The following is a 71,563-nucleotide window of genomic DNA, read 5'->3' on the forward strand; positions in this document are numbered from 1 at the left end:
TTCCAATCCCTGTGACATTAGTGTCAGTCGCTTGGTCATATCTGCTCTTTTTGACTCCATAGACTGTAGCCCACCAGGCTCCTCTGTCTCTAGGATTCTCCAGGCAAGAATACTGGAGTGGGTGGCCATTTCCTTCTTCAGGAAATCTTTCCAAGTCAGGGATCCAGCTGAAGCTCCTGCACTGAGGTGGATTCTTTATCCTCTGAGCCACCAGGGAAGGTCAGATAGATTTTGTTGTGAATCTGGCTCCTCCCTGCCCTAGCTCCCTGAAATGGAAAGACTTAGAAAAACTCTCTAAACTTCATTTTTCTTATGTGAACAACAGAAGTAACTAAATTCGCTGCCTCACTGGGTTTTCATATAAAGTGCCTTTCAGTAGGTTCTGGCATGTGTTCTGTGCTTATTAAACATTAACTATTTTACTTTCTTCAAAAATATGAAGACCAATGAATTAATGCTCTTATTTTATGCCTGAAATTTCCCTGATTCAGAGCTCACAGGGAAGAAAGAGCAGCCTGAGCAGACAAAGGATTATGAATGACATCCTGGGGCACTCCAGGGGCTTTTAGCCATGTCAGTTCTAGGCTAAGCAAAGGAGTCAGGTCTTCCTTGATTAACTCATTAAAAATGACTACAGGGCACTCAGCTCTGCTAGGGCTAATTAAGGGAAAAGACAGAAGGGGATGGAGCTGATTTGTAGCACAAAGAACCACAAAGAAATCTGGGATTAAAGGATTTAGTAGATTTGGGCGAAGGTGCTGCTATGCCTTCCAGTGGGGCTGGTAGGACTGCTGCGGGCTCTGCGAACGAAGCTACTGAAATTTCAGACAAAGTGGGAGACTGGCTTTGGGGCATCTACCACTTCAGCACCAATAAGAATGACTTCCAGAGGAACTTGTTCTTCAATTTGGGACTTTGCTGCTGGAGTTTGGCTGGCCAGGAACTCGAGTTACATTGACCAAATAGCATCTCAGCCTGGGATGTAACCACAAAGATACACGGAACCCCTGTGCTATACTCGAACCTTCCAGAAATAGAGCCTTCAATCTGTGACCATCACAAGACTTGCCCTGATGGCAGCTGAAGCTTTATTCAGATGGGTACTTTTCCTTCCCTGCCTGATTTACTTTTCTTTGTTGAGTCCACTTAGGACACCCACTGCAGGTCAGCGGGCAGGCTTCAGCTAAAGTGTCGTTCTCTGTTCTGTAAAGTTCTATACAACAAGGGTGTGATCCCTGGGTCGGGAAGATCCCCTGGAGGAGGGCACAGCTACCCACTCCAGTATTCTTGCCTGGAGAATCCCATGGACAGAGGAGCCTGGCGGGCTATAGTCCATAGCGTTGCAAAGAGTTGAACACAGCTGAAGCAACTTAACACAGATACATAGTTCCTAAGTTTTGTCAGCGGATGATCTTTGTTCTTGTCCTGAAGAATAATTTAATTAACAAAGACTGTACATAAAGACAAAAAAAAAACAACACAAAGATTTAGAAGATTTGGAGTCAAATTTATGCTCCAGCACTTTTATGCAATATTCTGGGTCCCTAAATACCTTATGATTTAACTTCTCTGAATCTGGGTATCTTCACATGTAATTCTCACAACACCACTGGTAAAACCCACTATGCTTTAATGACTTAATAATGATGAAAATTTATTGAGAACTTAATGACTTATTACAGTCTCATTAAACCATTGGAGCAACCCTCTTCAGTGGGTACTAGCAGTATCTCATTTGAAGAGAAAAACACTCAGCAATGGTTGCGGTCTTCAGCTGATGAGGAGCACTTTGAGAAACCCACTGCAACCACTTTGGTTTTATCCCCTGCACTAGTCCTCTACATATTAATGTTCCAAGAGCAACTGCAGGTTCCCTAAGTTGGAACCTTGGCCCATGGCCCTCTCCCTAGAAGTGCACACCATGGGCACTCACAGAGCTTTATTGACTTACTGCTTGATGATGCTAAGAGTGGTGGAAAGGACTTCCCTATTGGTCCAGTGTTAAGAATCTGCTTGCCAAAGCAGGGGACACGGGTTTGATCCCTGGTTTGGGAAGATTCCACGTGCCTTGGGGCAGCTGAGCCCATGTGCCACAACTACTGAAGCCGGAGAGCTCTAGAGCCCATGCTCACTGAAAGCCTGTGCACAGCAACAAAGACCCAGTACAGCCAAAAATAAACAAATTAAAAAGTGACAGAGAGCCACTGATTCACTTTAGTACTTGAGAAAATACTGAATTTTCTGAGATAAGCAGCTATGGAGGGGAACTGGAAGATTACCAGTAGTATCTTAAAGCATTAGCTGCTATGTGTTTAATCCTCAAAAGGTCGTGTATGAGAGCAGCCACCTCGTTCAGCTGAGAGAACTGCAGGCACTGGAGTAGGCATTTCTCCTCTTCACAAAAAGGAATTTATAGAGTGCACTTGAGTCATCTTCTCAGTTACTCTGCGACCCCATGAACTGCAGCCCGCCAGCCTCCTCTGTCCATGGGATTTTCCAGGCAAGAATACTAAAGTGGGTTGCCATTTCCTTCTCTAGGGGATTTTCATGACCTAGGGATCAAACATGCAACTCTTGCATTGTCAGGCAGATTCTTTACCACTGAGTCATCTTGCTGCTGCTGCTGCTGTTAAGTCACTTCAGTCGTGTCCGACTCTGTGTGACCCCATAGACAGCAGCCCACCAGGCTCCCCATCCCTAGGATTCTCCAGGCAAGAACACTGGAGTGGGTTGCCATTTCCTTCTCCAATGCATGAAAGTGAAAAGTGAAAGTGAAGTCTCTCAGTCATGCCCGACTCACAGCGACCCCATGGACTGCAGCCTACCAGGCTCCTCCGCCCATGGGATTTTCCAGGCAAGAGCACTGGAGTGGGGAGCTTAGGCTATTCTGTGTACTCACTTTCTGAGACAACTTTCGAGCCCCTTGGCTTGGATAGGGTTGGGGGAAACACATGAGTAACAGAGTATAAACCCTTGACTAGTTACTCAAAATGTGCTTTGCAAGCCAGCAGCCCTGTCTACCAATACCAATCCAACAAGAAAAATGATCATACAAATATACTCACTTAACAATAGAGGTCTAAAATACAGTGAAACGAAACCAGACTTAACTGAAAGGAGAAATACATAATTCAACAATAAAAGTTGAAAACATCATGTCCCACTTTCAATAATAAAACAACTAGGCAAAAGAAAAGCCAGGAGGCTCAGTCGTATCCAATTCTTCAAGACCCCATGGACTATATCCTACCAGGCTCCTCTGTCATGGAATTTTCCAGGCAAGAGTACTGGAGCGCATTGCCATTTCCTTCTCCAGGGGATCTTCCTGATCCAGGGATTGAACCCAGGTCTCCCGCACTGCAGGCAGACGCTTTACCCTCTGAGCCACCAGGGAAGCCACTAGCTAGAACACCACTAAAACACAATTCGATCCAGCAGCCGCCTGTAGGTAGCATGTGGTCTCTTCCTGGACAAGATTGAACGCGTGTCCCCTGCACTGCAAGGCAGGTTCTTAACCACTGGACCACCAGGAAGTCCCTGTGATTATTGTTTTAATGATTTTTTTAGAGGAAATTTAAAAATTTTAGAACAGTTTTAGATTTACAGAAAAATCGCAACAATAATGCACCTTGCACATATTCACAACCCATTTTCTTCTATTAACATTTTGTATTAGTATGGCACATCTACAATAATTAATAAATGAATGTTGACACATTATTATTGACGGAAGTCCGTACTTCATTCAGATTTCCTTAGTTTTTACCGAATATGTTTTTTTTCTGTCCTAGTATTCTAAGATGTCAAGTTCTATTTCGTTGTCACATCTCTTTAGCCTCCTCTTGGTTATGGGCTTCCCTTGTGGCTCAGCTGGTAAAGAATCAGCCTGCAATGCAGGAGACCTGGGTTCGATCCCTGGGTTGGGAGATCCCCTGGAGAAGGGAACGTCTACCCACTCCAGTATTCTGCCCTGGAGAATTCATTCCATAGACTGTATAGTTCATGGGGTCACAAAGAATCGGACACAACTGAGTGAACTTCACTTGGCTATGGCAGTTTCTCAGACTTTCCTTGTTCTTGATGACCTTGCCAGTTTTGAGGAGTGTTGTTCACCTTTTTGTAGAATGGCCCACGTTAGCAATTTGCATCATGTTTCCTCATGATTTGATAGAGATTATGGGATTTGGGAAGGAAGACACCAGAGTGCCATTCTTTCCACATACTATCAGCACGGCTTATCAGGCTTATCACTAGTAATAACCTTATCTCCTGACTGAGGTGGAGTCTTGTCAGATTTCTTCCCTGTATAGTATTTTTCATTTGATTTCACTTGATTTTCATTTCAGATGAGATGGGTGAATGGCATCACCAATGCAATGAACATGAACTTGGGCAAACTTCAGGAGATAGTGAGGGACAGGGAGGCCTGGCATGCTGCAGCCCATGCGGTCACAAAGAATTGAACATGACTGGGCCACTGAACGACAATAATATAGTCTTTTTTATTAACTTTTCATACTGTCCTCTTTGACAGTATGACACGACAAACAGCCAGCAGTTAGAAAGTGGGGAGCTATTCATGTACTGGAAAGAAAACAACTTACAGAAATGAAAATATGTAACAGGGAGAGGGAGAGGGGAAGGGAGAGAAAAGTCCATATGTATTACAGGGACTCAGCCACACAATATATCACTAGAGTTTAATTTCCTTTAATTGTAGGGTCAGAAAAGATACTTTGGAATTGATTGATAGCCTAGATCCTGCAAAACCTGCTGTTTTGAGGGGAAGAGGCATCTGTAAATTTCAACAAAATTCCTGGAAAGAATTAATGCAAAATTTTCTGAAGCCACAGGAAAACATCAAAAGAAGCATTAAAATAACCCTAATATTAGGGTGACTAATATTGTGACTATGTGGATGGCAACACACTGTGGAAAATTCTTAAAGAGATGGGAACACCAGACCACCTGACCTGCCTCCTGAGAAATCTGTATGCAGGTCATGAAGCAACAGTTAGTACTGGACATGGAACAACAGACTGGTTCCAAACTGGGAAAGGAGTACGGCAACACTGTATATTGTCACCCTGCTTATTTAACTTCTATGCAGAGTACATCATGAGAAATGCTGGGCTAGATGAAGCACAAGCTGGGATCAAGATTGCCAGAAGAAATACCAATAACCTCAGATATGCAGATAACACCACCCTTATGGCAGAAAGTGGAGAAGAACTAAAGAGCCTCTTGAAGAAAGTGAAAGAAGAGAGTGGAAAGCCTGGCTTAAAATTCAGCATTCAGAAAACTAAGATATGGCATCTGGTCCCATCACTTCATGGCAAACAGATGGGGAAACAATGGAAACAGTGAGAGACTTACTTTTCTTGGGCCCCAAAATCACTGCAGATGGTGATTGCAGCCATGAAATTAAAAGACAGTTGCTCCTTGACCAACCTAGACAGCATATTAAAAAGCAGAGACATTACTTTGCCAACAAAGGTTTGTCTAGTCAAAGCTATGGTTTTTCCAGTAGTCACATATGGATGTGAGAGTTGAACCATAAATAAAGCTGAGCGCTGAAGAATTGATGCTTTTAAACTGTGGTGTTGGAGAAGACTCTTGAGAGGCCCTTGGACTGCAAGGAGATCCAACCAGTCCATTCTAAAGGAGATCAGCCCTGGGTGTTCTTTGGAAGGAATTATGCTAAAGCTAAAACTCCAATACTTGGGCCACCTCATGCGAAGAGTTGACTCATTGGAAAAGACTCTGATGCTGGGAGGGATTGGAGGCAGGAGGAGAAGGGGACAACAGAGGATGAGATGGCTGGATGGCATCACCGACTCAATGGACATGAGTTTGAGTGAACTCTGGGAGTTGGTGATGGCCAGGGAGGCCTGGCATGCTGCGATTCATGGGGTTGCAAAAGTTGGACACAACTGAGCAACTGAACTGAACTGATGGCATTGATATTTTTAGAATAGTATTTAAACATGAATGAATTTAAATTTCATGATAAAATTTTATAATTATTGCAATTGTTTATATTTTATATGTTGTTTAAGGTCTTTGTAAATGTGTTGCTGTATAAGTTACTTGAGAGAAATTAATTGGAATCATTACTGATGTTTACACATTTAAGAAAACAAACTTTCATAGCCTGCCAGGCTCCTCTGCCCATGGGATTCTCCAGGCAAGAATACTGGAGTGGGTTGCTATTCCTTTTTCCAGGGGATCTTCCCAACCCAGGAATCAAACCCAGGTCTCCTGTATTGCAGGGAGAGTCTTAACCATCTGAGTCACCAGGGAAGCCCAAGGTATTTGAGAGAAATTAATCACAATCATTACTGATGTTTACAAGGTTAAGAAAATGAACTTGCATAGTTTTATCTTTTAGATAATAAATTGAAAATTAAATTACAAAAAAAAGTGGGGGATATGTTGCATCTCCTGAGAGCAGAGTACTTGCATAAGTTATCTGGAATTCTTCTGAACAGGATACTTTCTATTACCCTTTATTTATTTATCATTTATTTATTAATAGTGATTTATGGATATTTATTTTATACTTTTGGTTATAACCCAATACTACATCCTTGTTTTCCTGGTCAAATTGTTTCAGCTTTGGAAATTGGAAGCTCTTTCTGCAAGCTCATGTGCACCTTATTTTTTCTTCTTTTCTTTTAGCTGTTTCTTGCTTTCTGTTTTAAATATTATTTGTGAATATACTGAGAAACACTTCAAATAACACTATAATTTTTTTAATATCAAGCATAATTTCTTGATAAAACCCCAGTGGGAGGATAATCTATTATCTTCACCAAAAAGTAACCCCTTCTCTTACTCATTTATGTATTTTTAAATTTATTTTTGGCTGCTCTGGATCTTCGTTTCTGCGAGGGCTTTTCTCTAGCTTTGGTGAACTGGAGCTCCTTTCTGAAATGTATCTGTTGGAGGAGATTCTAAAAGTGGGTCAAAGGATATACAGCTCCTTCTGCACAGGGTTCTCTCATTGTGGAGCATGGGCTCTAGGGCACTTGCTGCTAAGTCACTTCAGTCGTGTCCGACTCTGTGAGACCCCACAGACAGCAGCCCACCAGGCTCCCCTGTCCCTGGGAATCTCCAGGCAAGAACACTGGAGTGGGTTGCCATTTCCTTCTCCAATGCAGGAAAGTGGAAAGTGAAAGTGAATTCGCTCAGTTGTGTCCAACTCTTAGCGACCCCATGGACTGCAGCCTACTAGGCTCCTCCATCCATGGGACCCTCCAGGCAAGAGTACATGCTTGGGCTTCAGTAGTTGCAGAAGCTGTGATTCATAGGCTTAATTGCTCCTCTTCATGTTGAATCTTCCTGGCTAGGGATCAAACCTAAATCCCCTGCATTGGCCAGTGGACTTTTCTCCACTTTGCCAACAAGTCAAGTCCAAATATTAACCCTTTCTATTCCTCTTTTTTGCTCCTGACATTCCATGTTTCCTTCTGTTATCATTCCCCTTCTCCTTTCAAGAACTTCCTTTAACAATTTTTTTATTAAGTTCAGTAAGAACAAATTCACACAATTTTCCTTCATCTGAGAATGGCTTCATTTCATTTTCATTCCTAAAGTATATTCTCACTGGATATATAATTCTGTTAACAGTTCCTTTCTCTTAGCACTTGAAAAATGTGCTGTTTCCTTCTGGCCTCTATGGGTTCTAATGAGAAATCACAAGAATTAGAGACATTCTGCCCCAGTAGGCAATGTATCATTTTTCTAGGACTGCTGGCCACATTCAAGAGTTGGTTTTTTGTTTTTTCTTTTAGTTTTCAGTAGTTAGATTTATGATGTTTTGGGGCATTATGATATTTTGGGGCCTATTCTTCTGGAATTGACTCAACTTCTTCTAACTGTAGGTTACCTTCCCCAAATTTGTGAAGCTTTCAATCATTATCTATTCAAATATTTTTTTCAGCCCTTTCCTCTTCCACCTCTCCTAAATTTTAGATCTACTCTTAATGTCTTACCAGCCTTTCAGATTATGTTTATTTTAAAAAATTTTTTTTAAATTTAAAAAGGCTTATTTGTGGAAAATAACATGTAAAATTTACCATTTAAACAATTTACTATCTGAACAATTTCTAACTGTTCAGTTCAGTGTTAAGCATGTTTACAGTACTGTGAAACCAATATCCAGAAGTTTTCATGTGGGAAAACAAACTCTATACCCATCAAACAACAGCACCCCATTTCTTCCTCCACCCATGCCCCAGCAACCATCAGTCTACTGTCTGTTGATATGAATTTGATTTCTCTACATACTTCATATAAGTGGAATCATACAGTATTTTTGTTTTTGTGACCAGTTTATTTCACTTAGCATAATGTCCTCAAGGTTCACTCACATTGTATCATGTGGCAGAATTTTCTTCCTTTTTAAGAATGAATAGTATTCCAGGACTTCCTTGGTGGTCCAGTGGTTAGGACTCTGTTTTTCCAAAGCTAGTGGCACAGGTTTCCTTGGTCAGGGAACTAAGATCCCACATACCATGCCGTTGAGTTAAAAAAAAAAAAAAAAAAGAGTAGTATTCCATTGTATGTATATATTGTATTTTGTTTATCCATTTATCTCTCTATGGACACTTGGGTTGCTTACTCCTCTTGCCTACCATGAACAATGCTACTATGAATATGGAAGTGCAAATATTTCTTCAAGGTCTTGCTGTTTTGATATATATTCAGAAGTAGAATTGCTGGATCACATAGTGATTCTATTTTTAATTTTTGAGGAACTGCCATACTGTTCTCCATAGCAGCTGCACCGTTTCATATTATTTTGTGTCTAGTTTCTTTGAACATTGTGCTTGAGATTCATCCACGTTGTTGCAAATGTTTTATTTATTCTCATTACTATGTAGCACTCCATTAGGTGAAAAGTCCTGCAAATGTGAAGTCAAGTGGGCCTTAGAAAGCATCACTACGAACAAAGCTAGTGGAGGTGATGGAATTCCAGTGGAGCTATTTCAAATCCTGAAAGATGATGCTGTGAAAGCGCTGCACTCAATAGGCCAGCAAATTTGGAAAACTCAGCAGTGGCCACAGGATTGGAAAAGCTCAGTTTTCATTCCAATCCCAAAGAAAGGCAATGCCAAAGAATGCTCAAACTACCGCACAACTGCACTCATCTCACATGCTAGAAAAGTAATGCTCAAAGTTCTCCAAGCCAGGCTTCAGCAATACATGAACCGTGAACTTCCTGATGTTCAAGCTGGTTTTAGAAAAGGCAGAGGAACCAGAGATCAAATTGCCAACATCTGCTGGATCGTGGAAAAAGCAAGAGAGTTCCGGAAAAACATCTATTTCTGCTTATTGACTATGCCAAAGCCTTTGACTGTGTGGATCACAATAAACTGTGGAAAATTCTGCAAGAGATGGGAATACCAGACCACCTGACCTGCCTCTTGAGAAATCTGTATGCAGGCCAGGAAGCAACAGTTAGAACTGGACATGGAACAACAGACTGGTTCCAAATAGGAAAAGGAGTCCATCAAAGCTGTATATTGTCACCCTACTTATTTAACTTCTATGCAGAGTATATCATGAGAAACGTTGGACTGGAAGAAACACAAGCTGGAATCAAGATTGCCGGGAGAAATATCAATCACCTCAGATATGCAGATGACACCACCCTTATGGCAGAAAGTGAAGAGGAACTAAGAAGTCTCTTGATGAAAGTGAAAGAGAGTGAAAAAGTTGGCTTAAAGCTCAACATTCAGAAAATGAAGATTATGGCATCTGGCCCCATCACTTCATGGGAAATAGATGGGGAAACAGTGGAAACAGTGTCAGACTTAATTTTGGGGGGCTCCAAAATCACTGCAGATGGTGACTGCAGCCATGAAATTAAAAGACACTTACTCCTTGGAAGAAAAGTTATGACCAACCTAGATAGCATATTCAAAAGCAGAGACATTACTTTGCCGACTAAGGTCCGTCTAGTCAAGGCTATGGTTTTTCCAGTAGTCATGTATGGATGTGAGAGTTGGACTGTGAAGAAGGCTGAGCGCCGAAGAATTGATACTTTTGAACTGTGGTGTTGGAGAAGACTCTTGAGAGTCCCTTGGACTGCAAGGAGATCCAACCAGTCCATTCTAAAGGAGATCGGCCCTGGGATTTCTTTGGAAGGAATGATGCTAAAGCTGAAACTCCAGTACTTTGGCCACCTCATGCGAAGAGTTGACTCGTTGGAAAAGACTCTGATGCTGGGAGGGATTGGGGGCAGGAGGAGAAGTGGACGACCAAGGATGAGATGGCTGGATGGCATCACCGACTCAATGGTCATGAGTTTGAGTGAACTCCCAGAGCTGGTGATGGACAGGGAGACCTGGCGTGCTGTGATTCATGGGGTCGCGAAGAGTCGGACACGATTGAGCGACTGAACTGAACTGAACCCAAAGTCGTTAAAATATCATGTTTTCTTCTAAGAGCTTTATTGTTTATCTTTTATATTTAGGTCTGCAGTCCATCTGGAATCAATTTTTGTGTATACTTTGAGATCTGCTTCAATAGACATTTCTTCCTCATACGACTTTCCAAATGACCCAGTACCATTTTTTGAAGACCATCCTTTCCCATTCCACTGCTGTATTTACCCACACCTCTGTAATAGCTATAAAGCATTCCATTCTAAGGCACTCTCATAACTTATTCACCATTCTTCCATGGGATATTTGACTTATTTTCTGGCCTCTGTCATCATCAAACAGGGTGAATATATCTGTATGGACATCAAGACCTTCTTCTGAAATTGTTAAAGTAGAGTACAATTTCTGAGCCAGAAAAATATTTATTTTTTTGAAGAATTAATAAATTATATGGTTCACATTTCAAAAAATCCACAGAGGCCCAGTGAAAAGACCGCCTCCTACCTTGTCCCCAATCCTTCTGGTCCCTTCCCCAGGTAAGCACAATCATGAAATCTCAAGCATTTTCCAGACACCTTGTAATACATGAACAAGCATTATTTATATTCTTTTCTTCTTTTCTTTTTACACAGCCAGTGGCACTCTATATACTTTGTTCTTTGTCTTGTCCCTATGACTTAATACATCTTAGAAATCTTCCCGTTAGTGTACACAGAAAAGCACCCTGGTTCATTTTTAAGGTAGCGTAATTGATGCGTGTATCACAATTTAGACAGTCTCCTATCGATGGATATCTATGCTGTTTCTAAGTTTTTGCAATTCATCTGCGCTTCAATGACCGACCTGGCACGTGTCATTTCACATGAGTGCAATGTATCTGTTGGAGGAGATTCTAGAAGTGGGTCAAAGAGGATATACAGCTGTGATGTGATTATTTTATTATGTTAGTTGTGATTAGATTATTTTACGGTTTATCTCATCGTGTATGAGATTGAACACTTTTTCAGAAGTTTTAAAAAGCTACTTGCTTTTATCAACATTCTTTGACGGCATGCACTTCTTAAAAATCCCTCAGTCTGCAAATTCGTCCGGTGTTTCCTCATTAGAAGTCCTCAGACATTGTCTTTCTGTATCAGAGTTTGCACTTTTTAAAAGTTGTCTTTTAAAATGCTGCCATTTGACTCTCCCTCCACACCGCAGACCGGAACCCGTCTTGCTTCGATCATCATTGACTCTGGGGCTTAAAGGCGGAAAATGGCACCTGTATGTTTTCCTAGGTGGAAGCTCTAGGTAAGGGGGAGGAGGGATCCTGGCCTTCTGGGGGAGGAGCCCGCCCCACCCTGTAACTTTTCGGCCACGCCCTCGGCGCCGCAGTCACGCCCCCGGGTGGGCGGCCCCGCCCCTCCCCGCCCCGTGCTCGCCTCCTCCCTGAAGAGCGGCTCCACCCTCCCGCCAATTTAGAGCCTTCCCACAGCCTCTCGGCTTTGCCCTCGGGCTGCGTGGCCCCGCCCCGTTGCGTAACCTGGCATCACTGGTCACGTGGTGCTCGGCAGAGGCGAGAGGGGTCGGCGGTGACCCTCGCTCCCGCCCGCACGGTCTGCGCACGGATGACTTCTGCTAGTGAAGCGCACTGAGGCGTGATGGCGAGGTCCTAGGGAAAGGCACTGAGAGGCCCGGACGCCATCCCTAGTTGCCCTCGGCCTCCAGCGCGGGCGCTCGTTTCCGCACCGTTGCTAGGCAGCCGCGTCTGGGGCGGGAGCCCGGGCGGGCTAACGCGGAAGGGTCAGGTGCCAGGGAGAGGCTGTGACTGCGCAGGGTCAGGGTGCCGGGAAGAGGGCCATGGAGCAGTACTGCATCTTGGGGCGCATAGGGGAGGGTGCGCACGGCATCGTCTTCAAAGCCAAGCACGTGGAGGTGAGCATCCAGCCCTTCCTCCTTCGGTTCCATTGAGATCTCCCTGTCTTCCTGACCCATGCTTGGGCCATAGCTTCTGTCTCCCGGTAGTTCATCCTGGCGTGCGCCCGCCTCTTTTGCCCGCGGAGGGGAGGGCTTCCAAGTTGCGGCCAGCTACCAACTGCTTTCAGCGAGTTCCCCTAGGAGCCTGGCGTGGATATCTGAGTTGTTTGCCCAGCTCTGCGCCAGTTGGCCCTGATTTCCCTCCAGCACGGGTTGAGGGGTGCGTTCCACCCCCACGAGGACCTCAACCCTCGGCGTCGCACCCCTTTTCCCAGCCGGGACAGCCTGGCAGTGTCTGCGTTCTGTCCCAAACAGACTGGAGAGATCGTTGCCCTCAAGAAGGTGGCCCTGCGGCGGCTGGAGGATGGCATTCCCAACCAGGTCCTACGGGAGATCAAGGCCCTGCAGGAGATCGAAGACAGTCAGTATGTGAGTGGGGCTGGTGTTCTGAGGGGCTGTCCCACCCTCCTTGCTCACTCCCACTCTGAGGGCCTGCTGTCAGTGTGTTTCCTTATTTGCATCCTCACCCCTCAACTCACTGCCTTTCTTGTCCACATTCATTCACCCAGTTATTTCATTCCTCACTCCTTCCCTCTTGTTCACTCTTTTATTTCTTGCCTACTTGTTCATTCATTGACTGATGTATCCTTTTTCTCAAAACATATAATGATTTCTAATGATAACGATTATTGCCACCTGTTGAGCTCCTGTTACATTCTGCAGGCTGGGTTAACTGCTTTTATGTACACTGACCTTCTGAGTTTTCTCCTCCATACTGCAAGGCAGGTTTCAGGCTCTCCTCTCAGGCCAGGGCCTGCTCATGGGCACTCAGCTGGCTCAGCTTGTCTGTGGAGGCTTTGACCTGATTGCAGAATCAGCGTTTTAACATTAGGGTCTCCCCTAGGCTCTGCCCTCTGCTGGGCACTGGTGACACAGCCCCTAACCTGCTCTTGAGAACTGAAGTGTGGTAGGGGAGACAGACAAAGGCTACAGGGTCCACTTGGCGTGATTTGTATGTGACAGGCATGAGAGGGGCTGTGGGCACATGGGGAGAGACACCTCACACACCCAGGCTCATTGCGTGGTTTTCTCTCTTGTCCATGTCCTTCCTGAGTGGAGAATGTACCTAATTTCCTGGGTAGTGACAAGGCTAGGCCCACGCACCCAAGAGTAGGCAATACTCTGACTTGCTTCTTATTCTCTAGAGATGTCCATATTTTGTGACAAAAGCATGTTTTAGAACTGCATGTGTCATCCTGGTTTTGTATAAGAATATTTAGTGTATATATACATATACATATATATATAGGCTTCCCAGGTGGCTAAGATGGTAAAGAATCTGCCTGCGATACCTGAGACCTGGGTTTGATCCCTGGGTCGGGAAGATCCGCTGGAGAAGGGCATGGCAGCCCACTCCAGTATTCTTGCCTGGAGAATCCCATGGACAGATAAGCCTGGGGGCTACAGTCCATGGGTTCACAAAGAGTCAGACATGACTGAGCAACTAACACATATAACACACACACACACACACGTATGAACATGTGTCTGTGTATACCATGTCTCTTGTAAAGTCTGGTGGGATAGACTCCTACTGTTGACTATAGGTGGTAGGATTTTATTTTTGCTGCGGTTTTTTTGTTATAATTTTGTGTATTATCTGAATCTATGTTTGTCCCAGTTTGTAAAATGACTGTCTGCTACCATCAAAATCAGAAAAACAGCACTACGGCCATTCTTGTTTTTTGAGGATAGTAAAAGGGCTTGTGTGAGCTGGTTGGAGGGCCCATGGGAAGCTGGTGATACAGTCCTATGTCCTGTGTAGCAGGCCTGAAGGGTCTATCTTTAAAACACTGCAGATATTCCCCTGGCCCAGGCCATCCTCACCTCTCATCAGAACTACTACAAGAGCTCCCCGTTCCCTCCTCCACCTTCCCTGCCACTCTCCCACTCCACAGTCAAAAACTGTAGATGAATCCACTCCCCAGCTTGAAAAGCTCCAGCGGCTTCTCTTCACTCTGAAAGAACCATCTCTATCTGCTCCGGCTCATGCCAGCCTCTTCATTCATTCATTCAGCAAAATATCTTCCATGTCTCTCCTAAAACAGCACTATCGCGACTCCAGGAATATAGAACAGAGCAGCCTCCTTCCTGTTCTTGCCTTCGGGCCTTGTGTTTGCTGACCCTTGCCCACAGCTCCCTCCCCGATCCCTGTATAACAGACCTCACCCCATCTGTTCTCTTCTGTTTTCATCAGAATACCCTATAGGTTTGTTAGTTTCTGTCATTTGTCCCCCGAGTTCCTTAAAGTCCTTGGGAACCCACTGGCCCTCCCTCCTGTTCATTGCTGTGCAGCCAGCCCTTGTGACCTTGTGGGCCCTCAGTTTATATGGCATGTCTTCTGCGCCCAGTGCTGGGAGCTGTGATCACCTGTGTGGATGTGTGTTTCCAGATGACTTTCCAGTTCGTGGGCTGGGTGGGGGATCAGACACTGCCCTATGTGGCCTTTCTTAGACCTCCTTTCCCCTGAGGGTTTGCTAGAGCTAAATCATTTCAGTCATGTCTGACTCTTTGCGACCTCATGGACTGTGACCCGCCAGGCTTCTTGTCCATGGGATTCTCCAGGCAAGAATACTGGAGTGGGCTGCCCTGTCCTCCTCCAGGGGATCTTCCCAACCCAGGGGTCAAAGCCACATCTCTTACGTCTCTTGCATTGGCAGGCAGGTTCTTTACCACTAGTGCCAGCTGAGTGTTTACTACAGGATTCCAGCAGGGACTTGCCTTCTTCTGGGAGAAGGGAGCAAGAGAGCACCCAGCTCCCTGATGCTGAGCTCAGGTCTCTTGTCACCTTCTCTGCCTGCCTGGTCCTCTGTTGGCACCGGGGCTGAGGATACAAGAGAGTCTGAGCCATGTGAGTCTGCAGGCTAACGGGGTACCCCATTGCAGGTTGTGCAGCTGAAGGCCGTGTTCCCACATGGTGCAGGCTTCGTGCTGGCCTTCGAGTTCATGCTGTCAGATCTGGCTGAGGTGGTGCGCCATACCCAGAGGCCACTGGCCCAGGCGCAGGTCAAGAGCTACTTACAGATGCTGCTCAAGGGCGTCGCCTTCTGCCATGCCAACAACATCGTGCATCGGGTCAGTACCACCATGGACTGGGGCGGACCTGTGGATGGCTGGACTGGGAGTAGGCCAGCCCTTGATAAAGGGCATGGTTTGGGAGGGGACAGAACGGGCAGGGCCTGGGGACAAGTGACCGGAGTTGTGGCCCTGGAGGAGACCAGGTCCTGAGCTCACCCAGGTGCCCAGCCTGCCGAGCCCTCCTGTCCTGAGGTCCACTGGGGGCTTTAGAGGAACTGATGCTTCTTTTGGTGCCCTCAGGACCTGAAACCAGCCAACCTGCTTATCAGTGCCTCAGGCCAGCTCAAGATAGCGGACTTTGGCCTAGCCCGGGTCTTTTCCCCAGATGGCAACCGCCTCTACACGCACCAGGTGGCCACCAGGTAGGGAGGACCAGTTTCCAGGGCAGGATATGGCAAAGGATAGGCCCCCAGCCTTCCTACTGGGGAGGAGATGATTTTGGACAGAGATGTTCTATTCAAACAAGTGCTCCTGGGGCTGGTGTGGGGGTCAGGGTGACCTTCCAGGGCAGCTTCCTGACAGACCAGCGACCTACCTGTGACCCCCTGCCCTCCTCTCATAGGTGGTACCGAGCCCCCGAGCTCCTGTATGGTGCCCGCCAGTACGATCAAGGTGTCGACCTCTGGTGAGACTCCTATGGGCTAGACAAGGGGGGATGTGGGTAGCTGAGTCACCTCTCCTCCTGGACACTGAGGTCTCTAAGCCATTTGGTGGTTTTCCCTGCTGTGAGCTCTAGTTTGCCTTGGGAGTGTCCCCTCTGGTTAGAGTATCTCTGAGGAGTTTGGAATCAGTGATCCTCCCCATGACAGTTTTGAGCTGGGAGGGGTCAAGTGGGATTGGAGTGACTGTCCATGTAGGAAGCTTCTGGGCTGAGGTTGGGAAGGCAGTCCGAGGCATGGGGTGTATACAGGGGGTGTATAAGCCGGTATACAGGGGGTGACACCCCAGGATGTAGTGTCCCTGAGTTATGCAGAGGCCTGGGTCCCTGGGTATGAAGCCCCTGAATCTTTATTTGGAGTTGGATGCATAGCAGCTCACTCTAGTATTCTTACCTGGAGAATTCCATGAACATAGGAGCCTTGCAGGCTACAGGCCATAGGCTCGCGGAGTCGGACATGACTGACTTACCTGGTAGCTCAGTTGGTAAAGAATCTGCCTGCAATGCAGGAGACCCTAGTTTGATTTCCTGGGTCAGGAAGATCCGCTGGAGAAGGAATAGGCTACCCATTCCAGTATTCTTGGGCCTCCCTGGTGACTTACATGGTAAAGAATCCTGCTGCAGTGCAGGAGACCTGGGTTCAATCCCTGGGTTGGGAAGATCCCCTGGAGAAGGGAAAGGCTACCCACTCCAGTATTCTTGCCTGGAGAATTCCATGGACAGAGGAGCCTGACAGGCTACAGTCCTTGGAATCGCAAAGAATCAGACACGACTGAGTGACTTTCACTTCCTAGAGTTCGAGGTCTGGGGGCTATTTTGGAGGTCTGCCCCAGAATGGGAGAGGGTGGCTGTGTGTCCCAGAGTATGAATTTCTGAGAAGTTCCCGGAACTATTGGGTTGATGTGTGTTTCAGAGTTGAGGCCTGAGACCTATTTAAAGAAGGGGCTGTGCTCCGTATTCTAGGCTTGAAGCTTTGGACTGTGTGAAGCTGGGGATCTGTAGGCTACTTTGTGGGTGTCTTGACCACAGGGGGAGGTGTGGGTGCTGGTGTGGAGAAACCTGTGTCCCTGGTGTGAGATCTCTGAGATGTTTGGCTTCTGTACCTGCAGGGCCGTGGGCTGTATCCTGGGGGAGCTGTTGAACGGGTCCCCCCTTTTCCCAGGAGAGAATGACATCGAACAGCTTTGCTGTGTGCTTCGAATCTTGGGCACCCCCAGTCCTCAAGTCTGGCCGGTTTGCAGGGGCCTACCATTTGGAGGGGTGGGGTGGGTGTCCTCTCTTCCCCCAGCAGCTTGTAACTCGCCTGCCCTGCATCTTCTGTCTTCTGCCTTATGGTCCCCACACCTCCTAGACGCTCCCAGACCTTGGTCCTGGCCCAGCATGGGATCTCCTCCATCCCTGATCTGCTGGAGGAGGAAGGACCAGGGTCCAGCCCCGACCCCTTCCTGCTAATCCCCAGCACACAGGCAGCCCATACCAAGCTGGGCATGGAGCAGGCACCTGAGATGTGCACATGTTCACTTACATCATGCTGTGAGTGCATGATGTCATGAGTGATGTGGTGTGAGCAGGGGCAGGTGGATGGGGGCTGTGTGAGTGAGTGGCAGCAGGTGGGTGACAGGAAGCAAGAGCTGACTCCTGAGGGGGCTGACGGGGTGGGTGCCAGCCCTAATGAGCCCCCTTCTCCTCCAGGAGATCACTGAGCTGCCTGACTACAACAAGATCTCCTTCAAGGAGCAGGCGCCCGTGCCCCTGGAGGAGGTGCTGCCCGATGCCTCTCCCCAGGCCTTGGACCTGCTAGGGCGGTTCCTCCTCTACCCACCACAGCAGCGCATCTCTGCCTCCCAGGTAGGGAGACACCCATTGTCCTGACCCTCCTTGTTCATGCCCCTGTGACCTAGCAGGTTGAGGTCCTCAGAACCTGTGATGGGCTGGGAACAGCACCCCTAGAGACAGGGGTCATGGAGAAGGTGTGCCTCTCCTGAGCAGACCCTGGAGAGGCAGCAGGTGGCTAGGAGTGGCCATATTAAAAGGGCATGCCCACCTCCCTGAAGTGTGCATCTCACTTCTTCATCCCTTCATTCCTTCAAGAAGAATTTACTAGCATCTGGCATGTGCCCAGCATTGTCTTGGGTCCTGATGCCGAGTGAACAGATGTGACTTGTTCCTCTGGGCTCTCCACCCTGTGGTGGGGCAGGGCAGCCAGTCTGTGGGCATCAAGGGGAGGGATGTTGGGACTGACTCTCGGATCATGCAGGTCTTCTGGAGAAGGGCAGGGGCGGGGTCTATTATCCCGAGAGAAATGATAAGCAGAGGCCTGGAAAGGAGGACCCAGAAGGGGTAGGTTGTGGCTGCAGGCGAGGGAGGAGGGGAGAACCATGGGCTGATGGCTCATGGTGTCAGGCCTCTGTCACATGTACCTGTCCATCTGGCCTCACGGCAGCCTTACCTCCCTGCCCTTGGAACAAGCAGTGTGTGTTTACATACACCCACTGTGAGTTCCAATGTCAGCAATGCCTTTAGGATGTACTGAAGCCAACCGAGGCTTCCCAGGTAGTGCTAGTGATAAAGAATTTGCCTGCCAGTGCAGGAGACATTAAAAAAAAAAAGATGCAGGTTCGATTCCTGGGTCAGGAAGATCCTCTGGAGAAGCGAATGGTACCTCACTCCAGTATTCTTGCCTGGGAAATCCTAAGGACAGAGGAGCCTGGCGGGCAAAGTGTTGGACGTGACTGAAGCGACTTAGCACACACACACAAAGCCAACCGACCACTTCTCAGCCCTGCGCTGCTGCCTCCAGTCTAAGCGCCTCCTGCCTCCCCGCAAGTCCCCAATTGCCTCCCAGAATCTGCTTCTCCTCCTGCCCATTCAACCTCTCCACCCGGCAGAGAGAGGGACCTTGTCCAGGCAGGCTGTCACATCTTCCCCTGCAGGGCTCTCTCCTCAGCCAAAAAGCCCAGGTCCTAGTGGCCCATAGGCATCACACACGTGGGGCCGTCACGTCTGTGACCCTGCAGCTCCCTTCCCCTTGCTCACTCCTTGGGACCTCAGGCCTCCTCCAGGTCCTAAGGTCTGTGCACTTCTGTCCCAGAGCCTCACTCATTCAGCTTCAGATCTCTGCTCAAGTGCTACCTCTTGGGGCCTACCCTCCCATTCTTCAGGCCTGCAGCTGCCCTAGTTTTCCTTGTCCACGCTCTGGCTTTCTCTTTCCCACAGCACCAATCATCTGATGTGCTGTTTATCTTACTTTATCTTGTTTATCCCCCCCTGTGCTGTGCTGTGCTTAGTCGCTCAGTCATGTCCAGCCCCTGACTATATGGAAGACTTGAAGGCAGAGCTCTTTGTTCAGTTCACTGCTGCATCTCCTGTCTTTGGAGCAGTGCTGAAACAGTGAACACTCAGAGCTGTTGGGATCATCTTGAACGGAGAATGCGTGAATGAGAAAATTTCTTCTGGGGTATTCATATCCCCCGCTGCTCCCACAGAGGGAAATGAGCTGAACCTGGAAGGCTGCAGTGACCGATTTCCTTTTGCTATCTCTTTCTCACTCCCCTCAGGCCCTCCTGCACCACTACTTCTTCACAGCTCCCCTGCCTGTCCACCCCTCGGAGCTGCCGATCCCCCAGCGCCCAGGGGGACCTGCACCCAAGGCCCACCCAGGACCCCCGCACGTCCATGACTTCCACGTGGACCGGCCTCTCGAGGAGTCACTGTTGAACCCGGAGCTGATTCGGCCTTTCATCCCGGAGGGCTGAGATGCAGGGCCAGGCCCTGTTGGCTTGTCCCCCCAACTTCCTGCCTCTCCCAAGGACAACCCAAGCCACTCTCTGCTCCAGCCTGATTTCAACCACAGTGGCCCTGGTCCTGGCCAGATGATGAGGCCATCCAGCCCCAGCAGAGGGCGCCCTCAACCCGTGCTGTCGGCCTCCCACCTGTGTGCTGAAGGAGGCAGAGAGTTCCACTGCTATGCCTGTCATCAGGGATACCACCGGTCAGGGATTGTCCCAGTGGAACCATCTAAGGCAGCACTGAGTTTACCATGTCCTCATGTTGGAAACCCAAGTGAGAAGGAAAGTTTGGTTTGATTTTGTTCTCAGACTTTAAACACTAGTTCAACTTTGAGATTTATTATAAAAACCCTGAATAGTTCTATGTGACGTACGCCCCTCTTCCGTAGTTCATATAGAGAGAAGTGGCCGAGGTGGCATCATCTCTTGACCCTTGTTTCTCTCTGGTCACTTGGAAAGTGGCCCCATTCATGGCTACTTTAGTCTTGGGGGCTTCCTAGGTTCTTCATGTAACAGAGCTCCTTTTAGAGGTGAGGTGGCAGAAGGCAAGGCCCAGGGATGGCTCAAGTGGGGGACCCAGTAGTGACCCTCTACACCTTAAACTGGTTTACCAGTATCACCCTCAGGATAAGGGTGAACCTTATCCTCTTCGCTCAGAGATATCTTGCAAATAAGACAGACATTCCTGGAATTCATTTGTTAATTCAGTAAATATCAAAACAATCTGAACTTGCTTTTGTCTTTCTTATTTAATAATTTGGTAAGCCAACTCTAAAATATATATGTGGAAATGAAAAGGTTAAAAGGAGGGAGAAGCATGAGGTTACAGAGGTGACTAACTGCCACCATCACTGCCCTCTAGGCTCTTTGAGGGTAAAGCACAGTAAACTCAGTTGTTGCTTGCAAGGATGAGTTTAAGTGACTTTAAAGGTATTTTAAGGATCTGGCTTCTTTGTGTTTGTCCAGCCACATCTGAAGACTAAGTAAGCTTCAGTCTAGCTCAATTTCTGGTATCTCTCACCTCCATATAAATGGGGGTCTAGACCTAAACCCTGATCACTGACACTCAGCCAGTTCTGCTCACAAAGACTCTATAAACCTTACCCCCACCCCTGACACAGACCCTAGCCTTGACCTTGAGCCTTAAATTTAACCTGACTCTATTACCCTGACCCTGGCACATACCCTCACTCTCAGCTTCACTCAGTTCTTTAGCAGCCCCTTCCCCACCCAGCCCCCAGCCCGGGCACTGGCCTGACTTTGATCTTGCATTGACTCTGACCCTCATCCAAACTCTGACCTCATTTGACCTAAAATTTAACCTTGTCCTTGAACTTGACTCTCATTTTCACCTTAACCATGACTGTCTAATTGATATTTATCTTACTTTGTTTCTCGTGTTGACCCTGGGATTGAACTCGGGTCTCCCACATTGCAGGCAGATACTTTACTGTCTGAGCCACTGTACTCAAGCTGAAACTGAAACTAGTCTGCACCCCAAACCTGATCATGACTCTGGTTCTGACATTCATCTTGCCATGGACTCACACTTGGCTGACACCACTGACACCCTAATCCCATCATGACCTTGAACTTGACCTAGACCTTAACCCTGAAATTGAACTTCAGGGTGATATAGCCCTTCATGATTATGATGACTCTGATCCTCAGCCTAATCATCACCTCCATCTTGACCTATCCTCACGTTGAAACTTAAGCCTGATTTTGACTATAAGCCAAACTCTGACCCTCTGTGGTAAGCAAATGTTCCCCTAAAAATGCCCATGTCCTAAGCTATGAATATGCTGTTTTACACACACAAGGGATTTTGCAAATGTAATTAAAGGAATGAGATGTAAAGAGTGTCCTGGATTATGCAGATTGGGCCAGTGTAATTGGGGGAGGGGAGGGAGAGTTGGAGGAGAACTTAATTCCTGCCAGCAGGAGTTGAAATGGAACCCCACCTTGACTTAATTGACCTTGACTTTCATAATGTCATGCTCACCCTGACACTGACATTATCCTCACATTGATCTTGACCCTGAATCCAACACTGATTCTAATTCTGAACATCAACCTCACCCTCAACTTGACCCTGAATCCTACTCAGAACTGGATATGCACTGTAACCTGAACCCAACTTTTACTTTCATCCCCAAAATACCATCTTTCTTATCCTGACATTCATCCTCTCACTGACCCTCTGCAATGGAGGCACAACTTGATCTTGACTGTCACACTGATCTCAAACTTGAACTGGATCTTGAAACTAACCCTGGATCTAAAGTTTCGTTCACACTGATCTTGTCCTTGAACCTGATTCCAACGACATGACCTTGACCTTTTTCTGATCTTAATCCTTAACCTGGCATAGAATTTTACCTTGAACTGGACAGTTACCCTATTTCTGATCTTCATCAATCTGTCCCTGATCTTACCCTCATTCTGACTGTGACCCTAACTGCTCTGACACTGAGCTAGATCATGATCCTCACCCTTACACTAACTCTGATCTTTGATATGGTCATGACCAAGTCCAGAGTGAGGTCCGGGGTCAGGTCCAAGGCAGGGGTCATGACAAAGGAGACACTAGGTGAGGACCAGTGCCAGGGTAAGAGGGAGGCTGGGGGTCTCTGTGAAGGTGATTGTGAAGGTGAGAGTCATGGCTAGGGCAAGATTCCGGGTGAAGGAATGTTAGGGTGTGTCAGGGTCAGGTGAGGGTAAGAATAGGGGTGGAGTAGATGTCAGATGCTAATGAGGTCAAGGGCAATGATTAGGGTGAGGCTGAAGAAAAGGGACAAGGTCTGGATACGAGCCAGCACCAGGGCAAGGGCTCAGGAGGTACTTGGCGCAGGGGCACCACAAGTTCCAGTGTAAGGGTCAGTGCAAGGGCGAAGGTCAGAACGAAGATGAATGTCAGTATAAGGGGGTGAGCGAGGTTCTGGGCTACTGTCAGGACAAGAGCAAGTGCCAAGGGGAAGCTCAAAAGCCAGCTGAAGACTAACAGAAGCGGAGCCGGCGTGCTATTACTGGAAGGAGTAACAGCACCGCGGCTGGCTAAGAATTATGCCAGCCGGCCGGAAGCCGGCGGGTTGGGCGGGGCGCGGCCTGCGGAAAGAGGTTCAGCTTGAGGGACGGGGCTCGGCCTACGGGGGCGGGGCTCGGCCTACGGGGGCGGGGCTCGGCCTACGGGGGCGGGGCTCGGCCTACGGGGGCGGGGCTCGGCCTACGGGGGCGGAAGCGCAGCGAAGGCGTGGCCAAGCCCCGGCGTCCTGGGCGGCGGGCGCCATGGAACCGCAGTTGGGGTTGCATGAACTGTTGCATGTCTTTTCCTTCTTGGAGGCTCGCGACCTGCTCTGCGCCGCCCAAGTGGACAAGGTAGTGCGTTCTGTCCCAGGTGGGAGGCAGGGCTGGGTTCATGGTCACGGGTGTGTCCACGTTTGGTCCGTTCCCTCTAGGCCTCAGTTTCCCAAATCTGGGAGGGGGCGTGCGGCGGCCCTGAATCCGCCCGGAATCAGCAGAGGACGCTCGTGGCCCCCGGGGTGGTGACCTCCTCAGCGTTTGAAGGGGTCGCTCAGAAAGCCTCCTACTCCTCCGTGCCTCCATCTGTCTATAGTGTGTCCAGAGCTCCTGTTGGTTTGACATGCTCTGGGTACCTGTGAACAGAGTTCACCCCAAGATTGACTTAGAGATCCCGCCTCTTCTGGAATGTTCTGAAAGTTCCCTTCTGGGGCCTGCCCGGAAATCCTTGCTCTCCCAGTGAGTGGCACCTCCTCCTGCAGGCTCAGGCTACCCCTTCTTAGCTAGCTAAAGTCGAACTCCCATACTGGCTGTGAAGCCTAAGTGCCTGTTGAATGTGGTAGTCTGGTCTGCGCTTCTGCGCATGTTACAGGTATTGTGAGCGCTTTCTCTTCTGTGTGCCCCCTCAGCACAGCTGTAACCAAATGATCGTACAGTGTTGTGTATTTGTTAAATATCTGCTCCTCACCCCCTACCCCCACTAGACTCATTTCTAAGAGTGGGGAATTTGTTTCTTGCATCACTGTGTGTAAAATCACTGTATAATCATGGTGTGTATACACTCCGTATATGGCTTGATATTTAATTGTTCAGTCACGCCAAGTCGTGTCCCACTCTTTGCGACCCCGTGGACTACAACACGCCAGGCCTCTCTGTTGCTTACCATCTCCCAGAGTTTGCCTAAATTCATGTTCGTTGAATCGGTGATGCCATTCAGCCATCTCAACCCCCTTGATATTTAGGGTCCTCAGTAAATGTTGAGTGAAAGAATTTCTTCACTTTTAAAAATACATTATTGTATCACTTTACAAAAGGTAAACAGACCTTTACCTGCTTTGTGTAATTATAATTTAAATGTGTACAGTAAAATCCTGGGTTGTTATCCCCAGTTGTACCCATAAGGTATTAGGGTGTCTTTTTGGTGCTCCAAAATTACTGCAGATGGTGACTGCAGCCATGAAATTAAAAGACGCTTACTCCTTGGAAGGAAAGTTATGACCAACTTAGATAGTATATTCAAAAGCAGAGACATTATTTTGCCAACAGAGGTCCGTCTAGTCAAGGCTATGGTTTTTCTTGTGGTCATGTATGGATGTGAGAGTTGGACTGTGAAGAAACCTGAGCGCCGAAGAATTGATGCTTTTGAACTGTGGTGTTGGAGAAGACTCTTGAGAGTCCCTTGGACTGCAAGGAGATCCAACCAGTCCATTCTGAAGGAGATCAGCCCTGGGATTTCTTTGGAAGGAATGATGCTAAAGCTGAAACTCCAGTACTTTGGCCACCTCATGGGAAGAGTTGACTCATTGGAAAAGACTCTGATGCTGGGAGGGATTGGGGGCAGGAGGAGAAGTGGACGACCAAGGATGAGATGGCTGGATGACATCACGGACTCGATGGACATGAGTCTGAGTGAACTCCGGGAGTTGGTGATGGACAGGGAGGCCTGGTGTGCTGCGGTTCATGGGGTCACAAAGAGTTTGTCGACTGAGCAACTGAACTGAACTGAGGTGGCGTTAGTGGTAAAGAACCCGCCTAACAGTGCAAGTGACTGTATTTGGTCAGGGACGTGGGTTTCATCCCTGGGTCAGGAAGATCCCCTGGAGGAGGAAATGGCAACCCACTCCAGTGTTCTTGTGGGGAGAATCCCATGGAGGAAGGAGCCTAGTGGGCTGTGGTCCATGGGGTCACAAAGAGTCAGACACAACTGAAGCAGCTTAGCATGCATGCACACCAGTAAGGAAAATGAGTATCTGGTAGTGAGTGCGTTGGCTGAGGTCACCCAGGTAGTCCTCCAACAGATTTAGAAAGGGAGGTGCCTTTTACCCTTTGACAGTAGCAGATTCTGTAGGTTCTGGTTCCCCTGTTAGTTAAAATGAGGTCAGTAAACCCTGCCTCACAGTGTCATCATGAAGGTCAGGTTCTAACGGAGAGATTCTCAGAAGACTTGAAAGTGAAAATGTTAGTCGCTCAGTTGTGTCTACTCTTCTGCAACCCTATGGACTGTAGCCTGCCAGACTCCTCTGTCCATGGAATTCTCGAGGCAAGAATACTGGAGTGGATAGCCATTCCCTTCTCCAGGGAATCTTCCTGACCCAGGGATCAAACCCAGGTCTCCAACCCAGGTCTCCTGCATTGCAGGTAGATTTTTTTACCATCTGAGCCACCAGGGAAGCCCAAAGGTGGGTAGCATCTATTTTGTAGGTTCCATTACATTTTATAATTATTAAGGATTATAAGTATTAGGGAAATAAGATCTCAGTTGGGTTTTGAACTGGGAACTGTGTAAAAGGAAAATGGATAATCTTGCCAGGTTTGATCTTTGCAAAATACCAACTTTACATTCCTTCCAGCCAAAAATTCCTTTTTTTTTTTTTTTTAAATTTGTCTATACTGGTTCTCAGTTGTCACACACAGAATCTTCAGTTTTCACTGCAGCATGCAGGATCTAGTTCCCTGATCAGGGATCAAACCCAGGCTCCTGCATTGGCAGTACAGTGTCTTAGCACCTGGACTACCAGGGAAGTCTCCAAAAAGACTTCTTAAGGGCTGAAATATTTTGAACTCGGATGAGTGAGGGCTGCAGAAGTAGGAGCCTGGGCTCAGACAGGATGGTTGTCATTTCTACCAGGGCCTGGTAAGCCACATATCTGGATGGGAGCCTCAGTAGGTCTGGGCCACAGAAAGCTCCCGAGTGGGTTCCATGAGGATGGGTAGGCCCCTGAATCCAGGATGGCCCAGCTAGAGAGGCCAAGAGGTTCCAGGATGCAGGTGTGGCCTGAGGGAGAGGGAGGCATGGCACTCTGATCCTGTCCCAGGGCCACCTGAGCCTCTTTCAGACATTTCTGCAGAGAGCAGTTTGTGGGAATAGGGCCTATGTACCCTCCCCAGAGAGGAGTTCGTTCTGCCACCTTGACATCTCTGGGACATCTCTTTAGCCAGGGCCTTAATTTACTCCATTGCAGCAGGCTTCTTATGGGCCCTGCTGCTCTGCCTTCTTCAGTTCTTCCTTCTCCTAGCATCTAGTGACCTTCCTGAAACACAGTTTGGCTTGTCGCTCTGCCGTTTACAATTCTCAAGTGACGTCTCACTGTTTTTGCCCTTCCAAGAGTTGGTTTAAGCCTGTCTCCAGCTCCTTTCTCTGTGTTCTGATGAAGGCAACCTGCTCATCATCTTTTTCACACTTGTGAATCTCTGCCGAGGTGGATGTCTCTCCCTGAAATCGCTTCAGGCATTTTCTTAGAGGACAGCCACTCATCCTCAGGGTTTGATCCGTCATTTCTTCTGAACCTCTTGGCCCCAGTTGAGTTGGTCGTTCTTTCCTTCCTCATTCGTTGTTTGGTGGGTTTTATTTGATTGTCTGAATATGTCACCTCAGGGTGAGTGTCCTTGAATGCCAGCACTGGATCTCATTCAGCGCTCTGTTGCCTCCACAGGGCCTGGCAGGCTAGGCCCTGATTGCTTGCTGACTAAACAGATGACTGTCTTCTCTCGCCTCCTCTTTTAGGTCTGGAATGAGGCTTCAAGGACCAAGGAACTGTGGAGGTGAGTGAAGGAAAAACCAGGCCTCTCAGGAGAGAGTATGCCTTGAAGGAGAGAGGGGTGGCCCTTTTCAGCACTCACTGCATTTCTGTTAAGGAGACAGGAACAGACAATCCACAGCCCCTATCAGCAGGAAACTCCTCCCTATTTGGAGAATAAGACTTTTCTTTAATAGTGAAGTGAAGCTCGCTCAGTTGTGTCCAACTCTCTGCGACCCCATGGACTGTAGCCTACCATGCTCCTCCGTCCATGGGATTCTCCAGGCAAGAATACTGGAGTGGGTTGCCATTTCCTTCTCCAGATCTTCCCAATCCAGGGATCGAACCCAGGTCTCCCGCATTGTAGGCAGATGCTTTACCATCTGAGCCACCAGGGAAGCTCATATAATATATAATAGTATATTGAAATAAAAGAGAGTTTATTAATCAAGTGGAGGTTAATCTTAGGGGTGGGGGTATTAAACTCGGGCAGACGTGTATAACAGATTGAATGCAGCTGGCTGATAGACAAATTGATGGACAGATAAGCCATTTTGATTTCATCTTTGCTGTAACGGCATTGTTCAGATGGGTATATCTTTCCTTTACTCCTTTTCTTTTCACTTCTCTTCTTTTCACAGCTATTTGTAAGGCCTCCTCAGACTGCCATTTTGCTTTTTTGCATTTCTTTTTCTTGGGGATGGTCTTGATTCCTGTCTCCTGTACAATGTCACGAACTTCTCTCCATAATTCATCAGGCATCGTCAGGCACTCTGTCTATCAGATCTAGTCCTTTAAATCTATTTCTCATTTCCACTGTATGGTCATAAGAGATTTGATTTAGGTCATACCTGAATGGTCTAGTAGTTTTCCCTACTTTCTTCAATTTAAGTCTGAATTTGGCAATAAGGAATTTATGATCTGAGCCACAGTCAGCTCTTGGTCTTGTTTTTGCTGACTGTATAGAGCTTCTCGATCTTTGCCTGCAAAGAATATAATCCATCTGATTTCGATGTTGACCATCTGGTGATGTCCATGTGTAGAGTCTTCTCTTGTGGTGTTGGAAGAGGGTGTTTGCTATGACCAGTGCATTCTCTTGGCAAAACTCTGTTAGCCTTTGCCCTGCTTCATTCTGTACTCCGAGGCCAGAATTGTGTGTGGTTTATTCTGTGTGGATCACAATAAACTGGAAAATTCTGAAAGAGATGGGAATACCAGACCACCTGACCTGCATCTTGAGAAACCTGTCTGCAGGTTAGGAAGCAACAGTTAGAACTGGACATGGAAAAACAGACTGGTTCCAAATTGAAAAAGGAGTACAGCAAGGCTGTATATTGTCACCCTGCTATTTAACTTATATGCAGAGTACATCATGAGAAACGCTGGGCTGGAAGAAGTACAAGCTGGAATCAAGATTGCCGGGAGAAATATCAATAACCTCAGATATGCAGATGACACCACCCTTATGGCAGAAGTGAAGAACTGAGGAGCCTCTTGATGAAAGTGAAAGAGGAGAGTGAAAAAGTTGGCTTAAAGCTCAACATTCAGAAAACTAAGATCATGGCATCCGGTCCCATCACTTCATGGGAAATAGATGGGGAAACTGTAGAAACAGTGTCAGACTTTATTTTGGAGGGCTCCAAAATCACTGCAGATGGTGACTACAGCCATGAAAAGACGCTTGCTCCTTGGAAAAAAAGTTATGACCAACCTAGACAGCATGCTAAAAAGCAGAGACATTACTTTGCCAACAAAGGTCTGTCTAGTCAAAGCTATGGTTTTTCCAGTAGTCATGTATGGATGTGAGAGTTGGACTGTAAAGAAAGCTGAGTGCTGAGAAATTGATGCTTTTGCACTGTGGTGTTGGAGAAGACTCTTAAGAGTCCCTTAGACTGCAAGGAGATCCAACTAGTCCATCCTAAAGGAAATCAGTCCTGAATATTCATTGGAAAGCCTGATGCTGAAGCTGAAACTCTAATACTTTGGCCATCTGACATGAAGAATTGACTCATTTGAAAAGACCCTGATGCTGGGAAAGATTGAAGGTAGGAGGAGAAGGGAATGACAGAGGATGAGATGGTTGGATGGCATCACCGACTCAATGAACTTGAGTTTGGGTAAACTCCAGGAGTTGGTGATGGACAGGGAGGCCTGGTGTGCTGCAGCCCATGGGGTCGCAAAGAGTCAGACACCATTGAGCGACTGAACTGAACTGAACTTGTAGTACAGTGCTCACAATTGAAATGGGTAGAATGCCAACCCTAAACCCTAGTATTTGTTTTCATTTTTACTGATAAGCTGGGGTAGAAATTTCCCTTTGAGTAACGCAAGTAAGTATATTTCTTGCAGCAATTCAAAAAAATCTCTGCAGCAGCTTATCACCTAACCCCCCATGTGTGTCGTGTGTCACCATATTGTATGCACCTCCAGGTTCCTGAAGCAGATTGTTCAGCTTGCCAAGTCACAGATGGGTTTCCGGTTGATTATTATTTTTCAGTATCTGGTGTTAACTCTTTTTAGCATAAAGTCATTGCTTAAGATTGTACCTATGTTCATATAAAAACACTGGGTTTCTGTTTCTGGGAGAACACATGCCAGGAGCTTTGTCACATGCACGTGTCGTTTCTGACGCTGTTCCTGTGTAGGTACCAGAGCCCAAAATTCCTCAGGCCCAGTGAAATTCTTATGGACACAGTCAATGAACGTGATTAACTGATCATGTGTTTTTAATATGTACTCTAATTCTAATTTAAAATACTTCATGTTACTTCTTTAAAATGCTTCGTGATCTTTTTTCCCCCTTTGACTTTTTAATTAAATTGTGCCATTTCTTTAACACACTAAGCATTAGTTTTTTGGTTAGAAGTAAAACTGCAAACATTTCCTTTTGTTTAAGGTACGTAATTTCTGTTGTGTACATTAGATTGTTTTGCTATCAGTTGGTATCTGAAAGGTTTTGATGCCCAGAGTTTTGATTTTTTCACTTGATACATCTTTGTATTTCAGAGATGTATATACTTTACCCGTACGCACACTTCAACCGTATTGACAGTGTGCCCTTTTTTAGTCAGATCATTTGGTTTTATTTCTTCTGAATATTCATCATGGTTCCTACTTACGGTTTGATGTATAATGGCCTTAAAGATGTAGAAACAGGCTTCACTTCCACAAAGAAACACGCTTTCTCCCTTTTTTTCTTAAAACTACATTGTCTTCTTGGTCTAGTTTTTATTTTCAAACTGTTTAAGTTGACATATGTGTACAAGAAATTCCCCTTTGTGCTTATTTCACCTAAATGAAAATCAGCAACATGAGAGTAATGATGTGAGGCAGCTGCTTAGTCTGGGAGATGACACAGATGGTGAAGGCTCTGGCGGAGCTGATTCTTTTTTTTGTCGGTGCCATTCAGTTTGCGGGATCCTCGTTGCCCACCCAGAGACTGAACTAAGGTCCTCAGCAGTGAAAGTGCAGAGCCCTAACCACTGGACTGCCAGGGAATTTCCTGAAAGCCCATTCTTGTCTGAAGGGAACAGTTCTCTGTGGCCCCAGACAAGTTTTACCAGGTGGTAATTTGATTTCAGTATAGCTAAATCATCATCTTTTACCTGATTTGTGTGTGAAATTTGATTTTTAAGTGTGTGCAACTACTTCATGTAGGCCAGTCCTATGCAAAGGGATTCCCTAGTGGCTGAGATGGTAAAGAGTCTGCCTGCAATGCAGAAGACCCAGGTTCGATCCCTGGGTTGGGAAGATCCCTTGGAGAAGGAAATGGCAACCCACTCCAGTACTCTTGCTTGGAAAATCTTGCAGACAAAGGAGCCTGGCAGTCCATGGGGTTACAAAGAATTGGACATGACTGAGTGACTGCACTTTTGCTTTCAGTCCTAAGCAGACCAAACAAGGTAATCTAGATACCCATTCTGCCCACAGGCTGTAAGTATGCTACTTCTGGTAGAATAAGCAGAGTTTCAGTGAGTATAGGAAAACCTGCATCCCACCTCAGCACTGGATCCCTCAGAGGAGATTGAGGCCTACATAGACAAAGCGAGTTGTCCAGGCTAATGTTAATAGATGCTGAAACTGGGAATTGAAACTAGGCCACTGATGCCAAAACACCTTCAAATGACTCCTCTTCTGCCTGGGATTGGGGCCTGTGTTTCAGGCAGCTGTGTCTGAGACGCTGGTCCTCCTGTAAAGCCTCCCAGATGACCCTGGGCACACAGACATGGAAACAGTACTATCTCCGCCGATCTGAGCTCGAGTTCCGAATGGCATCTGGGCGGCCAGAGGACTTTACCTGCAGAGCCCTTGCTGGGCATAAAGGTATGGGGTGACAAAGTGGTAACTCTGTACATTCCCACGGCTTCCCTGTCACGTCTCCAGGGATTTGGCCTTTCAGCCAGTTAGTTGGAAAGTACCACTTAATGAGGATATGCACTTGCTGGTTTCTATACTTGTTCTATATAATTTAATCCTCCCAGAGATCATTATATCTGTTTCAGAGTAGAAAGAAACTAACGTAAGGAAGTTGTTCACAGTTACATGACCAGTGGGATGGTAGGCAGTCCTGGGCATGATACCCGGGTTGTAAGTCTGAAGCCCAAACTCTGTCTGTCTACCACTGTGCCCTGAATCAGCACTGCTTCTGAGAGAGAGAGAGGGATGACTGTCCCACCTACCAAGCTGAGTGTTCATATCCTGAGCACCCATATGTGTGCTCAAGGCAAGTCTGTGTTCTCTTTCAGGAGAGATAGATGATCTGGCCTACATCTCAACCAGCGAGTACCGGTTTGATGGTCAGGACAAGTCCGTGGTGTGCACCGTGTCCTCAGATGGCACCGTGCGTGCCTGGGATCTGCATGAGGTGAGCTGCCTGGGAGGGGGCCAGGATGAGTGCTATGGATTCTGCTGTGACCTCAGTCTTGCAGCCCTTTGCCCTTATTCTCTTTAACCATCACAGTCAACTTGTAAGGTGTGGGAGTCCCATTGTACAGTGAAAAGTGTGAGCTGTAGGAGGCTCAGTCACTGTGCCAGGTCACTCTTCAAGCTTGAGTCTGATTGATCGCAGATGCCCTTAACTGTCTGCTGCCCTGCCTCAGGGAGATGGGCATTTTTACCGTGCCTGATGGAGGCTGTTCATGCAAGGGGATGGCAACTGGCTTGCCCAGTTTTGTGATGTCCACATTGGAGCTGATGCTGGCCTCTGGGTGGTTTTGCCCAGATGATGCAACTTTTACTCACCCATTTGCAAACTAAGTGTTAACAACTTCAATAACTATTAGTAATTTCAGACTTGGTTGGCACTTATAGTTAAAAAGTTTCCCTATCCATTTTCTCATTTGATTCCCACAGTAGCCAATATTCTTCACAGTATCCATTATTATTATCATCCTAATTTTATACAGGTTTAGACTGAGACAGAGAGGAAAAGCATCTGAGTTGAACCACGTGGTCACTTGCAGATCCAGGGCTTCTGCCTGGGCCCATGGATCTTTTCCTGGAAAACTAGATAACTTATGTTTTCAAACACCCTAGACAAGGAGAGGTCCCTCTAGAGCCTTGCATTATTAAGTAGACAGACTCGGTGAGGTGGTTGCTCATCTTGTGCTATTGTTCGGGTTTGCTGGACATGACAGTTTCCTTCCACGTGAACTTAGTGCAGAGTGAGCAGAGGGCGAGCTCCTGAGTAGGGCACCAGGAAGCCCTACCTAACGACCCGCAGATTGCCCCCATGAACAGGGCACGGTGGTCAGAGACCTGACTGTGATCTGTGGGCTTGACTTCTCAGTCCATGTGGTAGCCGCGTTCTCGAGCCCCTGTGCCTGCCTTGGGGGTTGCTCCTCTGCCCAGACTTCATGGTAGAAGCCGTGAGAGAGAATGGTGTGAAGCGTGTTAGGCGATGGGGGTGCTTGGCTGCCAGTGAGTGAGTTGCTCCGAAAGCCCTAGCTGGGCTCCAGCCCAGGATTCAACAGATGCCAGATGACAAACCAGGCCATCTGAGGGACTCTAGAAACTGGGATAGGAACTCAGAAAGGGAGGGAGGTTGGGGGCACTGGATGGGAGCAGTGAGAGGGCAAAGGGGCAGAGCAATTTGGGAATGAGTTTTGGGTAGTTCTAATTTACTTTGATTTTCATAAAACGCTGTCAACGCTTTTATATGAAAGGAAAAATGGGACTAAATGATAATTCATAAGTAAAAAAAATCGCCCTTCCACTTTTCTAAGGTTATATTTCCAGAGGTAACCACTTTTTTATTCATTTCTGATCTTATTAAATTTTATATTTTATTAGTGGATTCTGTTTCTTGGTCTGTAAACTTTAAAGAGTATCCGTTGACTGCTTTACAGAAACATTTTTAATTACTAGGAACCCTTTCATATTTGATTATAATTATTATTTTTGTTTGTTTAAAGGATACAGTTATTTGCATCGTATGTCTTTCCTCCATAGTCAGTTTTTCAGTTGTTTATCATGGGTTTTTCTCTTCCATGTGCTTTATTTTCCTCGTATATATGCCATGATGTTTGATATAATTCCACATGAAGGTCTCTGGTGACCATGGGTGCATGTAGCTGGTTTCTGTCTCGTTGCAGTTGTGTTGCCCTGAAAGAGACCTGCCTCAGGGTGTGGACATGAGACCTTGCAGGCTTAGTAGGTTAGGGATCTTGGGCAGGAATGAGACCCAAAGGCTGGGAGGTTCCATAGTTGCCAAAACAAAAAGATATTGACTTGAAAGAGCTTTGGTGCAAGGGTCAAAGACCTTTCTGTAAGACCTTTTCTTTCTCTGGTCAGCAGACCAGAGAGCAAATATTTCAAGCATTGTAAACCATGTGATTCTGCAACAACTTAACTCTGTGGCTGTAATGCAAAAGCACCCATAGATAACAGGTAAACAAAAGGGAGTGGCTGTGTTCCAACATAACTATGGACACTCAAATGTGAGTTTCGTGTTGTTTTCAAGTGTCATGAAATGCTCTTTGTTTTTTTCCTTTAACTAAAATTCAAAACTGGGCAGTAGGCTGGATTTGGGTACAGGCCATGGTTGAACTCTACTGTGGTCTGTTTATTATAGGGCTAGACCACTCTGCATCCATTCTCCCTGCTTCCCTATCTTAAGCCCTCTTGTGAGCACATCTCCAGTCTTACTTTATTTTTAAAAAGTTCAGTCATTTGGTTGGAGTCATGCAATATGTAGCCTGTTTCCATGCTCTCTTCCCCTGGTCACTGTTTTCGATTCTGACACGAGAAGGGAAGTTTCACTGCTACTTTGCCTACTTCCATACCACTGGCCACTGGGGAGTAACATGTGGTCTCCGAGATCTACTTGACATGAGCCAGTCACTGGTGCAGAGCTTCTACTAGTGATGGTCTTGTTAGCGGTTCCAGCAGCAGAAATCAGCTATTGATATGTTGATGTGAGGGGGAACAAAGAAGAGAGAGGAAGAATACTGGGATATCATAACTGGGAAAAGATTGTGCTAACAAGATAACACCTGATACAAAAAGGACCATAATAACTACAAATTGGAAGGAAAAAAAAAAAAACTTCGTCACAGCTCTGGAAAACTCTGAAACAATGGCTAGAGGATTGGTTCTCTGATGCCCTTTGTTAATGTGCCATGGGCCTGCTCTTTACCTCACTCTTCTAGCTTTCAGAATCCTGGGGGGAGAGACCGGGGAGCTGGGAGTCAGCCCATCTGAGAGCAGTTGTTCTCTGTGCTAATGGCCATGACAGGGCGTGGACCTTGGCCAGGCCAGGCCCGTGGTAGCACCACTGGGCACCCCAGTGGGAATGGCGTGTCCCGAGCAGGGCAGCTGCAGTTATTCAACAGAAACTGTTTGCATCCATGAGCCTAAATTAGTTTATCTGTAAACTTGGGCTTCCTGGGGACGAGGTGGGATGCTCTGTGTGGAAGTTCTCTGTATGCAGCCCTCTGGAACTCAGGTCCTGAGTACAGCTCCAGTCCAGGGCAGGGTGGAGGGTGGTGTTGGTCCTGCCTCCCTGCCCAGCCTTCCTCAGTTAAGCCATAGTTGACCACTGGTAGTGCTTCAGACATCCCAGTGTGCACCCCAGACCCCACCTTCAGTCCTCCTGGCCATGGCTCTAGCCACAGGCACTCGCCGCATCCACGCTCAGCCACTGCTCTCCTCTAGGACAAATGTGTCCTTTGTGTGGAACATTACTTTTTTTTTTTTTTTAATAAATATATTATTTATTTAGTTTATGGCTGTGCTGGGTCTTCATTGCTGCATGATCTTCTCTTGTTGCCAGGCAGGCTCTAAGGGTGCACAGGCTTCAGAAGTTGGGGCACGTGAGCTTAGTTTCCCTACGGCATGTGGAATCTTCCTGGACCAGGAATCAAACCCATCTCCTCTGCATTGGCAGGCAGATTCTTAACCACTGGGCCACTAGGGAAGTCCAGGGGAACATTGCTTTTGTGTTGTATCCCATATCGTGCTGTGCATCCTGTGAGGATGGGGATCACACCCCTCATCCTGCATGTCCCCAGTGTGCCCTGGGTGATGGCTGAATGAATGAAACCGATAAGTGTTGAGGAAATAATGAGCCCTGTGTGAGCTGTTACATTCATTTTGTTGTCGGGCAGGGCATGGAGCTCTGGTCGAGCCCTGTACAGTCTGCTGCTCTGGTGAATCTGGTGACCTACCCTCGACTGCAACTGGTTGTCACTGTGGACGAGCGGGGACTGATCAAAGTATGGGAAGCAGAGAATGGGTGTGAGCAAGCCGCCTTCTTGCTGCCCATGTATTCATCCACATTGGAGGCCTGTGACATTCCAGAGGGTCCCCTCTTGCTGGTGAGTAACCTGGCTCCTAGGAGCCTCTCCTGTTTTCCAGCATCTGTGGGCCTGGCACCAGACCACTGTGTCAGGTGGCACCTCAAGCCAGGCCCTCCATGTGGCAGACCAAGTTATTCTGCTGAGTCCCCCCTGCACCTCCTTGCCTGCCGTGTGGAGGGCAGACTCCACATGCCCCTTCAGTTCTAACGTGCTGCAGCCTGCTCCCTGGACCTGTCTCTGCAGCCTCTCACCCTCTCCCAGTGAGGTCCAGCCCCCTGGGCTGCTGGTGCTTTCTTGTCCACATGCCCCTGCTTTCCTGTCTCCTGGTCCTGCTCATAGTCTTTCTTTCCCTTCTGGTTACTTCTCACTACTGCATTCTCACCCTTCTCTCCCCCTTTCAAGTCTCAGTAAGGGCCCAAATCAAAGGAAAAGTGAGGCATGTTCAACAGAATGCAAGCATTTGCCTGAGATGATGAAGGCCTTCTGTTGCCAGGACATTTGGTTTGGAGGTGATTCTTGAGTATTGCGAGGGAGCATTTGACCAGAGAGAAAGGGTGAAAGTGGGTGTAAGTTGGCAGGTTGAGGATGTGGCTCTCGCCTGGCAGCAGTATCCTCCTCCTGGAGGGAAGGAGGTCTTGGAGAGTGTGGACAAGCTGGCCTCCCAAATACCAAGATGAGGACACCCCCAGGAACAGTTTCTTATGTAAACAGGACTAATTCTGTAAAGGAACTAAGCTCATGAACAAAAACAGTAAGACCTGATGAAACATATTTCATATAAATAACTCTGTAGTTGTTTAAAGGAGACTTTGGAATAAATGTAATTAATACCTCCAGAGCAATTTGAGAATATATTGTAGAGAGGAAGAGGAAGCCACTGTAGTTCTCTCCGGGGAATGAGAGACCACATGATTCACACTTCATTGTCGGTGAAGGACAGTTAGGAAAGTTAGAATATATATCAAATCAGAGAGCTAAAAATAGCAAACAGTTTCTAGGCCAAAATTCAGAAGATGGCAGAAAGCAAAGTGCTGAGCCTAACACTGGGGCTGCTTTTGTTCTGGAGATGTTTACTCCAAGGCCAAGGAGCTAAGCAGGGAGACAGCCAAGTAGATAAAGGTTGGAGTGCAGGGCCATGAAGGGTTGGAGCCCTGTGAATCCTCTTACATTGGATGTGTTATCGAATGTTGGAACCTGAGAGTTGTGGGGGAGGGTCTGAAAATAAACAGTCCCTGCAATGGCTGCAGCTGCCCAGTTACCTGGTGGTAGTAAATGAAAATCCTTTCTAAAGAAAGAGAAGACTCCCCATGCCTCTCTTTTCAAGTACAATGTTTAGCACTCCCTTGGAGATAAATAGGACTTCCTGGTGGCTCAGACTATAAAGCATCTGTCTACAATGTGGGAGACCTGAGTTCGATCCCTAAGTCGGGAAGATCTACTAGAGAAGGAAATGGCAATCCACTCCAGTACTATTGCCTGGAAAATCCCATGGACAGAGGAGCCTGGTAGGCTACAGTCCATGGGGTCGCAAAGAGTCGGACACTGAGCAACTTCACTTCACTTAGAGATAAGTAGTGATAAGATAACATGACCTACCAAGGCAATCTACAGATTCAGTGCAGTCCTTACCAAACTACCAATGATGGGCTTCCTTTGTGGCTCAGCTGGTAAAGAATCCACCTGCAATGCGGGAGACCTGGGTTCAATCCCTGGGTTGGGAAGATCCCCCGGAGAAGGGAAAGGCTACCCACTCCAGCATTCTGGCCTAGAGAATTCCATGGACTGGATAGTGCATGGGGTCGCAAAGAGTGGGACATGACTGAGCGACTTTTACTTTCAGAGATAAGTAGAGATAAAATAATATGACCTACCCAAGGCAATCTACAGATTTGGTGCAATCCTTATCAAACTACTACTTTTTCACAAAACCAGAGCAAAAAATTTTTAATTTATATAGAAACACAGAAGACCTTGGAATAGTCAAAGTAATCTTGAAAAAGAAAAAGGGAGCTGGAGGAATCAGATTCCCTGACTTCAGACTATACTGCAAAGCAACAGTAATCAAAATAGTATGGGACTTGCACAGAAACAGGACTGTAGATTAATGGAAAATAGAAAGCCCAGCGATAAACCCATGCGCCAGTGGTCAGTTCATCTATGACAAAGGAGGCAAGAATATACAGTGGAAAAAAGACTGTCTCTTCAGTAAGTGGTGTTGGGAAACCTAGACAGCTACATGTAAAATAATGAAATTAGAACACTCCCTGATACCATACACAAAAAAAAACTGAAAATGAATCAAAGACCTAAATGTAAGGCCAGACCCTACAAAATTCTTAAGAGGAAAACATAGGCAGAACGCTCTGACAGAAATCTCAGCAAGATCCTTTTGGATTCACCTTCTAGAGTAATGAAAATAAAAACAACAATAAACAAATGGGACTAATTAAACTTAAAAGCTTCTGCACAACAAAGGAAATTATCAACAGAATGAACAGACAGCCCACAGAATGGGAGAATAATCCCCCAAATATGCAAACAGCTCATGGAGCTTGCTCTCTGTCTGTCTCTCTCATATATATATAAACAATATATATATATATATAACAATCAAAAAATGAGCAGAAGACCTAAATAGACATTTCTCCAAAGACGACATTCTAAAGGCCAAAAAGCACATGATAAGGTACTCAGTATCAGTAATTATCAGAGAAATAGAAATCAAAAGTACAGCGAGAGATCATCTCAAACCAGTCACAATAGTCATCATCAAAAAATCTACAAACAATGAATGCTGGAGAGGGTGTGGAGGAAAAGGAACCCTCCTACAGTATTGGTGGGAATGTAAATTGGCACAACCACTATGGAGAACAGTATGGAGATTCCTTAAAAAACTTAAAAATACAACTTAAAATATGATCGAGCAATTCCACTCTTGGGCATACACCTGGAGAAAACCATTATCCAAAAGAATACATGTATCCTAATGTTCACTGCCACACTGTTTACAATAACCAAGATATGGAAGCCACAGGTGGTGATATGAGTATTTACTTCGTAATGATTTACAGAGCTCTAATGTTTATGCTTTGTGCAGTTTTTTGTGTGTGTTACATACATCAATTAAGAAGCTAAGATTATAGAAGAACTAGTGAACTGGAAGATAAAAATAGTTCTGTAGAATGCAGTGGGGATATCAGGAGTGGTGAATATGGAAGAGAGGCTGAGAGACAGAGCCCAGTGCTTCTCAGACTTGAATGGGATGTTATTTGCCTGTGGACTCGTTTAAATGAAGATTCTGATTGAGTGGGTCCCTGGGAATACCTGAGATTCTGAGTTTTTTAGGAGCTTCTTGAGAATATTGATGCCGTCAGGTCACAGACCACACTTGGAGTAGCAAGGCCATTAAAGGCCCCATGAAAAACTTTAGTATTTGTTTATTTGATATCTTAGGAGTAGGTGAGTCAGGGTGTCATTTCATGGGGCTCCAAAGAGCCCTGATCTTTTATGTCTCCACGCAGAAAGAATCCAGCGAAGGGTGAAGTGATAGATAAGTGATTTATTAGAATAGGGTGCTTGTGAGGCTTACAAGCAAATGGGCGAGAGAGCACTGTGTCCTGAGAACTCAGTGGGCTACAGTTTTATAATCAAAGGAAAAGTGAGGAGGAGGAGATCTTCTTTGTCTTTGTTGAATAGATGTCACCCTTCCATCATCAGTTCCTCCTCCATGTTGAGCAGGGGAGTTTTCTTGTCCCTACATGGTCCAACCAGGTCCACAGGTTACTGTTTTCATGTATGCGGAGAGCATGTCCTGGGGATCATCAGCTGACTGAGCTCCCTGGGCAGGATGTGGACTCATGCCACCACTGGTTTGCAGTTTGGGGGCATGACTCATGCTTCTGTCGCTAAGCAAGCCAGCTTGCTTTCGAGGTTAACCAAATTTGCTTTCTTGAGTGATCATTAACTCGCAGGGGTCTCCCCAATTTGTAAAACTTACAATCCCCTAGTGGGAATTAACTATTTTATGACCTACTTTGTCTCTTTACTCTTTCCCTATCAAGGTGGGGGGGTGGGGTGGGAGCATAAGAAATGTGTGACAAGATGGTAGATATTTTTCCAAAATAGACTGAGGACATTAATCCATGAAGGTCAAGAAGGTCCTGCAAACCCCGAGTAAGGTAAATAAAAATAAATTTGCACATAGACCCATCAGAGTGAACTGAGATAATTGAAGACTAAGATAGATCTATTTAACAGCAGTGAGGGGAACTACCTTAAGTGTAATAGTAATGAGAGTGCTTCAGGCAGTGGGAGAATGATCACAGGTGAATTTTCAGAAGAAGCAGGAAAGATTGTTGAGCAAGAACGATGGTAAGTCTTAGGAAATCTAAACGAATATCCTGTATAAAGCAGCAGCAACAATGCCTTGTGGATTTTATATGTAGAAATAAAATGAATGACTTCACCATTTAGGTTAGGAGAAGGTTATGAGGAACTAGGTCTACTAAGCTCCTTGAACTGTCCGAGATTCAGTTCAGTTCAGTCGCTCAGTCGTGTCCTACTCTTTGCGACCGCATGAATTGCAGCACGCCAGGCCTCCCTGCCCATCACCAACTCCCGGAGTTCACTCAAACTCAAATCCATTGAGTCAGTGATGCCATCCAGCTTCTGTCGTCCCCTTTTCCTCCTGCCCCCAATCCCTCCCAGCATCAGAGTCTTTTCCAGTGAGTCAACTCTTCGCATGAGGTGGCCAAGGTACTGGAGTTTCAGCTTTAGCATCATTCCTTCCAAAGAAATCCCAGGACTGATCTCCTTTAGAATGGACTGGTTGGATCTCTTTGCAGTCCATGGGACTCTCAAGAGTCTTCCCCAACACCACAGTTCAAAAGCATCAATTCTTTGGCGCTCAGCTTTCTTCACAGTCCAACTCTCACATCTATACACGACCACTGGAAAAACCATAGCCTTGACTAGGCGGACCTTAGTCGGCAAAGTAATATCTCTGCTTTTGAATATACTATCTAGGTTGGTCATAACTTTCCTTCCAAGGAGTCAGTGTCTTTTAATTTCATGGCTGCAATCACCATCTGCAGTGATTTTGGAGCCCCAAAAAATAAAGTCTGACACTGTTTCCACTGTTTCCCCATCTATTTCCCATGAAGTGATGGGAATTAGTCATATACTTTGTAAGGCAGTTTGCAAACAGTTATCTCTCACCTAACTCCCAAAATAGTATACAGCAAATAGCTTCTAAATCATAAGAGGAAGATCAGTGTGTCTTGTGGTTTCCCTCTAGGGGCAGGATCAACCCGACCCAAAGTTTGGCTTGGTTATTGTCAACTGGAAAAAAAAAAAGCACAACCTAGAAGCTGAGAGTTTTGTTTTATTCAGCAGACTTTCAGATGATCTTAAGAAAACTGTTCCGAAGAGGCAAAGGTGGGGACCCAGGATATATAGGAATTTTTTGCAACAAATGACCAGGTGGTTGAAACATCAAAAGATTACTGTTAATTAGAGAAAACCAGATATGATATCTGAAGGAATTTAACACTCTTCTATGTATGGGGAAATGCAACAGTCTGGGCTTACTGAATTGTTCCTTTGATATGTACCTTCCTTTGATGTGGGCTTCCCTTGTGGCTCAGCTGGTAAAGAATCTGCCTGCAATGTGGGAGACCTGGGTTCAATCCCTGGGTTGGGAAGATCCCCTGGAGAAGGGAAGGGCTACCCACTCCAGTGTTCTAGCCTGGAGAATTCCATGGACGGTATAGTCCACGGGGTCGCAAAGAGTCGGACATGACTGAGCAACTTACACTTTAATTTTATGAACCTTCACTGTCTGAGGCCACTATCCTGTGTTTTCACATCCCGAGTCCCCTCAGAGCTCACCACTGGGAGTGGTGGTAATGTGCTGGCTTAACGGCCGCAACATCCTTTGTTTACAGATATGGCAGGCAGCATTTTTAGTTCTCATTATCAAAACTCATGATGCCACACATGCTCTGAGGGGATGTGAAAAGATTCATTGGTTTCATTATCAGACCTCCCTGGGAGAGCAGGGTGGGCTTCTAGGAGTCAGCTCTGGAAATGGCTTGAGGGAGTAGGGAGGAGTGACTGGCTCTGGTCTTCCTTCAGAGGAAGCAGAGCCCTGCTGGCATCTTGATTTGGGGGCTCTGCCCTCCAGAACTGTGAGAGAATGCATTTTTTGTTTTTATAAGCCACCCTGTCTTATTACTGCAGCCAAAGGAATCTAATATAAGACTCCTATAAGACAGAACACTTAAGGAAGGGTTGGAATTAAAATGATGGGAAAATGATAGGTATTAGAGATGTTACCAGAAGCAAGCTGATACAGCTAATAATGTTAGACGAGAAGACTGGAGGTGAAAGTCTTTCCTGGATCTTAGGGGTCTTACATCAGAATAGTAATTAGGTAAGCCTCCTGGGAAGATACAGCAAGACTATTTTTTTTGGCCTCATTTTTTTGGTGTGGCTTTCGGGATCTTAGTTCCCCGACCAGGGATCAAACCTGTGCCCCCTGCATTAGGAGTACAGAATCTTAACTACTAGACCACCAGGAAAATCCCAGGACTAATTTTGAATGCATTTTAGAATATGGTCTAAAATATATATTGAAAAATAATGTGTAGGATTTCAAGGAGAAATGGTCAAAGCTACATGCATCATGAGACATTTCTTTTTTATATAAATTTATTTTAATTGGAGGTTAATTACTTTGCAATATTGTATTGGTTTTGCCATACATCCATGAATCCACCACAGGTGTACATGTATTCCCCATCCTGAACCCCCCTCCCTCCTCCCTCCCCATACCATCCCTCTGGGTCATCCCAGTGCACCAGCCCCGAGCATCCAGTATCATGCATCAAACCTGGACTGGCGATTCATTTCACATATGATATTATACGTGTTTCAATGCCATTCTCCCAAATCATCCCACCCTCTCCCTCTCCCACAGAGTCCAAAAGGCTGTTCTATACATCTGTGTCTCTTTGGCTGTCTTGCATACAGGGTCATCATTGCCATCTTTCTAAATTCCATATATATGCGTTAGTATACTGTATTGGTATTTTTCTTTCTGGCTTACTTCACTCTGTATAATCGGCTCCAGTTTCATCCACCTCATTAGAACTGATTCAAATGTATTCTTTTTAATGGCTGCAAAATACTCCATTGTGTATACGTACCACAGCTTTCTTATCCATTCATCTGCTGATGGACATCTAGGTTGCTTCCATGTCCTGGCTATTATAAACAGTGCTGCGATAAACACTGGGGTACACCTGTCTCTTTCAATTCTGGTTTCCTCGGTATGTATGCCCAGCAGTGGGATTGCTGGGTCATAAGGCAGTTCTATTTCCAGTTTTTTAAGGAATCTCCACACTGTTCTCCATAGTAGCTGTGCTAGTTTGCATTCCCACCAACAGTGTAAGAGGATTTTCTTTTCTCCCACCCTCTCCAGCATTTATTGCTTGTAGACTTTTGGATCGCAGCCATTCTGACTGGCATGAAATGGTACCTCATTGTGGTTTTGATGTGCATTTCTCTGATAATGAGTGATGTTGAGCATCTTTTCTTGTGTTTGTTAGCCATCTGTATGATGAGACATTTCTGTTACCTGGTTAAAGAGAGATGATCTGGGTGGGCCCACTGTAGTTCCGTGGGTGCTGTAACGGCAGAGCATTTTCTCTGGCGGGTCACAGAAGAGGAAGTTAGAGACACAGCGGGTGAGGGCATGGGGGCCTCCTGTGCTGGCTGCCAGGTTGTTGGTGGGCCTGGAATGGGGATGGTCTCTGCTGCCAGGCAGTGGGCAGGGAAACCTCAGTCCTGCAGCCACAGTGACCTGAATGGGCGCTCAAATGAGAACCCAGTACCCTGACACCTTGACTCAGCTTTGTGTGACTTTTTATACATTCCACGGGTTATTTGGAAGTTGTTAGGTCAGTGGCTCATTTCAAGTTAAATTACATTTGTGTGCAGGGTCAGCATCAGGGTTCATTTTTACTTACAAGTGGTCATCCAAAACTTACAGGAAAGACCATACTTTTCGTCAAATTACATTATCACCTTCGTTTTGTCAAAATATCAACTGACCAAATGTGTTATGGATGTTCTATGTCAAACCTGTGGGTCAGTCTCCACTGATCTGTATGTCTGTCCTGATGACAGTCACATGGGGTCTTGTTTCCCACAGATTTTAGTTAAGTCATGACCTCCCACATTTCCTTTCTTTGAAAATATATCTATTTTTCATAAAATTTTCCCAGTAAGCTCATCAATTTCCATAAAATTTCCATAAAACTTTTCCAGTGAGCTCATCAATTTCTGTAATACTGCTTCCTTAGTTTTTGGTTACTTTGAATCTGTACATTGATTTGGGAACAACTGACACCTTAGTATTCAGTCTTCTAAGCCATGAATATGGCATCAGTTCAGTGCAGTCGCTCAGCCGTGTTGGACTCTTTGCGACCCCATGAATTGCAGCACGCCAGGCCTCCCTGTCTATCACCAACTCCTGGAGTTCACTCAAACTCATGTGCATTGAGTTGTGATGCCATCTAGCCATCTCATCCTCTGTCGTCCCCTTTTCTTCCTGCCCCCAATCCCTCCCAGCATCAGAGTCTTTTCCAATGAGTCAACTCTTCACATGAAGTGGCCAAAGTATTGGAGTTTCAGCCTCACACCAGTCCTTCCAATGAGCACCCAGGACTGGTCTTCTTCAGAATGGACTGGTTTGACCTTCTTGCAGTCCAAGGGACTTGCAAGAGTCTTCTCCAGCACCACAGTTCAAAAGCATCAATTCTTTGGCACTCAGCTTTCTTCACAGTCCAACTCTCACATCCATATGTGAGGAGGGACAGGCTCCTCTGCTGGTTTCCCTGGTAACTGACAAGCCAGCCTGATGTCAGTTACCTCTGTAATTGGTCTCCCTCCTATATATGGACGTCACCAGATGGTCTATACCAAAATCAGATTGATTATATTCTTTGCAGCTGAAGATGGAGAAGCTCTATATAGTCAGCAAAAACAAGACCAGGAGCTGACTGTGGCTCAGATTATGAACTCCTAATTGTAAAACTCAGACTTAAATTGAAGGAAGTAGGGAAAACCACTAGGCATAAGAGTATGATCTAAATCAATTCCATAACTCTGACCATAAACTGGACCACAGACAGGAGGAGTTACAGGAGTATCGAGGGACAGAAACAGGCTTGAATGAAGCATGAGCCTCCTGAGCAGAGAGCACATGGGCTGATAATAAAGCCCTTCCTGGGAAAGCACAATCTTCAGCCAGGAGAAAAAAAGAAAGGGGAAGGAAAGAGCAAGAAGTGGGATGCAAGAGGGCTGGAAAGCAGGGAAATGAGTAAACTGTTATTAAGTCTGAATAAAGGCAATCCTGGGCTTACCTGGTGGCTCAGACAGTAAAGAGTCTGCCTTCATGTGGGAGATGTGAGTTCGATCTCTGGGTCAGGAAGATCCCCTGGAGTAGGAAATAGCAATTCACTCTAGTATTCTTGCCTGGAGAACCCCATGGAGAGAGGAGTCTGGCAGGCTACAGTCCATGGGGTCGCAAAGAGTCTGACATGACTGAGAGACTAACACTTACACTTTAAATCAAATCCCTTACGATTATACAGTGGGAAGTGACAAATAGATTCAAAGGATTAGAGCAGAGAGAGTGTCTGAAGAACTATGGACAGAGGTTTGTAACATTGTACAGGAAGCACCGATCAACACCATCCCCAAGAAAAAGAAATGCAGAAAGGCACAATGGTTGTCTGAGGAGGTCTTACAAATAGCTGAGAAAAGAACAAAAGCAAAAGGCAGAGGAGAAAAGGGAAGACATACCCGTCTGAATTCAGAGTTTCAAACAATAGCAAGGAGAGATAAGAAAGCCTTCCTCTGTGAACATTGCAAAGAAATAGAGGAAAACAATAGAATGGGAAAGACTAGAGATCTCTTCAAGAAAATTAGAGATACCAAAGGAACATTTCATGCAAAGATGGACTCAATAAAGGACAGAAATGGTGGGGACCTAACAGAAGCAGAAGATACTAAGAAGAGGTGGCAAGAATACACAGAAGAACTATATAAAAAAGATCCTAATGATCCAGATAACCATGATGGTCTGGTCACTCATCTAGATCTAGGCATCTTGGAGTGTGAAGTCAAGTGGGCCTTAGGCAGCATTACTATGAACAAAGCTAGTGGACGTGGTGGAGTTCCAGCTGAGCTATTTAAAATCCTAAAAGCTGATACTGTTAAAGAACTGCAGTCATATGCCAGCAAATATGGAAAATTCAGCAGTGGCCACAGGACTGGAAAAGATCAGTTTTCATTCCAATCCCAAAGAAGGGCAATGTCAAAGAATGTTCAGACTATCCCCACAGTTGCACTCATCTCACATGCTAGCAAAGTAATGCTCAAAATTCTCCAACCTAGGTTTCAGCAGTACGTGAACCAAGAATTTCCAGATGTTCAAGCTGGATTTAGAAAAGACAGGAACCAGACATCAAATTGCCAACATATGCTGGATCATAGAAAAAGAGAATTGCAGAAAAACATACTTCTGCTTCATTGACTATGCTAAAGCCTTTGACTGTGTAGATCACAATAAAACTATGGAAAATTCTTCAAGAGATGGGAATACCAAACCACTTGACCTGCCTCTGAGAAAATCTGGATCCAGGTCAAGAAGCAACAGTTAGAATTGGGCATGGAACAACAGACTGGTTCCAAATGGGAAAAGAAGTACATCAAGGCTGTATTTTGTCACCCTGCTTATTTAACTTAAATGCAGAGTACATCATGCGAAATGCTGAGCTAGATGAAGCAAAAGCTGGAATCAAGATTGCTGGGAGAAATATTAGTAACCTCAGATATGCAGATGACACCACCGTTATGGCAGAAAGCAAAGAGGAACTAAAGAGCTTGATGAAAGTGAAAGAGGAGAGTGAAAAAGCTGGCCTAAAACTCAACATTCAAAAAACTAAGATCATGGCATCCAGTCCCATCACTTCATGGCAAATAGATGGGGAAACAGTGAGAGAATTTAGTTTCTTGGGCTCCAAAATCACTGCAGATGGTGACTGTAGCCACGAAATTAAGAGACATTTGCTCCTTGGAAGAAAAGCTGTGACCAACCTAGAAAGCATATTAAAAAGCAGAGACATTACTTTGCCAACAGTGGTCTGTGTAGTCAAAGGTAAGGTTTTTTCCAGTAGTCATGCCATGTGAGAGTTGGACCATAAAGGCTGAACTCCAGAGATTGATGTTTTTGAACAGTGGTGTTGGAAAAGACTCTTGAGAGTCCCTTGGGCTGCAAGGGGATCAAACCAGTCAGTCCTAAAGGACATTAATCTTGAATAATCATTAGAAGGACTGATGCTGAAACTGAAGCTCTAATACTTTGGCCACCTGATGCAAAGAACTGACTCATTAGAAAAGACTCCGATGCCGGGAAAGATTGAAGGCATTAGGAGAAGGGGATGACAGAGGACAAGATCGTTGGATTGCATCATTGATTCAATGGACGTGAGTTTGAGCAAACTCCAGAGATGGTGAAGGATAGGGAAGCCTGGCATACTGCAGTCCAGGGAGTCGTAAAGAGTTGGACACAACTGAGCGACTGAACAACAACAACTGCCCCCTCGCTAGTGAAGACTGCTGCTATGTCCTGCCTGCTCCCTGCTGCATATGGTAGAATGTCACTTAAGGGCCTTGCTTCAGACATAAGCTCCCCCATCCACTAAACCATTGTTGACTCCAGACTCTTCTGTCCTGAGGCTATGTAAGTGGGTAGGGTGCAGACCAAGAGTAATAGGAGAATGTATGGTTTTGTATTTATAAAGAAGTTGCCATGTATCACTATGTAGCATACATAGAAATGATTTCTGTATAAATATACATAGAAGTGCATTTGACTTTTGTGTAGTTACCTGTATCCAACAGCCTTTCTAAATTTACCTATTAATTCTTTGGTAAAAAAGAAAAAATATTTTTATTATTTTTTGCCTGCACTGTGCGACTTGTGGGACCTTCCCCAACCAGGGATTCAACCTGTGCCCCTTGCACTAGCAGTGCAGAGTCTTAACCACTGGCTCACCAGGGAAGTTCCACCTATTAATTCTAACTGGTTTTGGGGGGAGTAGATTAGTAGAAAATTTTCCAAGGTAACATTTCTTAGGACTCACAAAGGATTAGCTGTGTAATAAAAAAAAAATTTGATTTCATCAAGTTCAGAACTTTTACTCTTTAGAAGACGTTGTTAAGAAAAATAAAAGGCAAACTTCAGACTGGAATAATGTATTTCCCATGTTTAAACATGACACAGGACTGTGTCCAGAATATATAAAGAACTGGTACCACTCAGGAAAAAGGACACAACGCAGCTTTTACATTACGCAAAGGATTTGAACACTCCTCAGTTCAGTTCAGTCGCTCAGTCGTGTCCAACTCTTTGCGACCCCATGGACTGCAGCATGCCAGGCTCCCCTGTCCATCACCAACTCCTGGAGCTTATTCAAACTCATGTTCATCAAGTCAGTGATGCCATCCAACCATCTCATCCTCTGTCATCCCCTTTTCCCGCCTTCAGTCTTTTCCAGCATCAGGGTCTTTTTCAGTGAGTCAGTTCTTCACATCATGTAGCCATAGAATTGGAGTTTCAGCTTCAGCATCAGTCCTTCCAGTGAATATTCAGGACTGATTTCCTTTAAGATGGACTGGTTGTATCCCTTTATGTCCAGGGGACTCTCAAGTGTCTTCTCCAGTACCACAGTTCAAAAGCATCAATTCTTCAGCGTTCAGCTTTCCTTATAGTCCAACTCTCACAGCCATACATGACTACTGGGAAAACCATAGCTTTGACTAGACGGACCTTTGTTGGCAAAGTAATGTCTGCTTTTTAGCATGATGTCTAGGTTGGTCATAACTTTTCTTCCAAGGAGCAAGCACCTTTTAATTTCATGGCTGCAGTCACCATCTGCAGTGATTTTGGAGCCCCCCCCCAAATAAAGTCTCTCACTATTTCCATTGTTTCCCCATCTATCTGCCATGAAGTGATGGGACCGGATGCCATGATCTTAGTTTTCTGAATGTTGAATTTTAAACCAGCTTTTTAACTGTCTTCTTTCACTTTCATCAAAAGGCTCTTTAGTTCTTTTCACTTTCTGCCGTAAGGTTGGTGTCATTTGCATATCTGAAGTTATTGATATTTCTCCCAGCAGTCTTGATTCCAGCTTCTGCGTCATCCAGCCTAGCGTTTCTCGTGATGTACTCTGAATATAAGTTAAATAAGAAGGGTGACAGTATATACAGCCTTGATGTACTCCTTTTTCTATTTGGAACCAGTCTATTGTTCCATGTCCAGTTCTGTTACTTTTTGACCTGCATCCAGATTTCTCAGGAGGTAGGTCAGGTGGTCTGGTATTCCCATTTGTTTCAGAATTTTCCAGTTTGCTGTGATCCACACAAAGACTTTGGCATAGTCAGTTAAGCAGAAGTAGATGTTTTTGTGGAACTCTCTTGCTTTCTCAGTGATCCACTGAATGTTGGCAATTTGATCTCTGGTTTCTCTGCCTTTTCTAAATCCAGCTTGAACATCTGGAAGTTCATGGTTTATGTACCGCTGAAGCCTGGCTTGGAGAATTTTGAGCGTTACTTTGCTTGCGTGTGTGATGCATATAATTGTGCAGTAGCTTCAGCATTCTCAAAAGCATACAGTCAGATGGTCATTAGCACATGGAGGGGCATTCCGCACGGTCAGGTCATCAGTAAAATGCAATGTTTTCTTTTATTTGGCTGCATGTGTTCAGTCATGTCCGGCTGTTTGTGACCCCATGAACTATAGCCTGCCAGGCTCCTCTCTCCATGGGATTCTCAGGCAAGAATACTGGAGTGGGTTGCCACTTCCTATTCCAGAAGATCTTCCCAACCCAGGGATCACACCCAAGTCTCTTGTGTCTCCTGCATTGGCAAACGGATTCTTTACCCCTGCCCCACCTGGGAAGCCCTTACTTGGCTGCACCAAATCTTAGTTATGGCACTTCAGATCTTTAGTTGCAGCATGTGGACTCCTAGAGGGATGTGGGATCTAGTTCCCTGAACAGGGATCAAACCCAGGCCCTCTGCATTGGGAATGGGGATTCTTAGCCACTGGACCACCAAGGAAGCCCCGGGTTTCTTTACCTGAACACTTTTTCTCCTTTTTCCTTATTTAGGCCTGTCACCTGTTTTATTTGTTGTCTTTACGCCTTTACTCCCATGACAGTCAGTGAGTTATTCTGTTTTGATCCTCCTCACTTTTTAAAGATGTATTATTTCCAGCTTTTTGAGAACATAAAATATTTACACCCTGTTCGTCTCTTGTGTCTGCCTTTTTTTTAATTAGCTATTTGATTTACGGTTTAATGTATCTCATAACCACACTAGTTCTTTTGGTGGCGTTTTCGTTGGATCTTGTGATTTGATGAAGCCCATCCCTGGTCAGGTCCCGAGGACAGGCCCACGATGCAGGTCCTGCCTTAGCATTGTGTTCTGTAGTCAGGGGGCTTGAAGAGTGGCCTGGCTGGACGCTGCATCCCTGGCTCATGCTTTCCTTGAATTTTTTGGAGATACTATGCCACAGTGTTTCTGTTGGAGAAGTCTGCTGCCACCCTTACTTCTCTTGTTAGATACTGGAGTTTTAAACATCAAAGGCCTAAAGGATTTTTTGAAAGATTTAAAGTCTAGTAGTTAGTTGTATTGTGATGTGTCTGTGGTGACCATCCCAGCTCAACTTCCCCAGGATTTATTTCCAGAAAGTTTTATTGCACGTGAATTTTGTTTTTTGAGTGTGCCACGTGTTTATGGCAGCACATGGACTCGGTGGTTTCGGCGCTCAGGCGTAGTTGTTCAGGGGCGTGTGGGATCATAGTTCCCCAGTCAGGGTTCAAACCCACGTTCCCTGCGAATTGGAAAGGGGATTCTTTACCATGGACCACCAGGGAAGTCCTTGTACATGGATTTTCAGTGTTAGTCTGTTAATTATTTGACTTTTCTTCTGTAGGAACTTCCTCTCTGTGTTTCTTAGACCTTTGCTTATCTCCTTGGACACTTTCTGATTCTTTTTGGCTCTTGATCCCATTTTTGTTCTGTCACTTGCAGGCCGCCTGTGTTGAAGGGGCACTCTACACACTTACGGTGCCCTGGCTGCAGCTGCTCTCCAGAGTCAACGTGTTTCCCGGCAACCCCACCAGTCTCCTCTGCTCACCTGACCGGCAGTGGGTGTTAGCGTCCACCCAGAACTCAGACCTGAGCCCGGAGGTCAGTGGTGGGCTGTGTCCCTTGCCTCAGGGGTCTGGCTTTGTGCACAAGGGTGGTGGGTCCTGTGCCCTAGGCTTTTGGGGTGCATCTGGTGGGGGCAGCTTCTCATGTGGGACCAAACACCACAGCCTGCATGGGTGATGCTGAGTCATCTGTGACCTTTCACAGCAGTGACTGCCTTCTCAGGGCCACCAGCTGAGCTGAGAGCCATGGCAGCCTCACCCAGGAGCCTCTGTTCTTTCCAGGCTCCCGTGTTCCCCACAGGCTGGAGGGGGTCAGCTACCTTACTGGAGATGACAGAATTCAGTTTTGAAAAGGTTTGGGACTTCCTGGTGGAAATGCTCATGAGGTGCTGGTGGCCTGAGAACAGGCTTCAACAAGAGTAAGGAAGACAGTGTCTGGGCGAGCATGGAGGAGATGCTGACAGCGTGGGGACAGTATCCATTACCTGGAGGCCCATACACGGCTTGCCTGTGAGAATGGTTGCCTCTCCCAGTGGTTCATGGGCTCAGAGATGCTCAGGCTGAGTGCCAGGGTGTGAATTGGAAAAGTGTGTGTGTGTGGGTGTGCAGATGGACCCATGAGCTCTATCGTTCCAGTTGTGTCCAACTCTGACGCCATGGACTGTAGCCTGCCAGGCTCCTCTGTTCATGGGATTTCCCAGGCAAGAATACTGGAGTGGGTTGTCATTTCCTACTCCAGAGGATTTACCCAACCCAGGGATCAAACCTGCATCTTCTGTGTCTCCTGCATTGGCAGGTGGATTCTTTACCACTGAGCCACCCGGAAAGCCTGAATTAGAAAATTAGACCAGAGTAAAAAACAGGCAGCTGAAGCGGGTCTTGAGACATACTGGAGTCGGCAAGCAAGGAGGGACAGAAAAAGAGAAGCAGTGGCCAAGCTGGACAGAACTGGCAGTGCCGGGACCTGAGAGTCCGGGGAGGCCAGGGGTCAGGAAGGGCAGCCAAAGGAGAGAGGCCATAGGATCGGTGGGCAGCCTCAGATCACTTCCAGGGACCAAGAAGGGGGTTGGAGGCAGACTGCAAGAAGAGAAGAAAGGAATATGGAGGAAGACATTGGAGGCAGACTGCAAGAAGATAGGAAAGGAATATGGAGGAAGACATTGGAGGCAGAAGCAAGATGGTGACAGGCGCTCAGGAAAAGAAAATCTATTTATTTGATTCACCCATTATGCTGACCTCACTGGGACTGGTGTGCCAAGATCTTTCCAGCAGGGCCGGACATGGGGCGGGGTTAGCCTCTTTTCCCTGGTAAGGGCGTTTGAGAAAGGCGGGTGCACATGAGGCCCCCTGTGAGGTCCAGTACCGTCACGGTGGATGTGGTCTAGTGGGGGCTTTCGGAGTGCTCCTGGTTGGAGAAGCCTCCTCGCTCACCGGCGATGAGACGTGCTGTGCTGTTTCCCAGGTGTTCTACACTCAATCCTTGCTGTGCCGGTCGGAAGATGAGACTCCTGCCTCCACCACTCTCCCCATCTGGCTGACGTCCAGAGCCTGCTGGGCCCCCGACGAGGCAGCCAGGCTGATGGTGATGCACAGAAATGACAACGGCATGCAGTTGGTCATCACCACGTACGAGCTAGGGACCAGGAAGTCCAGGGGTAGAGTGGAGATTCTTGGTAAGGATCCCCATGTCACCACCACTACCTTACAATGCTTCCTCATGTTTCCTTTGGGGCCCTTTTTCTTTCCTCTCAGTGCATCGTAGTGACCCACAGATGGTTCTAGTGCTGTTGTGTGCTGGTGGAGTGGGTGAACACTTGCTGTGTGTTGGGGCCCTCTGCATGGCCGTGGGACTCAGAGGTTAACTGCTGTCCACTCTTCTCCCTTCTCTGCGTCCATTCATCCCCACCTCTCCTTTTACAGCTGTGTCAGAGTCACCACTCTCAGCACTGAGTGCACACAGAGATGAATAAAAGCCACAACTATCTCTTCCCTAAGAAGCTCCTAGTCCAGTAGGAAAATAAGACCCACATTTTTGTCCTTTCCTGTCTCCTCTGTTTTCCAAACCCCACATCACCCTGATAGGCCTTTTCTTTGTTCCTTAGCATTTTTTCCTTTGTATTATATTCATTTGTTTTCCTATCATCATTTGACCATAAATTTTACTCTGAGCTTCCTGGCAGCCGAGGAAAAAAAGGGAAACAGGATGTGTAATATAATCCCTTGTCTGATACGAGAAAACGCATGAACTCTTCAAAAGAGGTAATTCTGTTTTCCTGGTGCTAACTAAATTCCATAAGGAAATGATCGAATTAATTTTTTTTTTTTAACAAGGAATGCTGTACAGTATAAAAGAATCTTCAACAGTAGTTTTCAGCAGATGTCATAAACGTCATAGTTCTCATGTGGTCATGTCTTACATCCCCCTGTCGTAGATGGGGAAGGGTAGAAAGCAGGGTGGAAGCCTCACCCCTGGATAGTACCATGGGCCAGATACTGTCACTTCCATGTGCGTATCACCTTGAACCTCACCAGCGTTTGACAGCTGATGACCAGTAGACTAGGGGAGTAAATGCATGGGTCAGACTGATTGCAGATGCAACACAAAGCCGTTGCTCTTTTCATTATTCCACATCCTCGTAGGTGAGGCATGTCTATTCCAGACCCCCAGCTGCTACTAGGACATGACAATCTGTGTGCCTTTATTTCAAAAAGTACGACAGATTGCGAACTTCCTGCTGCCAGACACCATGATGCCTCCTCACCTCATGAAGGGCCACGGCTCCCAGGTGATCCTGCTGGTGTCCGGCTCAGAGCTGGTGCTCTTCACCATTCACGGCCTGCAGCTGGTGGCCTTTCAGGACCACCAGAGGCCCATCACGTCCATGTGGGTGGTGAGTGTGGCCCCTTGCCCGCCTGCTGCCAGCCTCATAGCTCCGTACCTTGGAGCCCACATCCCTGCCTCACTTGGTTTCTCGTTTCAAGGACCAGACTCGAGTCATCACCTCTTCCTTTGACCTCTCCCTGCGAGTCTACATGTGGAACAAGGAAAATAAATTTCCTGTCCTCAAGAGCTGCTATCATTTGCTTGGTGGGTCCCACAGATGGGCCAGGTAATTGCTTCTGACTTTTTAAATGTTACCTACACAATGGCCTCTCCTAGCCTCCCAGCAAGAGGATACCATTGGCAAGAATGAGAATGGGACTTGGGGTCTTAGCCCAGCCTACCCCTCCCTATGGGCAAGTCACTGTTCATATTTATCCTCTGGTTTTAAAAAAGACGCTACACTATGCATCATGTGCCTTATCTCCTTTAATATACAAAGCCACCACCTGCAGTTAGCATCACCTACATTTCCCAGATGAAATCAGCCACGTGGGTTTTGCCCAAAGGCCCACGGGGATGCACAGTGAAGCTGGGGTCAGCCTGGATGCAGCCCTTAGCCCACCTCTGTAACCTGTACAATGCCAGGTCCATTTACCAAACCTAGGTGGCCGTAGGGGCAAGACTATAAAAGTTGAAAAGAATGTGATTTTTGTGCTCTGGTTTACAATTAGAATTGGGGATGCTGTTCTTAGTCGCTCAGTTGTGTCTGACTCTTTGCAACCCCATGGACTGTAGCCCACCAGGCTCCTCTGTCCCTGGGGATTCTCCAGGCAAGAATACTGGAGTGGGTTGCCATGCCTCCTCCAGGGGATCTTTCAACCCAGGGATCAAACCCAGGTCTCCCGCATTGCAGGTGAACTCTTCACTGTCTGAGCCACCAGGGAAGCCCAGGAATACTAGAGTGGGTAGCCTATCCCTTCCCCAGGGGATCTTCCAGACCCAGGAATGGAACCAGGGTCTCCTGCATTGCAGGTGGATTCTTCACCAGCTGACCTACCAGGGCAGCCCAGAATTGGGGGCTGACATGTTTTTTCTTTTTTTTTTAAATTTTACTTTTACTTTATTTTACTTTACAATACTGTATGGGTTTTGCCATACATTGACATGAATCCACCACAGGTGTACCTGCGTTCCCAAACATGAACCCCCCTCCCACCTCCCTCCCCATAACATCTCTCTGGGTCATCACCGTGCACCAGCCCAAAGCATGCTGTATCCTGCGTCGGACATAGACTGGCGATTCAATTCTTACATGATAGTATACATGTTACAATGCCATCCTCCCAAATCATCCCACCCTCTCCCTCTCCCTCTGAGTCCAAAAGTCCATTATACACATCTGTGTCTTTTTTGCTGTCTTGCATACAGGGTCGTCATTGCCATCTTTCTAAATTCCATATATATGTGTTAGTGTACTGTATTGGTGTTTTTCTTTCTGGCTTACTTCACTCTGTATAATCGGCTCCAGTTTCATCCATCTCATCAGAACTGATTCAAATGTATTCTTTTTAACGGCTGAGTAATACTCCATTGTGTATATGTACCACAGCTTTCTTATCCATTCATCTGCTGATGGACATCTAGGTTGTTTCCATGTCCTGGCTATTATAAACAGTGCTGCGATGAACATTGGGGTACATGTGTCTCTTTCAATTGACATGTTTTTTCTTATCAGAGTAAGTCCTGCAAAGTAAGGACAAGGGCTTCCAGATGGTCTGTTTCACTGGGTTACTTAAGGTAACACCTCCTACTTCATAACCATCAGTTACTTGTCATGAGTTACGGGATTAATTCAGCCTCTTGTAGCAAACATCTTACAGTGTTAATTAAAAAAAAATACAATGCCCCAAACTAAATATTTTTACAATTAAAGATTTCTGTAACAAACCTGCTTCCCTAGTAGCTCAGATGATAAAGCTTCTGCCTGCAATGCAGGAGACCCAGGTTTGATCCCTGGGTCAGGAAGATGCCCCCCGGAGAAGGAAATGGCAACTCATTACAGTATAACAAACCTACCTAGTTGCTGAGTTTAAGAGCCGTAACATTCCATCTCCACACTGCAGGCCATGAGGGGCTGTATATTTCCTACTCAAGACCCTAATATGTTGCTATCTACCCTCCCCTGTGCTCAGGGGAGGTGGCCTTGCTCTGTTCTGTCTGTCATCCACTCATAACTCCTCAGTAATGATTTTTTTCCTCCAGTGGCAGGAGATGTGTGTGCGAACAAACACTTGTTGCCACTGGAAGGAGGCCACTGAAGAGCTTGCCAGCGATGCTGGTCTCCCAAGATGTGCTTTTTTTTTCCTTTCCTTTTTTATATGTGTCTTTAAAGAATTCCCTGTATCATTACTGAATGGTTAGAACATCTTTTCACTTAAATAACACTGTTGTCAGCTTAGTAAGCAAGTAGCACTTCTAGACACTTCTTTTTTACACGTTTTTAAACACTGCTCTGCATGCATCACACAAAGCAGAACACGTTTATTCACTGAAATATTCACTGTGCACTATCAGACACTCATTTTTTTAATTACTGTTTGTTTGCTTACCTCTGCTGGGTCCTCATTGCTGCATGCTGGCTTTATCCAGTTGCGGTGGCTTCTCGTTGCAGAGCTCAGGCTCTAGAGTATGGGCTTAGTAATTGTGGCGCACAGGCTTTGTTGCCCTGTGGCATGTTGGATCTTCCTGGACCAGGGATCAAACGTGTCCCCTATATTGTTGGCAGGCATATTCTTAACCACTGAGCCACCAGGGAAGTTCCAGAAACTTCTGTTTTATATGTGTTTTTAAACTGTGCTATTCTGAGGCTTCCCTGGTGGCTCAGATGGTAAAGAATTCATCTGCATTACAGGATACCCAGATTCAATTCTTGGATCAGGAAGATTCCCTGGAGAAGGGACTGACTATTCTTGCCTGGAGGATTCCATGGATAGAGGACCTTGGCGGGCTACAGTCCATGAGGTCACAAGAGTCAGACACGACTGAGTGACTGACATACCCATTTTATAGGATGGTAAACCATTCACTGAAATGACATTTTCTCAATGAGCAGAGCACACTTAGTAACATAAATGTGCTTTAATCAGAACCCTGGAATGTATTACAACCTTGAATTCTGCTCTTTGCTAATTCATAACAGATTCCTCAGAAATTCTTGGTTAATGCAAGTGGTAATTTCCCTTTGAGGGCTTCATTTGGCAATGATAAACCCAGCAACCTAGCTCCGTGCTGATCCCCACAGGATGGGCAGCTATGGACTGCATTTCATCTATCTTCATTACTTTTTAGGAGCTTTTCAGTTTCCTAAAATGTTATAATGTGTAAACACATATTCTGATTCTCCAAAGAAAATGGGTATATTAAATATAAATTTAATAGCAAACCTAGCAGCATACCCCTAGGAGAAATAAAACATGTCTACAAAGACTTGTACTTGAATGTTCTTAGCAGATTTATTCAGAAAACCCTAAAGGTGCAAACAGTGGAGATACCCATCAACTGGTAAATGGATAAATCCACTGTAGTGCATCCATACAGGGGAATGTTATTCAGCCATAAAGAGGAATGGCATATGACATACATGTGGGTGAACTGCCAACATATTGTGCTGGTGAAAGAAGCCAAATATGTAAGGTCACATATTGAATGATTCGTTTAATATGGTACATATAGAAAAGGCAGGTCTATAGGAACAGAAGGTTAATTACTGCTGCCCAGGGTTGAGTGTAGGATGAGATTTACTGCAGATGGCTACAACAGATCTTTTTGGGCCAATGGAAATGTTCTTAAAACTGGGTTTTAGTGATAGTTACAGAGTTCTGCAAATTTACTAAAGATGAGTTGAGGGGGTGGGGGAAGATGAAGAGGAAGTCTATAAAGAGAAAAAGAAAGAAGATAGGTGCTAGTTCAACCTTATTTGCAAACAAACCAAGGAGACTGCTGACTGACTGCTTGTATCAGGGAGCAGTTGTTGCCCTGCTCAGCCCCACGCAGACCAGCCAGTCCTGCAATTTTCCAACCCAATTCTGCAGTTTTCTGACACAGTCTGCAAACTGCCACATTCCACTCTTGTTATTAATCTCTTTCTTGTTGTTTGCACAAGATGCATTTTTTAAAATTAATTTATTTTAATTGGAGGCTAATTCCTTTACAGTATTGTAGTGGTTTATTAATCTCTTAAGTTTAGTAAGTCAGCATGGGATTTACTCTAAGCTGAAAGGTAGTTCATGAAAGCCAAAGCTTGTTTCAGAAGCAGTCTATATAGACAAAAACTGGGCTTCTGTGAGAAACTCAGCAAGTTCCTTCTGTGTGTGTGTGTTGGTTAGTTCTTTTTTTTTATTTGTTGGTTTGGTTCTCTACACACTTGCTCCATTTTTCTTTAGTGCAACAGAGCAGCATTGTGTTTTTGTGGAAACTGAAGGCCCCATTGGCTCCTGCAGTTACATCTCCTTCACTGAGACTGGTTAGGAATTGATAGTAATTCTAAATTCTGGAGAAATGACTCTGACCTGCCCAGATTGGATGAGGTACCCCCAACTCCTGCATCGGGAGAAGTTTCTAGAGTAGCTGGAATCATTGTGATTCAGGCAGCTACCATCAGGAGGACCTCAAACTGATCACACTCAAGAATGTGATGATTTTTGCTACTTGATACAAATGAACGCAGGTCCTCAAGTCAAAGCCCAGTATACTCAGAGATGGGGTGGACTGGGTGGAGAACGTACAAGGTTAAGCTCCATCTTTGTGTAAAAGCTTTGTGACTTAAACGTTTGTCCTTTTCCAAAGTTAACATACAGCATGTCCCTTCCTTCACAGTGGATTCACTCATGTGGAGAGTGACAGTATGAGCATTGTAGGCGTGGAAGCCAGAAACATCGGAACTAGTATTTTGAGGTCATATTACTTCCAAGTGCAGTGTGGCTAAGATGACTGCATCAGCTGGTGATTGTCACCACAGTTGGCGAGGGGCTTGTCTGCATACAGAGACTAAAGTAATTATTGTATCAACATCGGGAAAAGAAGGAATGATTCTCAAATACCTACTGTGGGCCACACAAGTGTGTGAGGTGACTTTATTTTTAAATCCTCAGCAGAAGCCAACGAAGTGTAGATATTACTGTCTGTATTTTTCAAAGAAGTTGAAATGTAGTAGAAGAGTAGTTAACCCACTGTTAGTCCATTTTCCAGCTATCAAACAAACTGTCCAAAGTTATTCAAATAGTAAGTAGCCAAGAAGAATGAATGCAAGACCTTGGGTGCTAGAAAACCCAGATTTAAAGTACTCAGATTGTAAAAAATTGTTTTTTGTTGTCCAAATATGTAATTAATGAAGTAAATTTTTTTTTATCTTCCTAGTCTAGTCTGTGTTATGTGCTTTAGACACACATTAATAAATAGCTCTGGATGTCCTACAGATGTTCTGTGGCACAACATTGCATGGCTGCAGGGCATCATTCTGTGCCTTGTGACAATGATGCCTCTGGAGTTGGTCCACTTGGAAGCCCTGACTGGGTTAGCGGGTCTGTCTTTAGAGTTCTTAATTGCAGGCAATAGGAACAGCAGGCTGGATCACTAACACCAAAAAAAGGAGTTTATTAGAAAGAGTAGCATAGAGGGGCAGTGTGCAGGCTTGAGAAGTAGGCCTGACACCATGGGAAGCTGGCAGCAGGTGACAACCAGGGCCGGCTCCAGCAAGGCCTGGCTCCCCAGCTCTGCTGCTCAAATCCCTGTTTCCCCTCCGGCTCCACCACATCTCTGCCTCCATGCTCCCATCGCTGTCACTGAACAGGCATCACTGCCATTATCTGAAAACTTCCTTAAGGAAGTGTGACTCTTTGAGACTCAGTGGAGTGTGCATATGGGATTTACTGGCCTGGGTCACACACCCACACCATCAAGTTGAGGATGGGAGAGTCTGCCCATTCAGCTTTAGTAGTAGGTACTCACAACCAAGATTCATACAGTGAAAAACTCCTCAAAAATAGAAAAGATTAAAACGTTCTCTACTACATTCTGCTGTTGTGGCTGCCTAGTACCCAATATAACCTACTTCCTATATTTGCCTTTTAACAATAGTTTTTTTGCCTAACACAGCACCTATATACTATGTAGCCAAGACCACATGCAGTCATTTCACCCAGAGGAGAAAATCTAAGGTTTTTCTCTCTCTTTTTTAACTTTAAGATAAGGTTTATTTTGGAGTTATTTTAAATTTACAGAACATTCACAGAGATAGTACGGAGGGTTCCCATATGCCCTTTACCCAGCTTCTGTAATGCATTAAATCTTGCATAACTGGTACACTTAAAAACCCAAGGTCTTTGTTAGCTGTGGGAACCAGTTTCAAGTCAGAACTCTTAGGGGTGTGAATCTCTCTTTTAGTTCTGTCACAATTTTGCTTGATGTTCCAAAACTCATGAACTAAGTACTAATGCATCGTATATGCAGCAGTGGGGAAAGGGGAAGGAGATGAGAAATTAGCTGAAATAAATATACATACACACACATGCGACACAGCAGGAAAGGAAATAGCTGTTCAGAGATGAAGGGAAAACTTCAGATAAATTGAGATACAGGAAGGTTTTCTGAAGACACAGGGAAAGGGGTTGGGGTGTCGGCAAGAGATTGGAGATCAGACAAGGGAACTCTTGAGTGTGTGGATCCACCTGAGAAACTTGGACACGTGATGGCTAGGAAAGCAGTCGTGGCCATTTCTTAGGGGAGGCCAGCTAATCGGATCCAGGCACTCTGTCCTCAGCTGCTACATTAGGTATCATGTCTGGGAATGGCAGCCCTACCCAAGAACAGATGCAGTTCTAGGGGTCCCTGCTTTGGTTGTGTGTAGGAGGTTTGTAAGGGACTCTATGGGAACTTAGGGAGCTCTGGGGATTTCTGTGGGTCTTGACAAGGGTAGGTCCTGAGTCTGGCAGATGGGCTTTTGTCAAGAAAACATGGTCTACTGGGGTGTGGTGCCATGGCCCCAGGAATAGGCACTTAGTATGTCATGCTCTAAAGTCCTTTAAGTCCAAGTCCTGAAGGCTTGTTTTACAAGGTGCAATGGGCACTGTTCCAGTTAAGGAGCGTAACTGGTCCCCCTCGAATCCTACAGAAGCATCCACATCTCTGTGAGACCTTCCGTTAACTCCTATTGTAGGCGTATGTATTCTCTATTAATTTTTTAAAAATTTCCCTAGTCATTGGCTACAGGTCAAGTCTTAACAAACTACAAAATACTGACTGCTAACCGTGTATTCTTGTCTGTAGTCACACTGTCAGTCATAAAGATCCCTAGTCATTGACTACAAGTCAAGTCTTAAACTGCAAAATGGCTAATTGCTAACCATGTATTTTTGCTATAGTCACATTATTGGTCATTGGTTCAAAGCACACACCATATCTTGTATTGGAAGATTGTATCCAAACCTAAGTATTGTCTCCCTAGCCAGCACCTTAGCTGAGCGTTCAGTAGGCCATCCCATATTGTATCAGGCCAGTTACTTCTGGATGATGGATACATGACAAGATCAATGCATTACACAGTCATGAGCTCATCGTCACCCCTCTGGTGTAAAATGGGTCCTTTGTTGTGAGGCAGTGTTGTGCAGGATGTCTGGATAAGGCATTTAGCAAGTTTGGGAGATGATGTGACAGAACTGTGGGCAATTATGACAAAGTAGGCAAGAATATACAATGGGGAACAGACAGTGTCTTCAGTAATTGGTGTTGGGTAAACTGGACAGTCTCATGCCAAAGAAACGACTACTTTCCCACATCACTAAAAACCTCAAAATGGATTAAAGCTTAACTCTAAGACTTGAAAACATAAAACTTCTAGAAAAGCATAGTACCTTCTTTGACATTGGTCTTGGCAATATTTTTTTTAATGTGTCTTTAGGCAAGAGAAAAGCAAAAATAAACAAACAGGACTACATCAAACCAAAAAGCTTTTGTACCACAAAGGAAACTTAACAAAATGAAAAACAGCATGCTGAATGGGAGAGGCATTTATTTGCAAATAATACATCAGATAAGGGGTTAATATCCAAAATACACAAAGAACTCATAGAACTCAACACCAGAAGTACTAACAATCCCACCAAGGATCTGAATATAAACATTTTTTCCAAAGATATAGATACATATGACTAAGACACATGAAAAGATGCTCAACATAAAAAAGCTCCCATTAGTAAACATCAGGGGAATGCAACTGAAAATCAGAATGAGATAACACCTCACACATGTCAGAATAGCTATTACAAAAAGATAAGAAATAAGTGTTGGTGAGGATATGGAGAAAACCCTTGTGCACTGTTGGTGGTACAAGTTGGCTCAAGCATTATGGAAAACAGTATGGAGATTCCTTAAAAGTAGAACTACCATCAGTTCAGTCGCTCAGTTGTGTCCAACTCTTTGTGACCCCATGAACCGCAGCACGCCAGGCCTCCCTGTCCATCACCAACTCCCGGAGTTCACCGAAACTCATGTCCATCGAGTCAGTGATGCCATCCAGCCATCTCATCCTCTGTCGTCCCCTTTTCCTCCTGCCCCCAATCCCTCCCAGCATCAGGGTCTTTTCCAATGAGTAACTCTGCATGAGGTGGCCAAAGTATTGGAGTTTCAGCCTCAGCATCAGTCCTTCCAATGAACACCCAGGACTGATCTCCTTTAGGATGGACTGGTTGGATCTCCTTGCAGTCCAAGGGACTCTCAAGAGTCTTCTCCAACACCACAGTTCAAAAGCATCAATTCTTGCGCTCAGGTTTCTTCACAGTCCAACTCTCACATCCATACATGACCACTGGAAAAACCATAGCCTTGACTAGATGGACCTTTGTTGGCAAAGTAATGTCTCGGCTTTTTAATATGCTATCTAGGTGATCCAGCAATTCCACTTTGCATATTTTTTAAAAGGAAAAAAACACTGATTAGAAAAGATGTATGCATTCCTATGTTTATTGCAGCATTACTTACAATGGGCAATGTATGGAAACCACCTGAATGTCCAGCAATAGATGAATGGATGAAGATGTGGTATATTATACATAGTGGAATATTAACTATAAAAAGAAAATTCTTTTATGATTTCGGTGTGACAGCGTGAATGATCCTAGAGGTTATTATGCTAAGTGAAATAAGTCAGAAAAATGAAGTGTGATTTTAACTTATATGTGGAATCTAAAAAAACAGCAAATGAAAAAAGGAAGACAGTAGATACAGAGAAGAAATAGTGATTTCCATAAGGGAGGGAGTGGTGGGTTGAATGCAATAGGTGGAGAGTAAGAGGTACAGACTTCCAGTTACAATATAAATGAGTCATGATGAAATATACAACATGTGGAATATACTCAGTAATACTGTAATATCTTTGTATGGTGACAGATAACTAGACTTACCATAGTAAACATTTTGTAATGTATAGAAATACTGAATCACTATGTTGTGCCCCTACAATTAACAAAGTATTACAGGTCAATTATGCTTCAGTTAAAAAAAAAAAAAAAGATAGTTCTTTGAAAAGATCAGTAGAATTGATAAGCCTCTAGTCAAGCTAACTGAAAGAAAATACAAATTAGTAAGATCCAAAATAAAATAGGGACATTACTACAGATCCCATGGATATTAGAAGGATAATCAGGAAATACTATGAACAACCATATGTCCACCAATTTGGTAACCTAGATTAAATGGAGTAATTCCTTAAAAAATACATCTGCCAAAACTTAAGAAGAAAAAGACTGAATAGGCCTGTATCTAATAAGGAAATTGAATCAATAATTTAAAACCTTTCAGAACAGCAGCAGGCCCAGATAAGTTCACTGGTGAATTAAAACATTTAAGGAAGAATTTATGCCAATTCTATACAATCTCTTCCAGAAGATAAGATGCAGAAGGGAACCTCCTAACTCTTTATATGAGGCCAGCATTATTCTAAAACCAAAACCAGATAGTCTTTAAAACTATAGAGCAGTCTCTCTCATAAATATAAATGCAAAAGTTCTCAACAAAATATTAGCAAATCAAAATGAAAATGTATGCAAAGAAGTTATTCCAGGTATGCAAGTTTGGTTTACCATCTGGAAATCCATTAATGTACCACATCAACAGGCTAACAAAGAAAAATCACATATCAATAGATACAGAAAAAATATTTGACAAAAGCCATCACTCACTTTTTATAAAGTTAGTAAACTAGGCATAGAGGGAAACTCTCAACTTGATAACATCTACAGCTGATATCATAATGGCAAGAAACTAGAAGCTTTTCCACTAAGAGCAGGAGCAAGGCCAATGTCCTCTCACCGTTCCTTTTCAGCGTCATACTAGAAGATCTAGGTAATGTGGTAACAACAAAAAAAGGGAAATAAAAGTTACACAGGGTGGAAAAGAGGAAATAAAATGTTAATTTATTACATGATGGTCTATATAGAATTTAAGAATTTCTGGAACTAATAAAGTTATTACAGCAAGTTTACAGGACACAAGGTTAATGTACAAAAGGTTATTAACACTTATTATACCAGCAATAAACATGTAGAATTTTAAATTTAGAATATGTTACCATTTACATTAACACTCAAAAAAATTAGTTATATGTAAATCTAAGAAAATACATATAAGATCTATATGGGGAAAACTACAAAACTCTGATGAGAGAAATTTTAAAAGAACTATAGGTAGAGAGATGTTCATGGATGGGAAAATTCAATTTTGTCAAGATGTTCATTCTTCACAACGATTTATAGGTTCAATGCAATTCCTATTAAAATGCCAGCATGTTATTTTGTGGCTGTCAAGTAAGCGATACTAAAGTCTATCTGAAGTGACAAAAGACCCAGAGTTGCCAGTACTGAAGTTGGAGGACCAACACTGCCTGGCTTCACGACTTACAGTAAAGCTGCAGTAACCAAGTGTGGTATTGGATGAAAAAACAGTAATATAGATAATTGGAACAGAATGAACCCTGAGAGAGACTCACATAAATATCACTGTATTTCTGTGAAAATGTCACTGATCTTGATGAAATACAAAGGCAGTGAAATGGAGGGAAGACGTGTGCTAAGTCACTTCAGTCGTGTCCGACTCTTGACGACCCCATGGACATATGTACAATTTAAAAATATAAGCAACTTAAAGTATACATGAAGGTATGCAAATAGCTGACTGGGGCTCAGATTATGAATTCCTTATTGCCAAATTCAGACTTAAATTGAAGAAAGTGGGGAAAATCACTAGAGCATTCAGGTATGACCTACATCGAATCCCTTATGACTATACAGTGGAAGTGAGAAACAGATTTAAGGGACTAGATCTGATACAGTGCCTGATGAACTATGGACGGAGGTTTGTGAAATTGTACAGGAGACAGGAATCAAGACCATCCCCAAGAAAAAGAAATGCAAAAAAGCAAAATGGCTGTCTGAGGAGGCCTTACAAATAGCTGAGAAAAGACGAGAAGCGAAAAGCAAAGGAGAAAAGGAAACATATACCCATTTGAGTGCAGAGTTCCGAAGAATAGCAAGGAGAGATAAAGCCTTCCTCAGTGATCAGTGCAAAGAAATAGAGGAAAACAATAGAATGGGAAAGACTAGAGAATCTCTACAAGAAAATTAGAGGTACCAAGGGGACATTTCATGCAAAGATGGGCTCAATAAAGGACAGAAATGGTATGGACCTAACAGAAGCAGAAGATATTAAGAAGAGGTGGCAAGAAAACAGAGAAGAACTGTACAAAAGAGATCTTCACAACCCAGATCATCACGATGGTGTGATCACTCACACTCACCTAGAGCCAGACATCCTGGAATGTGAAGTCAAGTGGGCCTTAGGAAGTATCACTACAAACAAAGCTAGTGGAGGTGATGGAATTCCAGTTGAGCTCTTTCAAATCCTGAAAGATGATGCTGTGAAAGTGCTGCACTCAGTATGCCAGCAAATTTGGAAAACTCAGCAGTGGCCACAGGACTGGAAAAGGTCCGTTTTTATTCCAATCCCAAAGAAAGGCAATGCCAAAGAATGCTCCAACTACTGCACAATTGCACTCATCTCACACACTAGTAAAGTAATGCTCAAAATTCTCCAAGCCAGGCTTCAGCAATTCATGAACTGTGAACTCCAGATGTTCAAGCTGGTTTTAGAAAAGGCAGAGGAACCAGAGATCAAATTGCCAACATCTGCTGGATCATCGAAAATGCAAGAGACTTCCAGAAAAACATCTATTTCTGCTTTATCGACTATGCCAAAGCCTTTGACTGTGTGGATCACAATAAACTGTGGAAAATTCTGAAAGAGATGGGAATACCAGACCACCTGACCTGCCTCTTGAGAAACCTGTATGCAAGTCAGGAAGCAACAGTTGGAACTGGACATGGAAAAACAGACTGGTTCCAAATTGGTAAAGGAGTGTGTCAAGGCTGTATATTGCCATCCTGTTTATTTAACTTATATGCAGAGACATCATGAGAAACGCTGGGCTGGATGAAGCACAAACTGGAATCAAAATTGCTGGGAGAAATATCAATAACCTCAGATATGCAGATGACACCACCCTTATGGCAGAAAGTGAAGAAGAACTAAAGAGCCTCTTGACGAAAGTGAAAGAGGAGAGTGAAAAAGTTGGCTTAAAGCTCAACATTCAGAAAACTAAGATCATGGCATCCGGTCCCATCGCTTCATGGGAAATAGATGGGGAAACAGTGCAAACAGTGTTTTTATTTTTTGCAGCTCCAAAAACACTGCAGATGGTGACTGCAGCCATGAAATTAAGACGCTTACTCCTTGGAAGGAAAGTTATGACCAACCTAGACAGCATATTAAAAAGCAGAGACGTTACTTTGTCAACAAAGGCTATGGTTTTTCCAGTAGTCATGTATGGATGTGACTGTTGGACTATAAAGAAGGCTGAGCGCTGAAGAATTGATGCTTTTGAACTGTGATGTTGGAAAAGACTCAAGAGTCCCTTGGACAGCAAGAAGATCCAACCAGTCCATCCTAAGGGAGGTCCTTGATGTTCATATCAAGGTGACTTCAAGGATTGATCCCTGGGTTGGAAAGATCCCCTGGAGAAGGAAATGGCAACGCACTCCAGTATTCTTGCCTGGAGAATCCCATGGACAGAGGAGCCTGGTGGACTACAGTCCACGGGGTCACAAAGAGTCGGACACAACTGAGCAACTTCACTCACTCAGTCCAGTTTTCACATTATATCCTTGCAAAAACCAAGGCCTAGGAATGGAAACGGACTTGTTTGGAGACAGAATGTTAGTAGAAGAGCTAAGAAGAGAATCTGAGTTATAATTTAAACAAATTTAATTATTATATAGTCATAAAATAATATTTAAAATTAACTACAATGCCAACTATTACCACTTGGGGGTGTCCGCAATATCCCCTGTACATATATTATCTCATTTAATCTATATATAGATTGTCTTGTTAAAGCAGGGTTTGATATAAGTGTTATTATCTCTATCTTGGGTAAAAGAAAAGAGTTTCTAAATCCAGGATTACACAGGTAATGCATGGCCAAACCTAAATTTGATCAAGTTCCCTTAAAGAGTCAAATTATTTTACCAATAAAGATCCATATAATCAAAGTTATGGTTTTTCCAGTAGTCATGTATGGATGTGAGTGTTGGACCATAAAGAAGGCTTAGCACTGAAGAATTGGTGCTTTGAAACTGTGGTGTTGGAGAAGACTCTTGAGAGTCCCCTGGACTGCAAGGAGATCAAACCAGTCCATCCTAAAGGAAATCAGTTCTGAATATTCACTGGAAGGACTGATGCTGAAGCTGAAACTCCAGTACTTTGGCCACCTGATACAAAGAGCAGACCCTGATGCTGGGAAAGATTGAAGGCAGGAGGAGAAGAGGGTGACAGAGGATGAGATGGTTGGATGGCATCACCAACTGAATGGAAAGAAGTTTGCATGAGCTCTGGGAAATGATGAAGGACAGAAAGCCTGGTGTGCTGCAGTCCACGGGGTCACAAAGAGCTGAACATGACTGAGTGACGGAACAACAACAAACAACTAAAGAATCAAGATTCTAGGTTTTTCCTACTATATCATTATTTTCAAACTAACTTAAAAAAAATTATTTTATTGTTCATATTTTATTTATTTTTATTTTCTGACCCTGCCACGTGGTATGTGGGATCTTAGTTCCCTGACCAGAGATCAAACCTGCATCCCCTGCATTGGAAGCATGAAGTCTTTAACTACTGGACCATCAAGGAAGCTCCTCAAACTAACTTTTATTCATGCTATTAAAACTATAGAAAAACAATTGAAAATGACATCAATGAGAAAAAAACAGAATTAAGACAAATATATGCATGCTACCATCAATATCAGAAAGATCTCTACAATGGCTAAGCTTTATTCTGGTCTCAAGGAAAAGTTTGAATGGAAATAATATATGCACTGAATATTACCACTTGAAGTTGTAAATATATGGAATCACCTGCAAAAATAATGCTCTAGTCTCTTCAAGTTGTAAATATATGGAATCATCTGGAAAAAATAATGCTCTAGTCTCTTTCATAGAAGATACTTGTTGATTTTCTTCTAGACATGTCATTTTTATGTTCAATTGTATAGTCTTTTTTTTTTTTTACTTGTCCCAATGGTTTTTTATAATGCTTTCTTGGGTCACAGTGATAACAGAAGGAGACACAGATGTGTTTTGTATTGGACCTTTCACGGGACTCCTCACCTACACTGGCATTGGTCACCAGAAGGGCGTTTGAGGAAAATACCCAGTTGTCTGCTGAAGCTTAACCAAAAACTTCTTCAAGGCTGCTTTCTCTTTATCAATCTCCCTGAACCGCATATTTAAAGCCTGCTGAAGTTTTTGAATGTGGATCCTGGTTCTCTTCTCCTCTCCAAGGTTGTACACAAGGGCCTTCCGCAGGTATACAGGATCTCCTGTTTTTCTTGTGCCCTTCTTCACTGTGTAGCTCATTCCACCCATGTTCAAACTTCGGTAGAAGAAGTCCAAAACAAGAGAGTAGGGCTGCCTGTTAATGTCTCAGTAAAATGATTCTCCTCTGGTTTGGAATATTAGAACCATGGCACCATGGGAACAGAGGCTCACAGAATCTTGGAGCTAAGTGGCATCAGAGATACACTTAGCTCAAACCTTATATTTATTGATCAGAAGTTTTTAAGCTTGCATATATTCTTAGTTTAGAAATACAAATGAATACTTCAGTAGACCAGAATGGCAACAGGATGGCTGCTGTTATTTTGCGCTTACACTTAGGTTGAATGGTAAGTGCCTTTCAGTTCAGTTCAGTCACTCAGTCGTGTCTGACTCTTTGTGATCCCATGGACTGCAGCACACCAGCCTTCCCTGTCCATCACCACTCCTGGAGTTTACCCAAACTCATGTCCATTGAGTCGGTGATGCCATCCAGCCATCTCATTGCTGCTGTTGCTGCTGCTGCTAAGTCGCTTCAGTCATGTCTGACTCTTTGCGACCCCATGGACTGCAGCCTACCAGGCTCCTCCGTCCCTGGGATTTTCCAGGCACGAGTACTGGAGTGGGGTGCCATTGCCTTCTCCAAACCATCTCATTAGGTGTTTCCTAATTAGGACTTTAGGGCTTCCCCAGTAGCTCAGTGGTAAAGAACCCTTCTGCAATGCTGGAGCTACTGGAGACATGGGTTCGACCCCTGGGTCAGGAAGAGTCCCTAGAGGAGGGCATGACAACCTACTATAATATTCTTACCTGGAGAGTCCCATGGAAACAGAGGAGCCTTGAGGGCTACAGTCCATAGGGTCGCAGAGTCAGACACCACTGAAGTGACTTAGCACGCACGCCATCAGGACCAGAATGGACAAAGAAAAAAAGGAAAACTCAATAATTCAGTTTAGTTTCTAAAGTTATTTGTCATTTCTTTATATACCCACTTGAAGTTGCTAAATAATTGAGATTTTATCATTTGTTTAGGTATTAGATTAGACTTAAAGATAAGAACTTCCTCACGAACTGTCTACTTTCAGTATAAGGACAGGAAACAGCAAAATATACATATGTGCCACAAAAAAAAAGCCACAGAAAATATAAACTAAAAGCGAATGAGGTGACAGAGATGGGAAGGGGTAAGTGGAAAGGATGGGGAAATGGTAATAGAGGATTAGGAACAGGAAGAGAGGCACTTTAAATATAAGTTTAATTGTTCTTACATTTAAAAATGTGTTAACTTTATGTGTTCAAAAATAATTAGAAAAGGATTGGAGGTGGTGCCAACATATGTGTATTCTAGGAGTGAGTAAGAAGTGAATATGTTACAGATAAAAAAAACCCTCATTCTCTCTGTATGAGAAAGAAACTAAAAATGAAGAAGGCTATAATGTACTCTGTGGTGCTGGATTAAGAATTAGAGATGCATATATATTTATAATTGTTATATCTTCTTCTTGGATTGATCCTTTGATCATTATGTAGTGGCCTTCTTTGTCTCTTTTCACAGCCTTTGTTTTAAAGTCTATTTTATCGGATATGAGTATTGCCACTCCTGCTTTCTTTTGATCTCTATTTGCGTGGAATATCTTTTTCCAGCCCTTCACTTTCAGTCTGTATGTGTCCCTTGTTTTGAGGTGGGTCTCTTGTAGGCAGCTTATAGAGGGGTCTTGTTTTTGTATCCATTCAGCCAGTCTTTGCCTTTTGGTATAAGCACCCAATATAGGAGCACCACAATATGTAAGACAAATGCTAACAAGTATGAAAGGGGAAATTAACAATAACACAATAATAGCGGGAGACTTTAATACCTCACTCACACCTATGGACAGATCAACTAAACAGAAAATTAACAAAGAAATGCAAACTTTAAATGATACATTAGACCAGTTAGACCTAATTGATATCTATAGGACATTTCACCCCAAAACAATGAATTTCACCTTTTTCTCAAGTGCTCATGGAACCTTCTCCAGGATAGATCATATCCTAGGCCATAAATCTAACCTTGATAAATTTAAAAAAATCGAAATCATCCCAAGCATCTTTTCTGACCATAATGCATTAAGATTGGATCTCAATTACAGGAGAAAAACTATTAAAAATTCCAACATATGGAGGCTGAACAACACACTTCTGAATAACCAACAAATCACAGAAGAAATCAAAAAAGAAATCAAAATATGCATAGAAACTAATGAAGATGAAAACACAACAACCCAAAACCTGTGGGACACTATAAAAGCAGTGCTTAGAGGAAAGTTCATAGCAATACAGGCATACCTCAAGAAACAAGAAAAAAGTCAAATAAATAACCTAGCTCTACACCTAAAGCAACTAGAAGAGGAAGAATTGGAGAACCCCAGAGTTAGTAGAAGGAAAGAAATCTTAAAAATTAGGGCAGAAATAAATGCAAAAGAAACAAAAGAGACCATAGCAAAAATCAACAAAGCCAAAAGCTGGTTCTTTGAAAGGATAAATACAATTGACAAACCACTAGCCAGACTCATCAAGAAGCAAAGAGAGAAAAATCAAATCAATAAAATTAGAAATGAAAATGGAGAGATCACAACAGACAACACAGAAATACAAAGGATCATAAGAGACTACTATCAGCAATTATATGCCAATAAAATGGACAACGTGGAAGAAAT

General features: G+C 44.8%; 2 protein-coding genes and 1 non-coding gene across 3 annotated transcripts; all 3 read left to right on the plus strand.

Annotated features, from left to right (window-relative positions):
- The first annotated feature begins 12,200 nt into the window (after positions 1-12,200).
- On the plus strand, positions 12,201-20,593 carry CDK20 (cyclin dependent kinase 20). The gene is made up of 8 exons (XM_052645111.1): positions 12,201-12,308; positions 12,666-12,779; positions 15,297-15,485; positions 15,729-15,850; positions 16,051-16,113; positions 17,256-17,379; positions 17,839-17,994; positions 19,704-20,593. Exons 1-8 carry the CDS (start codon positions 12,234-12,236, stop codon positions 19,899-19,901), a joined length of 1,041 nt encoding a protein of 346 aa, XP_052501071.1. The 5' UTR covers positions 12,201-12,233; the 3' UTR covers positions 19,902-20,593.
- A 2,407-nt stretch (positions 20,594-23,000) lies between these two features.
- Positions 23,001-59,247, plus strand: FBXW12 (F-box and WD repeat domain containing 12). The gene is made up of 10 exons (XM_052645182.1): positions 23,001-23,312; positions 26,959-26,996; positions 31,134-31,294; positions 31,717-31,835; positions 35,578-35,787; positions 50,938-51,096; positions 52,522-52,732; positions 53,772-53,950; positions 54,042-54,169; positions 58,759-59,247. Exons 1-10 carry the CDS (start codon positions 23,001-23,003, stop codon positions 58,865-58,867), a joined length of 1,626 nt encoding a protein of 541 aa, XP_052501142.1. The 3' UTR covers positions 58,868-59,247.
- Positions 30,650-30,721, plus strand: TRNAC-GCA (transfer RNA cysteine (anticodon GCA)). Its single transcript has one exon. It is a non-coding gene; the product is annotated as a tRNA-Cys (tRNA).
- Positions 59,248-71,563: the final 12,316 nt, after the last annotated feature.

The sequence above is a fragment of the Budorcas taxicolor genome, chromosome 8 (assembly GCF_023091745.1).
Source record: "Budorcas taxicolor isolate Tak-1 chromosome 8, Takin1.1, whole genome shotgun sequence".
NCBI lineage: Eukaryota > Metazoa > Chordata > Mammalia > Artiodactyla > Bovidae > Budorcas > Budorcas taxicolor.

What these genes read in the sequence shown, in the direction of transcription:
- CDK20 (XM_052645111.1), top strand. Translation starts at nt 12,234, where the DNA reads ATGGAGCAGTACTGCATCTTGGGGCGCATAGGGGAGGGTGCGCACGGC. An exon ending in ACGCACCAGGTGGCCACCAG is followed by an intron (nt 15,851 to 16,050) that starts GTAGGGAGGACC and finishes CTCCTCTCATAG; the next exon opens with GTGGTACCGAGCCCCCGAGC. An exon ending in GATCAAGGTGTCGACCTCTG is followed by an intron (nt 16,114 to 17,255) that starts GTGAGACTCCTA and finishes CTGTACCTGCAG; the next exon opens with GGCCGTGGGCTGTATCCTGG.
- FBXW12 (XM_052645182.1), top strand. Translation starts at nt 23,001, where the DNA reads ATGCCAGCCGGCCGGAAGCCGGCGGGTTGGGCGGGGCGCGGCCTGCGG. An exon ending in AGGACCAAGGAACTGTGGAG is followed by an intron (nt 26,997 to 31,133) that starts GTGAGTGAAGGA and finishes CCTGTGTTTCAG; the next exon opens with GCAGCTGTGTCTGAGACGCT. An exon ending in CCATCACGTCCATGTGGGTG is followed by an intron (nt 53,951 to 54,041) that starts GTGAGTGTGGCC and finishes TCTCGTTTCAAG; the next exon opens with GACCAGACTCGAGTCATCAC.